This window comes from Ictalurus furcatus, chromosome 20 (genome assembly GCF_023375685.1).
Source record: "Ictalurus furcatus strain D&B chromosome 20, Billie_1.0, whole genome shotgun sequence".
NCBI classification, from domain to species: domain Eukaryota; kingdom Metazoa; phylum Chordata; class Actinopteri; order Siluriformes; family Ictaluridae; genus Ictalurus; species Ictalurus furcatus.
Window position 1 is genome coordinate 19,826,505 of NC_071274.1, and position 67,500 is coordinate 19,894,004.

Sequence of the window (67,500 nt, forward strand, 5' to 3'; positions counted from 1 at the left end):
GGGACCCACTCACGCTGAAGTAGCTGTGTGTCTGTCAGTCAGCCTGCTTTGCTCATATTTACCAAGGGTGCCAATATTAGTGGAAGGCACTGCACATCTAAAATAAATAAATAAATAAATAAAATCAAAGTATTCTTTAAATTATGTGGTCCTTCCAGGTTCGTCATATATGACTGAAATACTAACAAAGATACGGACTTTACACAGCAACGTGTGGTGTTTTTTTCCTCATATAAGATGAAGTTAGTGTAAAATGTAAAATGGCAGCGAACATTTGAACTTATTTAGCTAAGAGTTTATGACACTGTTTATAACCTGTCTGCATTGCAAGGTATGGAATGATTCCTGTTACTGTAGCTATAAAAACTTGTTCCTTTGTCAGCTTCTCTTGTTTTCTCTAATGACATTAATAAGAGAAAAAAGCAGTCACTAAATTAAGACACACTGGGGTTTTAGACCACATAGTACAGTTAGCAGGAAGAGGAACTGCTTGAGCTGCTACAGACACAGCGACAACTTCTCAGAGAAGCAGGACGCAAGAAAACTCTCACATTTTATTCAACATCAGAACAAATCTAACATGAGCTGCTTTTTCATTTTTATTCTCTTCACTTCCATTAAGTACATTTCTCATGCACTCTTCTATCCTATTTTACATTCTTGTGCAGAATAAACCATTGATACATCAAAAACCTAACGCATTGAACTAATTTATCCATCATCAGTAATATCAAATATTTTATTTTCACTGAGTAATAGTAGTGTTTTTCTGTTCTGTGTGCAGGTGTTGCCAGTCAGGCATGGAGGCAGTTTAGTTTTAAAACTGGAGCATCTGTCACCATCCCGTGTCGTTATGATAGGACATACATACAACATAAGAAATACTGGTGCTATGACGCTTCTGAAGCATACAATTACTGCAAAATTCAGGCGTATGCCAATGAGACACAGGGGAAAGTGACAGTGACTGATAACCCAGCTGAGAGTCTCTTTACTGTGACTATGAATAATCTCCAGACAGAAAACACTGGAACGTACTGGTGTGTTGTAGAGATAGGTGGAATAATGAAGGTGGATGATTACGAAGCCCTTCATATCACAGTGAAATCAGGTATTAAGTTACAATCTGCAAATAATTAGTGAATTTAGCAGTGTTCTAATGTTGCTAAAGATTAATCGTACATAACTGACTCTATATTTGTGCTCAGATCCTGATCTGTCTGTGATGGAGAGCAGAGTGAGTGATGAGGAAGGAGGCAACGTCACAGTCCAGTGTCCCTACAGCACTAAGTATCGGAATAAAATGAAGCAGTGGTGCAGATTTATAGACAGCCGCTGCAACAATATGGGGAGGACTGCCACATCCCAGAATTCAGCAGTGCAGGTCAGTGATGATGGGAGAGGATCCTTCAGTGTGCAGATGAGTGGACTGAAGAAGAGTGATGCTGGCTGGTACTGGTGCAGTGCAGGAGATCTGCAGGTTCCTGTTCACATCAGTGTCTGTGATCCACCTCCAGGTATTATCACATACACTGACCTCTACTTTAACAAATGAAAATCACACTGATTATTTTTCTTTTTCTTAGATGTGACTACAGCACTGACTACAGCAGTGACTACAACCACTCACCATGTCAGTACTTACACGTAAGTAGGAAAGCTCCATTTTATTTAGGCATGCTGTTGTCCTCTGCAGTTTTACAGATTTTCTATATTTATTAACTTATTCAAATAAGAATGTGTTCTTAATGTACAAAACCAACACCCTGTTATTGAATATTTTGACCAGTATATGAGATATTATCTTGCTAGTTCTACTTTCTCATATCATACGAGCTTAAATGCACTGACCATTTAATAATGTATTTTTTATGAGTCTGTGATGTGAGTGGATTAAATTAAATTGTATATTAAACTGTGAGCTTGAAATAGCAAATTAAGCATGAATAAAATAGCTAAATCTTACACATTGATCATAATCCTGTAGCCACATTAAATGAAACTGCACATGGATTACTACACTGTGCACAAGAAAACAATGAATCTTTTAGTGACCTTTCCAGGGTTCTCTACACATTCTCTACACAGGGGATCTCAAACTAGGGGTCTCTTGACTTCCAAATGTAAGAGCTAATCAAGAGTTAGCTAGCAGATGGGGACTGGAAAATGCCCCTATGTATATGTATGAAGGAAAACATTTTAAATGGTCAAGTTTTACTTTCTGACTTTTTCTTTCATGTTTTAAACAGATCTGGCTCGAAGCACAGTTCAGGTAGCATCAGATGGACATGTTTGAGAAAATTAGTGCAACTGTTCTTCTTAACACATTTCTAACTGTTGTTATTTCTCACCCACAGCAACATCTGTGACTAGCGGCACATCAGTTTCTAGAGGTGGTGACACCATGTGAGTGCAAACACACACTTTTTCTTTCTTGTAGAACATGTTGAACACATTTAGGCTATGATGTTGTTCTCTGCAGTTTTACAGATATTTAAATTGATTCTCTCATTCAAAGATGAACATGTGCTTAGTGTGCAAAACAAACACTGCGGTATTTAAGCAGTAAATGAACATGTGACCATTACATGAGATACTTTATTGCTAGTAGAAAATTTGTCATGTTACAAGGGCTTATGTAAATACATGAACTCCTACTCATAATGGTGGTCACACTCTTGACCTCATACTAACATACGGACTAAGTATAGAAAATATTATCATTCTTCCGCAGTCTGAAGTTGTCTCAGACCATTATCTTATCTCGTTCATAATACGAATTGATCATAATATTTCCACCTCGCCTCGCTACCGCGTAAAACGTACCTACACATCAGCTACTGCACCGAGCTTCATAAATAACCTCGCAGAAACATCAATTAGATTTGGATCACCGTCAGATCACATAGAACTCGATCAGGCGACTGAAAGCTTGGAGTCAACACTCCGCTACACGCTAGATAGAGTGGCTCCACTCAAAAGGAAAATAATTAGAGAAAAAAAATTAGCACCCTGGTATAACGATCAAACGCGAACCTTAAAACAGACAACTCGACAATTAGAACGTAAATGGCGTCAAACCAAACTGGTGATATTTCAAACAGCATGGAAGGAGAGCCTACTGAAATATAGGAAATCTCTTGGCGATGCTAGAAAAATCTATTTCTCCACCTTAATAGGAGACAACAAAAACAATTCTAGATTCCTTTTCAACACAGTAGCAAAATTAACTAGGAATAAAACTACTACAGAGAGAAACACTCAATCATTACATAGCAGTGAAGATTTCATGAAATTTTTCATCGATAAGGTTGAAAATATTAGACGTGAAATACAGGCCATTAAATTAAAACCGGACAGTACTGTAACAAACCCATTACATGACAATGTAGCAATATCAGATCAATGTTTAGAGTATTTTGCTTCGCTTAGAGAGACCGAACTAGCTACATTAATCTCTTCAGCCAATTCATCAACTTGCATACTAGATCCCGTACCTACATGTTTGTTTAAACAGATTTGTCCAGGAGTAATTGAACCACTTCTAAATATAATCAATTCTTGCCTAAGCACTGGCTATGTACCTAAATCACTTAAATTAGCAGTTATTAAACCCTTGATTAAAAAACCTGATCTTGACCCGTCTCAATTGTCCAGCTATAGACCAATATCAAATCTCCCCTTCATCTCTAAGATTTTAGAAAAGGTTGTAGCAAAGCAGTTATGCTCGTACTTAGATAGGAATAACATTCATGAAATGTATCAGTCAGGGTTTAGACCTCATCATAGCACAGAGACAGCATTAGTTAAAGTAGTAAATGACCTTCTACTGACCTACGATCAGGGTTATGTCTCGCTGCTTGTGTTACTCGACCTTAGTGCAGCTTTTGATACTATAGATCACACTATTCTCCTTGATAGATTAGAAAATGTTGTTGGTATTAAGGGAACAGTCCTCTCCTGGCTCAGGTCTTATCTGACCGATCGTTATCAGTTCGTAGATGTAAATGGTGAATTCTCCATGCGTACTGAGGTTACTTTTGGAGTTCCACAGGGTTCTGTTTTAGGCCCACTGCTCTTTACTTTATATATGCTACCCCTAGGTCAAATTATTCGTAAACATGGAATTAGCTTCCACTGTTATGCTGATGATACACAGTCGTATGTTTCAGCGAAGCCAGAGGACAGACAGAAGCTTAGTAAAGCTGAGGATTGTGTAAAGGACATTAGACATTGGATGTTAACTAACTTCCTTCTACTTAATTCTGATAAAACAGAAATACTTTTATTAGGCCCACGTGTAGCTAGAAGTAATCTTTCTGATCACATGGTTACTCTGGATGGTCTTTCTGTTTCATCATGTGCAGCAGTTAAAGACCTTGGAGTGATTATTGACTCCAGCCTATCATTTGATGCTCATGTAGATAATATTACTAGGATAGCCTTCTTTCATCTCAGAAATATTTCTAAAATAAGAAACATATTGTCACTACATGATGCGGAAATACTAGTTCATGCATTCGTCACCTCTAGATTAGATTACTGTAATGCCTTACTGTCTGGATGTTCCAGTAGGAATATAAATAAGCTCCAGTTAGTCCAGAATGCAGCTGCTAGAGTCCTAACTAGAACTAGAAGGTACGACCATATCACACCGATATTATCAATACTGCATTGGCTCCCAGTAAAATCTCGCATTAACTATAAAATACTTTTATTAACCTATAAAGCACTAAATGGTCTCGCGCCACAATATCGAAGCGACCTTTTGGTTTTATATAATCCGCCACGCCTACTTAGATCAAAAGATGCAGGCTATTTGACGATACCTCGAATAGTGAAGGCTACAGCAGGGGGAAGAGCTTTCTCTTATAGAGCCCCACAGTTATGGAACAGTCTTCCTATTAGTGTTCGGGACTCAGACACAGTCTCAGTGTTTAAGTCTAGGCTTAAAACGTATTTGTTTACTCAAGCCTACCCTGACTAGATTCTGTTCTACTACTTCGCAGTCATAATTATCTTTTTTCTCCCTCTCTCCTTTCGCCGAGCCCCACATGAATTTATGGAGATACTAGAGATCCAGATCCTTTCTGCCTCTGGATGGAGCTCAAATCTTCTCTAATTCCAGACTGCTGGGACTACGGCTGCTCCTAAGGCCATACAGACTTCATATAAATCCATAATGAACTTTTTCACACTATCTGTTGTTACCCAGATGAGGATGGGTTCCCTTCTGAGTCGGGTTCCTCTCAAGGTTTCTTCCTCTTAAAACATCTTAGGGAGTTTTTCCTTGCCACCGTCGCCACTCAGTGGCTTGCTCAGTTGGGATAAATTCGCACCTTTAATATCTGTATACCGTGTTGATATTTCTGTAAAGCTGCTTTGAGACAATGTCTATTGTAAAAAGCGCTATACAAATAAAATTGAATTGAATTGAATTGAATGAAATTAATGAGTACCATATCTATAGGAAAGAGAAATATAGTACTGATGTCATATTATATTTATATGTACTCTGTTTACAGTATTTAAGTACTTAATTATAATATAAAAAGTAACATTACAGTGCACCATGTATTCCATTACTATAACGAGAGTAGTTTGAGACTTCCCACCTCTTCCTTAGCTAGAGGATATAAACTGGAAACTGACCAAATTAGGAGAAAAAAATGAGCATGAGTCTTTATTGGTCACAAATACATTACAATACAGTGAATTTCTTTTCTTTGCATACCCCAGCATGCCAGGAAGTTGGGGTCAGAGCTCAGGGGTCAGTTGGGGTCAGCCATGATAGGCCAAGCACCCCTGGAGCAAAGAGGGTTAGCTCAAGGGCAGTGACAGCTCCAGCTTGGCAGTGGGGCTTGAACTTCTTATCTTCTGATTAATAACCCAGAGCCTTGACCACTAAGCCATAGCCTTCTGAGGAGTAGCCCAAAGCCTTAACCGCTATGCCACTACTGCCTCTAGCTCTCTATCTATCTATCTATCTATCTATCTAAAATTGCTATACTTCATTATAATAATGTGCATTGTGCAGTATGGTGGTGCTAGCAGGTATCACTACTGCCTCACAGCTTTACGGACCCTGGTTTGAACCTGAGGTCTGACTACAGTCTGTTCATGTTCTCCCACCTCTCAAAAACATGCCAGTAGGATGATTTGGCTACTGGCGAGGAATGATTGATTAAATGAATTAATGAATATTCTGCACTGCCATTGATTCAGCCAGTCTGTACTAACAAATGTGTGTCTACAGTGAGCATGAGACCCTGATCTACTGGTACCTGGTGGCCATTATTTTGCTACTGGTCATACTGGTCATCATCGTCTGCGTGCTAAGAAGGAAATACAGTAAGTGTCCCTGGTGTGTCTCTAAAATTTAGGTGAGGGTGCTCACTGGTGGCAGAGGGGTTAGAATATTATTATTATTATTATTTTTATTATTATTATTATTATTAGTAGTAGTAGTAGTAGTAGTAGTAGTAGTATTTTTATTAACATGTGAGTATCTGTTCCCTTATTTGAATATAATTGAATTCAGGTGAGAAAATTTGCTTTATTCCCTCTTTCTAACTTCCTGAAGCAGAGAATCAAATCAGGACCAGAGACAGGAGCAATGACACCACAGTTCACACAGTTAGTACTGCGTTTGATTTGTGGCTTAATGCAGTCCGAAATCATGTTATCTTTATTTTAGTACCTTTAGTACCTTTTAGCACTTTTAATGAACTTTTGTCATCACAATCATCTCATCTGTTCAGGCTGAGAGTGAGGGATCATACAGCTCAATTGCTTTCAAGTCAAGAAAGAAGAAATCAGAAGCAAGGAACCTGGAGCAGGTTCGTCTTTATTTTAAAGCATGTAACACAGTTGTTTGTGTACTGTAATGTTCTAACCTGTGTTTGAGTAATATAATTGCTTTTGTGTGTGTGTGTGTGTGTGTGTGTGTGTGTGTGTGTGTGTGTGTGTGAAACAGCGCACTTTTACAGCTGAAGACTCTGTTATATACAGCTCTGTGGCTGTTTCAAAGCCAAAGGTAAGACAGCAATCCATTGGTCCATTTCTACATATGTTTCCAAATAATAATAATAATAATAATAATAATAATAATAATAATAATAATTATTATTATTATTATTAGTAGTAGTAGTAGTATTGTTGCTGTTGTTGCTGTTATATGAATAATGTTATTAAGTGGATTATTATTAATAAACATTTATTAATTATTATTGAAGATTTAACAAAGCAATTTCTTACATCTGCAGGCTTCAGCGTCAACAGATAATGAGCAGGACGTGACCTACAGCTTTGTAAAAATCGCTTCCAAGAATAAAACTGTGAGTAAATTCCTTTAAATGAAGTGTATTCCAGTACAATCCAAGCTAAGAAACTAGGTGTATAAATCCATAATAACTATTTTACTGACTAATCAAACAGGGACTGGTTTTATTTTGAGACTCTGATTAGTCTTTATTCATATCCTGTTCTAGAAGTCTCCAAAAGATGTTGGTGATGAGACAATCTACAGCAGCGTGGTTTGCTAGTAATAGATGTGTGATTAAAAAAAAAATCTCTGTGTCTCTCTCTCTCTCTCTCTCTCTCTCTCTCTACACACACACACACACACACACACACACACACACACACACACACACACACACACACACACGCACACACAGTGCTGTGAAAATGTATTTGCCCCATCCTGATTTCTTCTATTTTTGTGTATCTTATACTAAATTGTTTCAGAAATGTTTTATTTGAAATGTACTGAGTACCATATCTATAGGAAAGAAAAATGTAATTCTGATATCATTTAATTGTTCATAATAATGTGCACCAGCAGTGGGAAGTAACGTACTACATGTACTACGGTTACAGTACTTAAGTACATGGTTCACTGTAATGACACTTTTTTTATTCTAATTAAATGAAAGTACTTAATGATACTGTGAAGTACATTTACTTGAGGTTTTTTATCTTCTTTATTTTTGCACAAATAAAACGTACAAAATATAAAATGTAAAAGTTCTATTTCAAAGCCCAATCAAAATAAAGCCATTTCCTGCTGAAAGTCTATGACACGTAAACTGTGACTAGCCGTGAGAATGTTCTACTTCCTTTTCTTCAGGACTGCAGGGTGGTTTCTTTCAGAACTAGTGAGGTTTTCCTGTTTGCTCAGTTCTTTGCTATTAATAATAGCAACGTCCTCACCTCATGCCCATGATCATACCCTTACACGTGTAGCTGTTAAAGGACCCCACTACATTACTGCCCTCCTCACTGATCGCACTGAATCTGTTACAGTCTGGCTTCATGGCTGCCTTGGCAAAATTAAAATTAGATTCTCCACCTGGACTTAGTAACATGAGGGAACAAGATGGTTAAGTCGTGGCTACTTCTGAATAAAGCATGATCATTATATTGTGCTCCCAAACTAGAGTGTCCATATTTACACTAACCACCAGGCACTAGGGGAAACAGCTATGGCTCATCAGCTTTAGATAATATGTCGACACTAGTAAAGTTTACAGTACATGCCATTTCTTTTCTGAAATGTATGTATGTACAGTGCTGTGAAAAAGTATTTGCCCCATCTGGATTTCTTCTGTTTTTGTGTATATCTGATACTAAATAGTTTTAGATCTTAAAACGAAATGCAACATAAAACAAAGGCGACCTGGGTCAACACACAATACAGTTTTAATTTATTTATTTTTCACACACCATACCCTGCCCCAGACCTGTACGTCATCTTACGTTGCATGCAGTTGCTTAGTGATGAGCAGGATGCAAGAAGATGACCAAACTCTAAATAAGATCAAAGTCTATTGCACTATCTGCAATAAGAAAAGTGCATGCTACTGAAAGCATTCTAGCCTGAAATACCACCTGAACTACTCCAGTCAACATGCTCTGCCAAACTACACTGTCTGAAAGCAGGCAGCACCGAATTAGTAAGTCTATCATACTTATGCAGAAATGCAGAAAATGTCAAGCACCACTGTAAATGGATTGTAACTTAAGCGATCATGTATTATTATTATTATTATTGTTTAAATGTCATGTATCAAGAAACTCTGGACTCCACTTCCCATCAGCCACTGCACTGCACTAGCTGTCACATGACCACCTGCACCTGACTCACGTTTTGTTAATGAGCACTCGTGTGTGTATATATAGTCCTTGTCTTCACTGTTTGCTTGTCTTTTGCTGTCCTAGACTCATGTTGTTTATGTCTTGGTGTTTTGTGGCATTCTTCTTAACACATTTCTAACTGTTGTTATTTCTCACCCACAGCAACATCTGTGACTAGCGGCACATCAGTTTCTAGAGGTGATGACACCATGTGAGTGCAAACACTCACTTATTCTTTCTTGTAGAACATGTTGAACACATCTAGGTTATGATGTTGTTCTCTGCAGTTTTACAGATGTTTAAATTGATTCTCTTATTTAAAGATGATCATGTACTTAGTTACGATAGTCTCTGTGAATACAATCAGAGACACTCGTAACATTAGCCGCATTAGCCGTGGACTTTTCTAACAAGCAGATTTGGAAAAGCGATTTACAAACATTCACAACATATAAAGTGCGATACTTGCGTCTTCTGGATGCGAAGCCGGATCATGAACAGTTGGTACTGATCCATTCTTGAGAATCAAGTTTTCAGCAAATCCTGCTTTGTATTGACCCTCGTTCAAAAAGCAGTCTGGTGTCAAATGATTCCAACAACCATATACGAATTTAAGTTTCCATCAAAAATAAAACTTCTCCACTACATCTTCAGTGGCTCTGATGCCGGGAGTACACGAAGACTCTCATGTTCAAAGCTTACGAAGCTGAGACGTTCTTCTTATCCCTATAGCTGCTCCAGCCCGGAAAACCCGGCTCACTGTGTGCAGCTCGCTCAGAGGAGGATCCATGCTAATAGGTCAGAGTCCGTCACCAGTTGTGGGCGGGGCCTGTTCCACAGAAAACGCGAACGACTCATTTTGAGACGCTGTTTATGATTTATGGAAAATATAAAAAAAAATTAGTGTGGATTTTTACCATTATAGGGTGGTTGTGTACACACACTGCCAACACACATTTATATTCAAACGCCATGTAAAAGTGAATTTTACATAATAGGTCCCCTTTAAGAGATCATGTAAGAGGAAGAAATGATTACATATCGTTGTTGGAGACAGACATAAATTAGGTGACCTAGATCCCTTTGAAATGGCTTGTGACTCCAAATTATTGGGTTCTTTCATTGTTTCCTTTTGGTCTACTAAATAAAACATTTAGATGAACTCTATGGATATTGAGAAGTTCCGGTAATTTCTGGTTGTGTCACTGTTACAAATATCAGTTCTATTGATATTTTCTCAATCCTTTACTTTTCATTACAACAGATTCTACAGATTCCTGCAGTAAAGAACCCATGTGAACACAGAAATAATATTTAACATTGCTATTGGAATGAGTCATCACTATACACTTATAGTGCTTTATAGTATTTGAAATAATTTTAGGCTATGTTAAAATTCTTTAATTATGTCTTTTGAATTTTGCGTAATTAAAAACTAATGTTATAGAGAAGATTCATATTATTGATTTGACCATTTTTGAGGGAAAAAGACTTCATTCTTCCTCCCTTCTTCCTCAGCTATCAATGTATAAAAGCAATAAAACTTCACTGGCTCTTCAAGAGTTTTTTAAAAGAGTTTATTGCATAATTAAGGGTTCTTAACCTTCTACAAAATGTCTACCTCAGCACATGCTGTAATCTACACTGTGATTGATCCGTGGTGTGTTTTTGTTTTTGTTTCAGAAAGCCAGTGCAGTTCTGTCTTGCACAGAATTGAAGGACGTGATGTTGGTGGGACTGAAAATTTAAGAAGCTGGCGCTTATTCAATTATTTTTTATTAAAACAGCACGGTTAGTCATGTGTTAATCCTTACATATCGGTTAGAACACAGTGTCCCACATTTCCCCTTAAAGATTGATAAGTACATCTACAGTGCCCTCCAATAAAATTGGCACCCTTGGTAAATATGAGCAAAGAAGCCTAGGAAAAATTGTCTTTAACCTTTTGTTTAAAAAAAAAAATCACAAAAATACTCTCATGGATATCAAACAATTGCAAACACAACTCGAGTTTGCAACAATTATTGACAAACTTTTAGTCAATACTTTGTGTTACCTCCCTTTGCCAAGATAACAGCTCTGAGTCTTCTCCTATAACGCCTGATGAGGTTGGAGAATACATGGCAAGATATCTGAGACCATTCCTCCATACAGAAGTTCTCCAGATCCTACAAATTTCGAGGTCCATACTGGTGGACTCTCCTCTTCAGTTCACCCCACAGGTTGTCTATGGGTTTCAAGTCAGGGGACTGGGATGGCCATGGCAGGACCTTGATTTTTGTGGTCAGTAAACCATTTTTGTGTTGATTATGATGTATGTTTTGGATCATTGTCCTGCTGCAAGATCCAACCACAGCCCATTTGTATCCTAACAAAAATATCCAGGTCCTATGGCAGGAAAACAGCCCCAAAACATTAAAGATCTACCACTATAGTTAACCATGGGCATGAGGTACTTTTCCATATGGCTACCTCTCTGTGTGCTCCAAAACCACCTCTGGTGTTTATTACCAAAATGCTCTATTTTGGTTTCATCTGAGCATAGAACCCGATCCCATCTGAAGGTCCAGTAGTGTCTGGCAAACTGAAGACGCTTGAGTTTGTTTTTGGATGAGTGTAGAGCAGGGGTGTCAGATGTACGGCCCGCGGGCCAAAACCGGCATGCTAGGGGGTTCAATCCGGCCCGCAGGATGAATTTTGAAAATGAAGAAAATGCATAAAAGACACGAACTGGAAATTTTTTAATAAAATGCTATTCCTAAATTATCCGCTAGGGGCGCACTGTTTAAGTCAGGGTAGAAGACGCGGCACAATTCGGGGACTCAGACCGAACAGCAGATGGCAGCAATGTGCCTTCTGCTGTTTGTTATTACGGTGTAGTCTAACCTATTTGCTACTCGCCCCCACACCCTCATTAGCCAAAATGTCTTTGTCAAAAAGGAGAAAAGTGGATCCAGAGTGTAGTTTTCCAAGAAAAATGGAGTGCAATACTATGTTTTTCAGTTCCAAATACCTGTGACTTAAAGTTTTTTACATTTGTACAAACACTGTGTGCAGTTGTAATGCACACATGTAAATGATAATCAGAAGCAAATTGCACAAAAATCTGAGGTTGTTCATGATATGTTTTGTAAAAGGATATTTCATTAAATATAAAGATTTTCCTAACGTACTTGTACTTCTTTGCACGAAAACAAAGGGAAAAATATGGACTTATTGTTATTTATAGGTACTTATGCTATGGTTTTACAGGCCCGGCCCACCTGACATCTAATTATGCTGTATGTGGCCCCTGAACTAAAATGAGTTTGACACCCCTGGTGTAGAGGCTTTTATCATGAAACCCTCCCAAACAACTTGTTCCTAAACAATTCCTGTTCCTTGTCACCCAGGTGTACTAAAAATGTGTATATATATTGTATATATCATTGGGAATATACTATAATATCTATCTATCTATCTATCTATCTATCTATGGAATATGACATTGGTTTGTTGATTACAATAAAGTTTGTGTTATGCTTCAACAGTTCTACCTTTTTTTTTAAAAAAAAACAAAACAATTATACATTTTTATAACACCTCAAATGTACATACATACATACAAATATGGTAACAGATGTGTAATTATCAGTTCTAGAAAAAACAACAACATTATATTACATTCTGAGTGAAGCATTTGGAATATTAAGGAACAATTCCCATTTATTATCCATTGTGAGCCATATTTACAATTATCAAATCATCTCAAGTGCATTTGCTAGATAACTATTACTATTATACAATTATTTGTATAGCGCTTTTAACAACATTCATTGTCTCAAAGCAGCTTTACAGAGACATATAAACACAGGATACAGATTTTAAGTGTGTGAATATATACCTATTGATGAAGCCGGTGGAGACGGTGGTGAGGAAAAAACTCCCTAAGGGCGTCAAAGTCTTGTGTAATCTTTGATGTAGAAATCCTCAGCATAGCTGACAATATAAAGGCAGCAGTGAATTAGATATTACTGAGCCCATTCTAATTCTGACTGAATATACCGTAATATACAAGAACTGCAGGCTACAGCACCATCTATTGGGCCTGCTTATACTGCATAAAATGAGTCATTTTGGAACAAACTCCAAACTAACTGAAATGTAATGATATTCAGGGGTGTAGAATCCGCAGGTGGACGTGTCCCCCACACTTTTAATAAAAAGTACATTCGTCCCCTGCACTTTTTCACTGCCCACGGCCAATTTGTGTATCTTCTATACGTGTACGATAAAATCCATTGTATTTAGTCTGAATTTGCTCACTCATTTTCGTTCTTTTTCAATTCCATATAGTGACGCAAATGTCATTTGCTATATAAGGAATAGTGAATGAGTGAACGTGAACTGACTTTGCCATGACAACTGGTCACTCGTGTCACGTGTCACAAACATGCTCACACCCGTGCTGAGCGCTCAGAGGTCACGATGAGTTCAAAGCAGCAAAAAAAAAAAAAAAAAAAAACATTCACTCCTTTTTTACTGAGTTAAACAGTGTAAGTGTAAGTTCTTTTGGCATGTGGTATTCCATCCATCCATCTTCAATACCGCTTATCATACAGGGTTTCGGGGAGCCTGGAGCATATCCCATGGAGCATTGGGCACAAGGTGGGATACACTCTGGATGGGGTGCCAATCCATTGCAGGGCACAATCATATACCCATTCACACACCCATTCATACACTACGGACACTTTGGACATGCTAATCAGCCTACCATGCATGTCTTTGGACCGGGGGAGGAAACCCCTCAGCACGGGCTGAACATGCAAACTCCACTGAGAATGTGTTTCAACAGGGCCATGACGGGACTCGAACCCCCAACCCGTGTTGCACAATGATGAACAATTTGCTACATATTTCTTTTTAAACGCTGCCTATTTCCACTGATGAATAATCAGTGAGATTTGATGGTAATATTAGTCTACCCACAATCCCGCACAAACGTCCACATATTCTTTTGTAGTGTAACCCTGCCTTTTTTACATTACTGTATATAATTCAATAGAAAAGGGAGAGAACTGAAACAAAATCATCCATAGTATCATGGATATGTAGTATTTAAAAATATTAACAGTTATTAAGTGGTATGCATTAACCTTCTGATATAGGTCTTAACTTATAGGGTTCTCTTTCATTATTGATCTAATGTTTTACCGTATTGTCAATAGATTGAACAAGAAACAGGCAGGTTGGCAAGGCAGGATAGGAACATACCAATAACAGAAAATAAAATTGAATAGAATAGAAAGTATATCAATATAAAGTAATATAATATAAAGTAGTGTGTGAATATACAGGTATATATTATATACTGTGTGTTATGTATGTGCAATAGAATGTACACTAAAAACAATTTGCAATATTTAATACAGTGAAATATACAATATGACATACAAGTACAGAATCATAAATTCCATATTAACCCTTTTACCCCGTATGGCCGAACAACCGGCTTGCTCGTCTCTGATCTATTCCCGTAAGGACGATATACCGGCTTGGTCGTCTATGCCAAATCCCTGTAAGGCTGATATAGAGGATTTACAGTGTAAACGTTATCCCGGTAAGGCCGGTGTACCGGCATTACTCTGCTATGATTCCTTACTTATTTAATTATTATTTTTTAACCCGGAAGGTTGATGACGTCATGACGTCAGGACGTGATTATGACATTACGCCAGCATTACGATGAAGATCCAAGCGTGAATATTGGTGTACTAGTAGAAGTGAACTAAAAATGCCAAAGCGAAAAGCTAATCATGTTCCAGCTAAAGTTACACCTACAGTGATCACAGGTACATCTAAAACAGTGGGAAAAAAAGAAAACATACACAGTTACACAGGCGAGAGCGAGGATTCTAGATAGTGACAGCAGTGAAAGTTCAGGCGATGTTTAAACCGAATCCGAAACTGATAGAGACGCAAACTCTACTGATTCAGACCCTGATCCGTCTTCATCTTCAGCATCAACCAGTGCGACTGACACTGCAGGGGTCTGGAGTCATAACCTGACCATCTCTGTGCATTCGTGAAAACACCACCTGCTGGTCTGATTATCACCAGAAACTTGACTTTTGGTGCTAAAATGCATTGATTTATTTATTATTTACTTGAATTTATTCAAAGGCATTGACCACGCTGATGCTCGTATGGTACTTCTAAATGAGTATAAGGATTTTAGCTAGCATTTTTTTGGAATTTCTCTAATTAAGAATTGTGCTCTAAGTTTATTAAAAACACCGAACTGCTTCATTTTCAAAGTAATATCACACAAATACATTATTATAAGTTGTTTCAAGGCCTAAAAATGTTAAAATTAAAATGTTGATTTTGGCCCAGGAACTCAGGGTTGGCGTGCTGTTTCTCTGGGGAATATAGGGTTATGGGACATAATACTGTGGGAACTTAGGGGTAAGAGGGTTAAGCCAGTTAAGAGCAAGAAGAGATAAAAACCCATCGATTAGAACAAGGTCAGAAAAAAAGAATACCCTTGAAATTCTACCCCCCCCCCCCCCCCCCCACATTCGGAAATGATGACGACGCCCCTGATGATATTTAATACATTTAAAAACCGTCTCGTGGGTCGGATGAAAGTGCCTGGAGGGCCGTGGTTTGCCCCCCACTGCTTTAAATGACATGGTCCTTCCAGGTTCTCCATATATGACTAAATTCTGACAAGGATACAGACATATCGAGTTCTATGAGTTTAACAGTCATTCATTTTAAAGAAAAATTTCACAGAGCTTTTCACAGGGCCGGACGTTACACGCAACATGTGGTGGGTTTTTTCCCCATAAGAAGAAGTCAGACACATCATTTATAAACAATGTAAAATGGCAATGAACATATTTATGAACTTATTTATGGCTCTGACAGTGTGGTGCAAACCTTAACTTAGACTGACACGAATGAATAAAACCAGAAACGCTCTACTGTGTATACCACGTGTCTGCATTGCAAGGCATGGAATAATGTTTGTTCCTGTTATAGCAGCTATAAAAACATACGTTCTCTGCTTTGCTCATATTTACCAAGGGTGCCAATATTAGTGGAAGGCACTGCACATCTAACAATAAATAAATAAATAAAATCAAAGTATTCTTTAAATGATGTGGTCCTTCCAGGTTCGTCATATATGACTGAAATACTAACAAAGATACGGACTTTACACAGCAACGTGTGGTGTTTTTTTCCCCATATAAGATGAAGTTAGTGTAAAATGTAAAATGGCAGCGAACATTTGAACTTATTTAGCTAAGAGTTTATGACACTGTTTATAACCTGTCTGCATTGCAAGGTATGGAATGATTCCTGTTACTGTAGCTATAAAAACTTGTTCCTTTGTCAGCTTCTCTTGTTTTCTCTAATGACATTAATAAGAGAAAAAAGCAGTCACTAAATTAAGACACACTGGGGTTTTAGACCACATAGTACAGTTAGCAGGAAGAGGAACTGCTTGAGCTGCTACAGACACAGCGACAACTTCTCAGAGAAGCAGGACGCAAGAAAACTCTCACATTTTATTCAACATCAGAACAAATCTAACATGAGCTGCTTTTTCATTTTTAATCTCTTCATTTCCAGTAAGTACATTTCTCATGCACTCTTCTATCCTATTTTACATTCTTGTGCAGAATAAACTATTGATACATCAAAAACCTAACGCATTGAACTGATTTATCCATCATCAGTAATATCTTGTATTATCAAGTATCAAATATTTTATTTTCACTGAGTAATAGTAGTGTTTTTCTGTTCTGTGTGCAGGTGTTGCCAGTCAGGCATGGAGGCAGTTTAGTTTTAAAACTGGAGCATCTGTCACCATCCCGTGTCATTATGATAGGACATATATACAACATAAGAAATACTGGTGCTATGACGCTTCTGAAGCATACAATTACTGCAAAATTCAGGCATATGCCAATGAGACACAGGGGAAAGTGACAGTGACTGATAACCCAGCTGAGAGTCTCTTTACTGTGACTATGAATAATCTCCAGACAGAAAACACTGGAACGTACTGGTGTGCTGTAGAGATAAGTGGAATATTCTATCCAGATGTTACAGAAAAACTTCATATCACAGTGAAATCAGGTATTAAGTTAAAATCTGCAAATAATTAGTGAATTTAGCAGTGCTCTAATGTTGCTAAAGATTAATCATACATAACTGACTCTATATTTGTGCTCAGATCCTGATCTGTCTGTGATGGAGAGCAGAGTGAGTGGTGAGGAAGGAGGCAGCGTCACAGTCCAGTGTCTCTACAGCGCTGCGTATCAGAATACACAGAAGCAGTGGTGCAGATTTATAGACAAGGTGTGCCACACATTTAGGAGGACTGCCACATTCCAGAAGTCAGCAGTGAACCTCAGTGATGATGCGAGAAGATCCTTCAGTGTGCAGATGAGTGGACTGAAGAAGAGTGATGCTGGCTGGTACTGGTGCAGTGCAGGAGATCTGCAGGTTCCTGTTCACATCAGTGTCGGTGATCCACCTCCAGGTATTATCACATACACTGACCTCTACTTTAACAAATGAAAATCACACTGATTATTTTTCTTTTTCTTAGTTGTGACTACAGGACTGACTACAGCCACTCACCATGTCAGTACTTACACGTAAGTAGGAAAGCTCCATTTTATTTAGGCATGCTGTTGTCCTCTGCAGTATCATGAGTCTTTATTGGTCACAAATACATTACAGCACAGTGAAATTCTTTTCTTTGCATACGCCAGCCTGCCAGGAAGTTGGGATCAGAGCACAGGGCCAGCCAGCCTCAGCACCCCTGGAGTAGAGAGGGTTAGCTCAAGGGCAGTGACAGCACTGGCTTGGAAGTGCTGGGGCTTGAACTCTGACATTCTGATTAATAACCCAAAGCCTTGACCGCTAAGCCATGGCCTTTCTAGCAGTAACCAAGAGCTTTAAATACTAAGCCACCACTGCATCTGTCTATCTATCTAAAATTGCTATACTTCATTATAATAATGTGCATTGTGCAGTATGGTGGTGCTAGCAGGTATCACTACTGCTTCACAGCTTTAGGGTCCCTGGTTTGAACCTGAGGTCTGACTACAGTCTGTTCATGTTCTCCCACCTCTCAAAAACATGCCAGTAGGATGATTTGGCTACTGGAGAGGAATGATTGATTAAATGAATTAATGAATATTCTGCACTGCCATTGATTCAGCCAGTCTGTACTAACAAATGTGTGTCTATAGTGAGCATGAGACCCCGATCTACTGGTACCTGGTGGCCGTTATTTTGCTACTGGTCATACTGGTCATCATCGTCTGCGTGCTAAGAAGGAAGTACAGTAAGTGTCCCTGGTGTGTCATTCATTTGCCATTTGTGCATTTTTGGTAGCAGCAGGTTCGTGCTAGTTGATGTTCTACTATATAATTTAAAATGGACAAGACAGAGGAATAAGGAAAAATAAGCCAAGGGTCATACATGATAGGCAAATACAGTATAACAGCTCAGAACTTACATGAATGGTAACAAGTGGCAAGACTTCGCAGTCAGTGTATGTGACCATGTGCTTTATGTAGCCTCGAGACATGATATGAGTGTAACAACTGAAGAAGAGTCTCTAAAATTTAGGTGAGGGTGCTCACTGGTGGCAGAGGGGTTAGAATATTATTATTATTATTATTAGTAGTAGTAGTAGTAGTAGTAGTAGTAGTAGTAGTATTTTTATTAACATGTGAGTATCTGTTCCCTTATTTGAATATAATTGAATTCAGGTGAGTAAATTTGCTTTATTCCCTCTTTCTAACTTCCTGAAGCAGAGAATCAAATCAGGACCAGAGACAGGAGCAATGACACCACAGTTCACACAGTTAGTACTGCGTTTGATTTGTGACTTAATGCAGTCCAAAATCATGTTATCTTTATTTTAGTACCTTTAGTACCTTTTAGCACTTTTAATGAACTGTTGTCATCACAATCATTTCATCTGTTCAGGCTGAGAGTGAGGGATCATACAGCTCAATTGCTTTCAAGTCAAGAAAGAAGAAATCAGAACAAAGGAACCTGGAGCAGGTTCGTCTTTATTTTAAAGCATGTAACACAGTTGTTTGTGTACTGTAATGTTCTAACCTGTGTTTGAGTAATATAATTGCTTTTTGTGTGTGTGTGTGTGTGTGTGTGTGTGTGTGTGTGTTTGTGTGTGTGTGTGTGTGTGTGTGTCTATGTGTGTGTGTGAAACAGTGCACTTTTACAGCTGAAGACTCTGTTATATACAGCTCTGTGGCTGTTTCAAAGCCAGAGGTAAGACGGCATTCCATTGGTCCATTTCTACATACATTTCCTACTACTACTACTACTAATAATAATAATACTAATACTAATACCGCTACTAATTATTATTATTATTATTAGTAGTAGTAGTAGTGGTAGTAGCAGCATTGTTGTTGTTGTTGTTATATGGATTATGTTATTAAGTGGATTATTATTAATAAACATTTATTAATTATTATTGAAGATTTAACAAAGCAATTTCTTACATCCGCAGGCTTCAGCATCAACAGATAATGAGCAGGACGTGACCTACAGCTTTGTAAAAATCGCTTCCAAGAATAAAACTGTGAGTAAATTCCTTTAAATGAAGTGTATTCCAGTACAATCCAAGCTAAGAAACTAAGTGTATAAATCCATAATAACTATTTTACTGACTAATCAAACAGGGACTGGTTTTATTTTGAGACTCTGATTAGTCTTTATTCATATCCTGTTCTAGAAGTCTCCAAAAGATGTTGGTGATGAGACAATCTACAGCAGTGTGGTTTGCTAGTAATAGATGTGTGATTAAAAAAAAAATCTCTGTGTCTCTCACACTCTACACACACACACACACACACACACACACAGTGCTGTGAAAATGTATTTGCCCCATCCTGATTTCTTCTATTTTTGTGTATCTTATACTAAATTGTTTCAGAAATGTTTTGTTTGAAATGTACTGGGTACCATATCTATAGGAAAGAAAAATGTAATAGTGATGTCATTTAATTGTTCATAATAATGTGCACCAGCGGTGGGAAGTAACGTACTACATGTACTACGGTTACAGTACTTAAGTACATTATTCACTGTAATGACACTTTTTTTATTCTAATTAAATGAAAGTACTTAATGATACTGTGAAGTACATTTACTTGAGGTTTTTTATCTTCTTTATTTTTGCACAAATAAAACGTACAAAATATAAAATGTAAAAGTTCTATTTCAAAGCCCAATCAAAATAAAGCCATTTCCTGCTGAAAGTCTATGACACGTAAACTGTGACTAGCCGTGAGTATGTTCTTCTTCCTTTTCTTCAGGACTGCAGGGTGGTTTCTTTCAGAACTAGTGAGGTTTTCCTGTTTGCTCAGTTCTTTGCTCAGTATTAATAGGAACGTTCTCACCTCATGCCCATGATCACACCCTTACATGTGTAGCCTTTAAAGGACCCCACTACATTACTTCCCTCCTCACTGATCGCACTGAATCTGTTACAGTCTGGCTTCATGGCTGCCTTGGCAAAATTAAAATTAGATTCTCCACCTGGACTTAGTAACATGAGGGAACAAGATGGTTAAGTCGTGGCTACTTCTGAATAAAGCATGATCATTATATTGTGCTCCCAAACTAGAGTGTCCATATTTACACTAACCACCAGGCACTAGGGGAAACAGCCATGGCTCATCAGCTTTAGATAATATGTCGACACTAGCAAAGTTTACAGTACATGCCATTTCTTTTCTGAAATGTATGTATGTACAGTGCTGTGAAAAAGTATTTGCCCCGTCTGGATTTCTTCTGTTTTTGTGTATATCTGATACTAAATAGTTTTAGATCTTAAAACGAAATGCAACATAAAACAAAGGCGACCTGGGTCAACACACAATACAGTTTTAATTCATTATTTTTCACACACCATACCCTGCCCCAGACCTGTGCGTCATCTTACATTGCATGCAGTTGCTTAGTGATGAGCAGGATGCAAGAAGATGAGCAAACTCTAAATAAGATCAAAGTCTATTGCACTATCTGCAATAAGAAACGTGCATGCCACTGAAACAATTCTAGCCTGAAATACCACCTGAACTAGTCCAGTCAACATGCTCTGCCAAACCACACTGTCTGAAAGCAGGCAGCACCGAATTAGTAAGTCTATCATACTTATGCAGAAATGCAGAAAATGTCAAGCACCACTGTAAATAGATTGTTACTTAAGCGATCATGTATTATTACTATTATTGTTTAAACAACATGTTTTATTGTTCTGGATGAAGTAAAAGCTTAGCGCAATCCCCCAAGATCATGGATGAACAAATTTGTTTTTACTTTAATCAGGGACTCACTCACGCTGAAGTAGCTGTGTGTCTGTCAGTCAGCCTGCTTTGCTCATATTTACCAAGGGTGCCAATATTAGTGGAAGGCACTGCACATCTAACAAAAAATAAATAAATAAAATCAAAGTATTCTTTAAATTATGTGGTCCTTCCAGGTTCGTCATATATGACTGAAATACTAACAAAGATACAGACTTTACACAGCAACATGTGGTGTTTTTTCCTCATATAAGATGAAGTTAGTGTAAAATGTAAAATGGCAGCGAACATTTGAACTTATTTAGCTAAGAGTTTATGACACTGTTTATAACCTGTCTGCATTGCAAGGTATGGAATGATTCCTGTTACTGTAGCTATAAAAACTTGTTCCTTTGTCAGCTTCTCTTGTTTTCTCTAATGACATTAATAAGAGAAAAAAGCAGTCACTAAATTAAGACACACTGGGGTTTTAGACCACATAGTACAGTTAGCAGGAAGAGGAACTGCTTGAGCTGCTACAGACACAGCGACAACTTCTCAGAGAAGCAGGACGCAAGAAAACTCTCACATTTTATTCAACATCAGAACAAATCTAACATGAGCTGCTTTTTCATTTTTATTCTCTTCACTTCCAGTAAGTACATTTCTCATGCACTCTTCTATCCTATTTTACATTCTTGTGCAGAATAAATCATTGATACATCAAAAACCTAACGCATTGAACTAATTTATCCATCATCAGTAATATCTTGTATTATCAAGTATCAAATATTTTATTTTCACTGAGTAATAGTAGTGTTTTTCTGTTCTGTGTGCAGGTGTTGCCAGTCAGGCATGGAGGCAGTTTAGTTTTAAAACTGGAGCATCTGTCACCATCCCGTGTCGTTATGATAGGACATATATACAACATAAGAAATACTGGTGCTTTGACGCTTCTGCAGCATACAATTACTGCAAAATTCAGGCGTATGCCAATGAGACACAGGGGAAAGTGACAGTGACTGATAACCCAGCGGAGAGTCTCTTTACTGTGACTATGAATAATCTCCAGACAGAAAACACTGGAACGTACTATTGTGTTGTAGAGATAGATGGAATATTCTATCCAGATGTTACAGAAATACTTTATATCACAGTGAAATCAGGTATTAAGTTACAATCAGCAAATAATTAGTGAATTTAGCAGTGTTGTAATGTTGCTAAAGCGTAATCATACATAACTGACTCTATATTTGTGCTCAGATCCTGATCTGTCTGTGATGGAGAGCAGCGTGAGTGGTGAGGAAGGAGGCAGCGTCACAGTCCAGTGTCTCTACAGCACTGCGTATCAGAATACACAGAAGCAGTGGTGCAGATTTATAGACAGCCGCTGCAACAATATGGGGAGGACTGCCACATCCCAGAAGTCAGCAGTGCAGGTCAGTGATGATGGGAGAAGATCCTTCAGTGTGCAGATGAGGGGACTGAAGAAGAGTGATGCTGGCTGGTACTGGTGCAGTGCAGGAGATCTGCAGGTTCCTGTTCACATCAGTGTCGGTGATCCACCTCCAGGTATTATCACATACACTGACCTCTACTTTAACAAATGAAAATCACACTGATTATTTTTCTTTTTCTTAGATGTGACTACAGCAGTGACTACAGCAGTGACTACAACCACTCACCATGTCAGTACTTACACGTAAGTAGGAAAGCTCCATTTTATTTAGGCATGCTGTTGTCCTCTGCAGTTTTACAGATTTTCTATATTTATTAACTTATTCAAATAAGAATGTGTTCTTAATGTACAAAACCAACACCCTGTTATTGGATATTTTGACCAGTACATGAGATATTATCTTGCTAGTTCTACTTTCTCATGTCATACGAGCTTAAATGCACTGACCATTTTATAATGTATTTTTTATGAGTCTGTGATGTGAGTTTATTAAATTAAATTGTATATTAAACTGTGAGTTTGAAATAGCAAATTAAGCATGAACAAAATAGCTAAACCTTACACATTGATCATAATCCTGTAGCCACATTAAATGAAACTGCACATGGATTACTACACTGTGCACAAGAAAACAATGAATCTTTTAGTGACCTTTCCAGGGTTCTCTACACATTCTCTACACAGGGGATCTCAAACTAGGGGTCTCTTGACTTCCAAATGTAAGAGCTAATCAAGAGTTAGCTAGCAGATGGGGACTGGAAAATGCCCCTATGTATATGTATGAAGGAAAACATTTTAAATGGTCAAGTTTTACTTTCTGACTTTTTCTTTTATGTTTTAAACAGATCTGGCTCGAAGCACAGTTCAGGTAGCATCAGATGGACATGTTTGAGAAAATTAGTGCAATTGTTCTTCTTAACACATTTCTAACTGTTGTTATTTCTCACCCACAGCAACATTCGTGACTAGCGTCACATCAGTTTCTAGCGGTGATGACACCATGTGAGTGCCAACACACACTTATTCTTTCTTGTAGAACATGTTGAACACATTTAGGTTATGATGTTGTTCTGCAGTTTTACAGATATTTAAATTGATTCTCTTATTTAAAGATGATCATGTACTTAATACAATCAGAGACACTCGTAACATTAGCCGCATTAGCCGTGGACTTTTCTAACAAGCACATTTGGAAAAGCGATTTACAAACATTCACAACATATAAAGTGCAATACTTGCGTCTTCTGGATATGAAGCCGGATCATGAACAGTTGGTACTGATCCATTCTTGAGAATCAAGTTTTCAGCAAATCCTGCTTTGTATTGACCCTCGTTCACAAAGCAGTCTGGTGTCAAATGATTCCAACAACCATATACGAATTTAAGTTTCCATCAAAAATAAAACTTCTCCACTACATCTTCAGTGGCTCTGATGCCGGGAGTACACGAAGACTCTCATGTTCAAAGCTTACGAAGCTGAGACGTTCTTCTTATCCCTATAGCTGCTCCAGCCGGAAAACCCGGCTCACTGTGTGCAGCTCGCTCAGAGGAGGATCCATGCTAATAGGTCAGAGTCCGTCACCAGTTGTGGGCGGGGCCTGTTCCACAGAAAACGCGAACGACTCATTTTGAGACACTGTTTATGATTTATGGAAAATATAAAAAAATTAGTGTGTGGATTTTTACCATTATAGGGTGGTTGTGTACACACACTGCCGACACACATTTATATTCAAACGCCATGTAAAAGTGAATTTTGCATATTAGGTCCCCTTTAAGAGATCATGTAAGAGGAAGAAATGATTACATATCGTTGTTGGAGACAGACATAAATTAGGTGACCTAGATCCCTTTGAAATGGCTTATGCCTCAAAATTATTGGGTTCTTTCATTGTTTCCTTTTGGTCTACTAAAGAAATAAGACATTTAGATGAACACTATGAATATTGAGAAGTTCCGGTAATTTCTGGTTGTGTCACTGTTACAAATATCACTTCTACTGATATTTTCTCAATCCTTTACTTTTCATTACAACAGATTCTACAGATTCCTGCAATAAAGAACCCATGTGAACACAGAAATAATATTTAACTTTGCTATAGGAATGAGTCATTAGTATACACTTATAGCGCTTTATAGTATTTGAAATAATTTTAGACTATGTTAAAATTCTTTAATTATGTCTTTTGAATTTTGCGTAATTAAAAAATAATGTTATAGAGAAGATTCATATTATTGATTTGACAATTTTTGAGGGAAAAAGACTTCATTCTTCCTCCCTTCTTCCTCAGCTATCAATGTATAAAAGCAATAAAACTTCACTGGCTCTTCAAGAGTTTTTTAAAAGAGTTTATTGCGTAATTAAGGGTTCTTAACCTTCTACAAAATGTCTACCTCAGCACATGCTGTAATCTACACTGTGATTGATCCGTGGTGTGTTTTTGTTTTTGTTTCAGAAAGCCAGTGCAGTTCTGTCTTGCACAGAATTGAAGGACGTGATGTTGGTGGGACTGAAAATTTAAGAAGCTGGCGCTTATTCAATTATTTTTTATTAAAACAGCACGGTTAGTCATGTGTTAATCCTTACATATCGGTTAGAACACAGTGTCCCACATTTCCCCTTAAAGATTGATAAGTACATCTACAGTGCCCTCCAATAAAATTGGCACCCTTGGTAAATATGAGCAAAGAAGCCTAGGAAAAATTGTCTTTAACCTTTTGTTTAAAAAAAAAATCACAAAAATACTCTCATGGATATCAAACAATTGCAAACACAACTCGAGTTTGCAACAATTATTGACAAACTTTTAGTCAATACTTTGTGTTACCTCCCTTTGCCAAGATAACAGCTCTGAGTCTTCTCCTATAACGCCTGATGAGGTTGGAGAATACATGGCAAGATATCTGAGACCATTCCTCCATACAGAAGTTCTCCAGATCCTACAAATTTCGAGGTCCATACTGGTGGACTCTCCTCTTCAGTTCACCCCACAGGTTGTCTATGGGTTTCAAGTCAGGGGACTGGGATGGCCATGGCAGGACCTTGATTTTTGTGGTCAGTAAACCATTTTTGTGTTGATTATGATGTATGTTTTGGATCATTGTCCTGCTGCAAGATCCAACCACAGCCCATTTGTATCCTAACAAAAATATCCAGGTCCTATGGCAGGAAAACAGCCCCAAAACATTAAAGATCTACCACTATAGTTAACCATGGGCATGAGGTACTTTTCCATATGGCTACCTCTCTGTGTGCTCCAAAACCACCTCTGGTGTTTATTACCAAAATGCTCTATTTTGGTTTCATCTGAGCATAGAACCCGATCCCATCTGAAGGTCCAGTAGTGTCTGGCAAACTGAAGACGCTTGAGTTTGTTTTTGGATGAGTGTAGAGCAGGGGTGTCAGATGTACGGCCCGCGGGCCAAAACCGGCATGCTAGGGGGTTCAATCCGGCCCGCAGGATGAATTTTGAAAATGAAGAAAATGCATAAAAGACACGAACTGGAAATTTTTTAATAAAATGCTATTCCTAAATTATCCGCTAGAGGCGCACTGTTTAAGTCAGGGTAGGAGACGCGGCACAATTCGGGGACTCAGACCGAACAGCAGATGGCAGCAATGTGCCTTCTGCTGTTTGTTATTACGGTGTAGTCTAACCTATTTGCTACTCGCCCCCACACCCTCATTAGCCAAAATGTCTTTGTCAAAAAGGAGAAAAGTGGATCCAGAGTGTAGTTTTCCAAGAAAAATGGAGTGCAATACTATGTTTTTCAGTTCCAAATACCTGTGACTTAAAGTTTTTTACATTTGTACAAACACTGTGTGCAGTTGTAATGCACACATCTAAATGATAATCAGAAGCAAATTGCACAAAAATCTGAGGTTGTTCATGATATATTTTGTAAAAGGATATTTCATTAAATATAAAGATTTTCCTAACGTACTTGTACTTCTTTGCACGAAAACAAAGGGAAAGGGACTTATTGTTATTTATAGGTACTTATGCTATGGTTTTACAGGCCCGGCCCACCTGACATCTAATTATGCTGTATGTGGCCCCTGAACTAAAATGAGTTTGACACCCCTGGTGTAGAGGCTTTTATCATGAAACCCTCCCAAACAACTTGTTCCTAAAAAATTCCTGTTCCTTGTCACCCAGGTGTACTAAAAATGTGTATATATATTGTATATATCATTGGGAATATACTATAATATCTATCTATCTATCTATCTATCTATCTATCTATCTATCTATCTATCTATCTATGGAATATGACATTGGTTTGTTGATTACAATAAAGTTTGTGTTATGCTTCTACAGTTCTATCTTTTTTAAAAAAAAAAAAACAACAATTATACATTTTTATAACACCTCAAATGTACATACATACATACAAATATGGTAACAGATGTGTAATTATCAGTTCTAGAAAAAACAACAACATTATATTACATTCTGAGTGAAGCATTTGGAATATTAAGGAACAATTCCCATTTATTATCCATTGTGAGCCATATTTACAATGATCAAATCATCTCAAGTGCATTTGCTAGATAACTATTACTATTATACAATTATTTGTATAGCGCTTTTAACAACATTCATTGTCTCAAAGCAGCTTTACAGAGACATATAAACACAGGATACAGATTTTAAGTGTGTGAATATATCCCTATTGATGAAGCCGGTGGCGACGGTGGTGAGAAAAAAACTCCCTAAGATGATATGAGGAAGAAACTTGAATGTTAATGTGAACAATGAGCCTGGCCCAATCTCTTGTCAAGGGCGTCAAAGTCTTGTGTAATCTTTGATGTAGAAATCCTCAGCATAGCTGACAATGTAAAGGCAGCAGTGAATTAGATATTACTGAGCCCATTCTAATTCTGACTGAATATACCGTAATATACAAGAACTGCAGGCTACAGCACCATCTATTGGGCCTGCTTATACTGCATAAAATGAGTCATTTTGGAACAAACTCCAAACTAACTGAAATGTAATGATATTCAGGGGTGTAGAATCCGCAGGTGGACGTGTCCCCCACACTTTTAATGAAAAGTACATTTGTCCCCTGCACTTTTTCACTGCCCATGGCCAATTTGTGTATCTTCTATACGTGTACGATAAAATCCATTGTATTTAGTCTGAATTTGCTCACTCATTTTCGTTCTTTTTCAATTCCATATAGTGACGCAAATGTCATTTGCTATATAAGGAATAGTGAATGAGTGAACGTGAACTGACTTTGCCATGACAACTGGTCACTCGTGTCATGTGTCACACCCATGCTCACACCCGTGCTGAGCGCTCAGAGGTCACGATGAGTTCAAAGCAGCAAAAAAAAAAAAAACATTCACTCCTTTTTTACTGAGTTAAACAGTGTAAGTGTAAGTTCTTTTGGCATGTGGTATTCCATCCATCCATATTCAATACCGCTTATCATACAGGATTGCGGGGCGCCTGGAGCATATCCCATGGAGCATTGGGCACAAGGTGGGATACACTCTGGATGGGGTGCCAATCCATCACAGGGCACAATCATATACCCATTCACACACCCATTCATACACTACGGACACTTTGGACATGCTCATCAGCCTACCATGCATGTCTTCGGACCGGGGGAGGAAACCCCTCAGCACGGAGTGAACATGCAAACTCCACTGAGAATGTGTTTCAACAGGGCCATGATGGGACTCGAACCCCCAGCCCTGGAGGTTTGAGGCGAATGTGGTAACGGCATGCGGTGTTCGTGTTGCACAATGATGAACAATTTGCTACATATTTCTTTTTAAATGCTGCCTATTTCCACTGATGAATAATTAGTGAGATTTGATGGTAATATTAGTCTACACACAGTCCCTCACAAACGTCCACATATTCTTTTGTAGTGTAACCCTGCCTTTTTTACATTACTGTATATAATTCAATAGAAAAGGGAGAGAACTGAAACAAAATCATCCATAGTATCATGGATATGTAGTATTTAAAAATATTAACAGTTATTAAGTGGTATGCATTAACCTTCTGATATAGGTCTTAACTTATAGGGTTCTCTTTCATTATTGATCTAATGTTTTACCGTATTGTCAATAGATTGAACAAGAAACAGGCAGGTTGTCAAGGCAGAATAGGGACATACCAATAACAGAAAATAAAATAGAATAGAATAGAAAGTATATCAATATAAAGTAATATAATATAAAGTAGAGTGTGAATATACAAGTATATATTATATACTGTGTGTTATGTATGTGCAATAGAATGTACACTAAAAACAATTTGCAATATTTAATACAGTGAAATATACAATATGACATACAAGTACAGAATCATAAATTCCATATTAAGCCAATTAAGAGCAAGAAGAGATAAAAACCCATCAATTAGAACAAGGTCAGAAAAAAGAATACCCTTGAAATTCTAACCTCCCGCCCATATTTATTACATTTATTGATATTTAATACATTTAAAAACCGCCTCGTGGGTCTGATGAAAGTGCCTGGAGGGCCGTAGTTTGCCCCCCCTGCTTTAAATGACATGGTCCTTCCAGGTTCTCCATATATGACTAAATACTGACAAGGATACAGACATATCGAGTTCTGTGAGTTTAACAGTGATTCATTTTAAAGGAAAATTTCACAGAGCTTTTCACAGGGCCGGACGTTACACGCAACATGTGGTGGTTTTTACCGCATAAGAAGAAGTCAGACACGTCATTTATAAACAATGTAAAATGGCAATGAACATATTTATGAACTTATTTATGGCTCTGACAGCGTGGTGCAAACCTTAACTTAGACTGACACAAATAAATAAAATCAGAAACGCTCTACTGTGTATACCACGTCTCTGCATTGCAAGGCATGGAATAATGTTTGTTCCTGTTATAGCAGCTATAAAAACTTACATTCTCATCCTCATTTCTCTGTGTGTTGAATAAGACAAAGCTGTGACTAAATTAAGACACACTGTGGTTTTAGACTACATTGTAAGATTAGCAGGAAGAGGAACTGCTTGAGCTGCTACAGACACAGTGACAACTTCTCAGAGAAGCAGGACACGAGAAAACATCAGAACAAATCTAACATGAGCCGCTTTTTTATTTTTAATCTCTTCATTTCCAGTAAGTACATTTCTCATGCACTCTTCTATCCTATTTTACATTCTTGTGCAGAATAAACCATTGATACATCAAAAACCTAACGCATTGAACTAATTTATCCATCATCAGTAATATCTTGATTTATCAAGTATCGAATATTTTATTTTCACTGAGTAATAGTAGTGTTTTTCTGTTCTGTGTGCAGGTGTTGCCAGTCAGGCATGGAGGCAGTTTAGTTTTAAAACTGGAGCATCTGTCACCATCCCGTGTCATTATGATAGGACATATATACAACATAAGAAATACTGGTGCTATGGTACAACATTCAGTTCCTGCAAAATTCAGGCGTATGCCAATGAGACACAGGGGAAAGTGACAGTGACTGATAACCCAGCGGAGAGTCTCTTTACTGTGACTATGAATAATCTCCAGACAGAAAACACTGGAATGTACTGGTGTGCTGTAAAGATAGGTGGAATATTTGATCCAGATGTAAAAGAAGACTTTTATATCACAGTGAATTCAGGTATTAAGTTACAATCTGCAAATAATTAGTGAATTTAGCAGTGTTCTAAGGTTGCTAAAGATTAATCATACATAACTGACTCTATATTTGTGCTCAGATCCTGATCTGTCTGTGTTGGAGAGCAGAGTGAGTGGTGAGGAAGGAGGCAGCGTCACAGTCCAGTGTCTCTACAGCGCTGCGTATCAGAATACACAGAAGAAGTGGTGCAGATTCAATGATAGGTTGTGCACATTTAGGAGTACTGATACATCCCAGAATTCAGCAGTGCAGGTCAGTGATGATGGGAGAAGATCCTTCAGTGTGCAGATGAGTAGACTGAAGAAGAGTGATGCTGGCTGGTACTGGTGCAGTGCAGGAGATCTGCAGGTTCCTGTTCACATCAGTGTCTGTGCCGAAGCTCCAGGTATTATTGTCATGCATTATCTGCAGTACTATCATTATTGTAGCAAAACTGGTTGTCAGTGAAAAAGATTGTTCTGAATGTTCACATTGTCTTCTTAATGGTAGAATTCAGGCAGCAACTTAATAAGATTACTAAAAATTAAATGGTTCAAACACTCTACCATGATCACCATGACGACCCAAGATCACAAGACTGCATGACTACAGACCAGTTGCTTTGATGTCTGTGGTTGTGAAATAATCTGAGAGACTGGTGGTGGCCTACCTGAAGGACATAACTGGACCCTTGCTGGACCCCCTTCAGTTTGCTTATCAAGCAAATAGGTCAGTGCATGATGCAGACAACATGGGACTGCATTACATCCTGCAACACCTTGACAGACCAGGCACTTATGCAAGGATCCAACTTGTGAACTTCAGTTCAGCTTTCAACACTATCATCCCAGATTTCCTCCGGTGAAAATTAACTCAGCTCTACGTGCCAACTGCCTTCTATCAGTGGATCACCCGCTTCAGCTTTTTCACCAGGGAAAATTCACATCCAGCACCTGCACAATCAGCACCGCCGCTCCTCAGGGTTAGGTGCTCTCCCCACTGCTCTTCTCCCTCTACACAAATGACTACACCTCTACAGACCCCTCTGTCAAGCTCCTGAAGTTTGCAAATGAAACCACATCTAGGTTGGTGATGAGTCTGCATACAGAAGGGAGGTTGAACAGCTGTCTGTCTGGTGCAGAACATTTCACAATATTCCACACTAACAGGTGGAAAATTAATTTTTTTGGCCTCTGGTAAAAGAGTTAATTGAATGTTCCTTTTGCACATATTTATTCAAATAAACATGGAAATAGTGTATAATATACAAAAGCAATGAACATCTAAGTTATATAATTTACAATACGTAGATAAAATAGACAATGCATTCATTGCTCTACTGTTCGAGGCTGATAAAGTCTGATTTAAGTTAAGTTTGATATGATTTCATATGAAATTCCAATAGTATAGACATAGTGTTCATTCTTTTGTATGTTGTATTTAATGTAATGTCATTTTTCATTTTAATTCAACAAATTCTGAATACAGAATTTATTACTTCTACTCTTTTTTAAATGATTGAGTGTTTTTGTTGTTGTTCTTTTGAGTCTTTTTATGCTGTTGGGTTTTATGCTGTCCTAATAGCTCTTGGTTCAAATCAGGGACGTCACTCCAGTTGCAACTGGAACAGTTGCAACGCTGTTTAAGAAGTTATGTAAGAGGAACAAAAGATTACATTTGGGCCTTCTGTATCGTTGTTAGAGACAGACACAATTAGGTGACCTAGATATCTTTGAAATGGTTTGTGCCTCCAAATTACTGGGTTCTCACATTGTGTCCTTTTGGCATATTAAATAAATAAGAGATTTAGATGGACACTATGGATATAGAGGCAGTTCAAGTCATTTCTGGTTGTGCCACTGTTACAAATATCACTTCTAATAATAATTTCTCCTTTGGCTTTAGTGACAGATTCTTCAGATTCCAGCAGTAAAGAACCCACGTGAGTGCATAAACTTGTATTATACATTGCTGATAGGAATGAGTCATTAGTAGACACTAGTATTTTATGGTCTCTGAAATAATTTTAGGCTATGCTAATTTTTCAGTTATGTATTTCGAGTTGTTTGTAATTAAAAGCTAATGTTATTGGAAAGATTCCCAGTAATATTATTGATTTGACAATTTTTTTAGGGAAAAAAAAAGACTTCTTCCTCCATTCTTCCTTAGCTGTCAATGTATAAAAGCAATAAAACTTCACTGGCTCTTCAAGAGTTTATTAAAAGAGTTTATTGCATAATTAAGGGTTCTTAACCTCCTACAAAATGTCTACTTGGAACCCTTTCTGAGAGGGAAACGGCACAGAATCTTGAAGTGAATGCACGTGTGACACCTCAGCACATGCTGTAATTAACACTGTGATTGATCCCTGGTGTGTTTTGTTTTGTTTCAGAAAGCCAGTGCAGTTCTGTATTGCACACAACTGAAGGACGTGATGTTGGTGGCACTGCAGCATTAAGAAGCTGGCACATTCAATATATTCAATTATTTTTTGTAAAAAAACAGCACAGTCAGTCATGCGTTAATCCTTACATATCAGTTAGAACACATTGTCATACATTTCCCATAAAGATCAATAAAATACATCTATCTATAATGCCCTCTACTAATATTGGCACCCTTGGTAAATATGAGCAAAAAGTCTGTGAAAAATTGTCTTTATTGTTTTTGTTAATACTTTGTGCTGCCTCCCTTTTCTGAGACAGCTCTGAGTCTTCTCCTATAACGCCTGATGAGGTTGGAGAATACATGGCAAGGCACCATTCCTCCATACAGAAGCTCTCCAGATCCTTCAAATTTCGAGGTCCATGCTGGGGGACTCTCCTCTTCAGTTCACCCCACAGGTTTTCTATGGGTTTCAAGTCAGGGGACTGGGATGGCCATGGCAGGACCTTGATTTTGTGGTCAGTAAACCATTTTTGTGTTGATTTTGATGTATGTTTTGGATCATTGTCCTGCTGGAAGATCCAACCACGGAACATTTTAAGCTTTCTGTCAGAGGCAGTCAGGTTTTCATTTAATATCTGTTGATATTTGATAGAGTCCATGATGCCATGTTTTCAAACAAAATGTCCAGGTGCTCTGACAGAAAAACAGCTCCAAAACATTAAAGAGCCACGTTGAGACGATATAGACACACGTCCAATTCCAGGTTGATTCATAACATTTCCACTTGACTGGAACTTCTTAATTATTGCCCTGATGGTATAAATGGGCATTTTCAATGCTTCTGCTATTTTCTTATACCCACTTCCCATTGTGTGAAGCTCAACAACCTTTTGCCACACATCACAGCTATATACCTCGGTCTTACCCATTGTTATGAATGACTAAGGGAATTTGGCCTATGAGTTACCTCATATTTATACCCCTGTGAAAAGGGAAGTCATGCTTGAACAATTTCCTATTCCTAGTCACCCAGGTATACTAAAAAAAATGTAAAATATCAGTGAAAATATACTTAAAATATATTTTTCTCATATCAATGAGAATTTCTATATCAATTTTGATATAGATATAGAAATATCAATTTCTATATCAATAGGGGTGCCAATAATTGTTGCATTTAACAAAGTTTTTTTTTTGGATGAACCTGTGTTTTGTTTGTAGTTGTTTGATATCCATGAGAGCAGAGTATTTTTGTGAATTATTTTTAACAATAGATCAAAAGGTTAAACACAATTAAAAGACAAATTTTCACAGCCTTCATTGCTCATATTTAACAAGGGCGCCAATATTAGTGGAAGGCACTTTATTTGTCTGTCTATCAACCTAACATACAATTTACAAACTTAGTCAATGGTGATGCTATGTCATATAGCAAAAGATCATTCCTATTCTAGACAACAACATATTAATATTTAATGAAGGTGTGTATGCGATTGTTGTTAACTATAATAAAGCTTGTTATACTTCTACATGTTTCTGTATCTCTGAAGGACTTATGTTTGTGTGTGTGTGTGTGTGTGTGTGTGTGTGTGTGTGTGTGTTATGATATGTTGCCATTTGTCAAGTGTTCTTATGGGAAAAATTGCTCTGGTGAGACTTTATAAGATATTTCATCACCATAGCACTAAATTGCCTCACACTGTGGTTCAAGACAACATTGTAAGTTTACCAGGAAGAGGACTTACTTGAGCTTCCATAGCCACAGTACCGACTCCACAGAAAAGCAGAATGCAAGAATGGGAACAAATTCAAAATGAGCTACTTTTTCATTTTTATTCTCTTCATTTCCAGTAAGTCCATGTCTCATGCACTCTTCTATCCTATTTCACATTCTTGTGCAGAATAAACCACTGATATATCAAAAACCTAACGCATTAAACTAATGCATCGACCATCAGTAATGTCTTGTATTATCAAATCTCAGATATTTTATTTGCATTGAGTAATAGTCGAGAATTTCTGTTCTGTGTGCAGGTCTTGACAGTTTTTTGGCCAGCATCCAGACAGTTAAGTGTTCGAACTGGAGCATCTGTCACTATCCGATATCATTATGATATTAAATATATACAACACAAGAAATATTGGTGCTATGGTGCTAATTCAGCATTCATTTCCTGGACAATTTATATGTATGTCAATGAGACACAGGGGAAAGTGACAGTGACTGATAATTCAGCTGAGAGTCTCTTTACGCTGATGATGAATAATCTCCAGACAGAAAACACTGGATGGCACTAGTGCGCTGTAGAGATAGGTGGAAAATGGGACCAAGATGTTCAACAAGGCCTTTATATCACAGTGAAATCAGGAATCCAATTACAAACAGCAAATACTAATCAGTGCATTTAGCAATGCTTTTATTGACTATTGACTCTGTATTTGTGCTCAGATCCTGATCTGTCTGTGATGGAGAGCAGAGTGAGTGGTGAGGAAGGAGACAATATCACAGTCCAGTGTCTCTACAGCACTGAGTATCAGAATACACAGAAGCAGTGGTGCAGATTTAAAGATGTACACTGTAACACGTTTAAGAGGACTGATATACATATCCCAGAATTCAACAGAGCACATCAGTGATGATGGGAGAAACCCATATTTACAAGTCTGTACAACTGATCTACTTTTGTCTATGTAATGTGGCTTAAAATGTTTTGTAAACATTATTAGAGTAGAATTAGTTTTAACCTATGGGCGGATGTTCTAACAGGGGTTCAAAAGTAAAGCCAAAAGATCTTTGAGGCCCTCTAGTGGCTGAATGCAGTACAATTGTTGGTACATGTTCGTGAAAGGAACTGACAGTGCTGTGAAAAAGTATTTACTTTTTTTTTTTTTTTTTTTACTTATTGAATTTTTTTTGTGTATATCTGATACTGAATAGTTTTAAATCTAAAAAAATAAAATAAAATATAAACATAAAACAAAGGCAACCTGAGTAAATGCACAATACAGTTTTTATTTATTTATTTTTTATTGAAGCAAAAAAATGTTATCCAACACCTATCACCAATGAGAAAAATTAACTGCCCTTTTAAAATTTGTTTGTGCCACCTTTTAGCAGCAATAACTGCAGCCAGACGCTTCTGATAACTGGAGATCAGTCTTTCACGTACTTCTAAGACAAGGACTTGCCCAAGACTTGAAACAGATCACAGACCTACATCAGTCACATGATAATCAGTCAGTCTCAAAACACCAGTTCCTCAATATGGCCATCACATTTCCCTCAAGCTACTTGTTATCTGAAAGCTTCTTAAGAGCTCTTTTTAACAGTTATAACACAGTTGTGTAGACATGTAATATATAATGCATTTCGGTCATCGTGATCCGGAGATATCAATCACTTCAGAAGTGCAGATGATTCCCAGTAATGGCCCAGGTTTTCCACTAAAGAATGTGATCATGTGACCAGTGTGCACTCTATATATGCAGATTGGGATATCTGATTTTCAAACATTGCAATTGCATTTAGATGCATAATTAATACAATATCGAGTTCCACAATGTGTCACACATTTTCACGATGCTCATCATTACACACCTATTCCAAGGAGTATAGGAGTATAGGAGTAAAACTCCTAGTGTTGAATTAACACCCAGGGTGATCATTTGTGTCCAATGGACTTATATAAACACTTTAGGGTGTGCATTCAACACTCTGGGTGTTAAATCAACACTGGGGATTTTGTTGTGTAGAATTCAATGGTTTAAGTTGTCTTGTTGGCTATTTTAGATCACTTGCAGTTTCACACCTCAGAAAACATAAACCACCAGGCTTTTCATTATGTCTTTGTGATAAGTTTAAGAATCACCAGAATTATACAGCAGTGTTGAATCTCTATTCTGATTGGTCAGAAGCTTTAAAGTAAAAGAGATTTAGTCTGATGATGATGGTGATTATAATCTCGCTGTCTAGTTTCACCCTGATTTGGATAAGTTTCATTTTGAGTCTGGTTCCTCTTAAAGTTTGAGTCCTTGCCATTGTTGCCACTGGTTTGCTCATTAAGGATCTAAATCTCCATCTGGGAAATGCTATCAAATCTCAAACGGCAAAATATGAACACTGACTTTTAGTTCTTCTGTCGATGTAATGAAAAAATGTATCTCAATTTAATTAATGAATGAAGTAATTGTGTATTTCTGTATGTATTTTTTTACATTACTACATAACCATGGAAACTCCACATGCATGTGAGCTATATTTTACTGCGCATGTTTACTTTCTGCTGGGGGTTTATACGGATGTTTGATTTAGAGTGTGCAACAGAAAGATAGAGAGAGTGAAAAAAAGGGAACTAAGCTAGTACAAAGCAACTTCACCCAGAAGTAAGGAGTGTATTTGTAATAACTGTCTCTTTGGGAAACATGCACTTTTACTCACTAGTTGGTTCTGGAATTCTCTTTGGGTTCTTCCTCTGTATATCAGGTAAGATTAAAACTGTATCATTCCTATATATCTATCTATCTATCTATCTATCTATCTATCTATATTTATATGTACATATATATATAGTTATAGTGTGTGTGAGTGTGTGTGTGTGTGTCCTTCATTTTCTAAAGGTTTAAATAAGCTCTTATAGACGACTTCCTTTCATAGAGCAGTGGCTGTTGAAACCTTTCGTCATTTGTAGACTGAATTTGTTCCTGGTTCATGATCATTGTGAATCAGTGTCTGAGTAATGCTAATGCTGTTTCGTAATGTGGCTTTCTTGCAGACGTACAGAGCATGAGGACACTGAAAAACGTAGCTGTAAAACACGGAGGATCTGTCACTATTCCGTGTCTTTATGAAGACCAATACAAACCAAACCCTAAATTCTGGTGCAAAGGGTATTTTTGGTCTTCCTGCAGCATAGAAGCCTATGCAAACTCAATTGGTAGTACATCAGTCACTGATTATCTAGCACAGGATATGTTCACTGTTGAACTGAACCCGGTTTCTGATTCTGGAACGTACTGGTGCGCAGCAGAAATTGGTAGTAAATGGACCCAAGATGACTATGATTATTTGTACCTAACTGTTAGTCAAGGTAAGAAACTGAAATGATGTAGAAATATAAGATTTGTAACAGACTTCCTTACACCACTCATTTGCTGCCTCTTTATTCAGATCCTGATCTGTCTGTGAAGGAGAGCAGAGTGAGTGCTGAGGAAGGAGGAAGCATCACAGTCCAATGTCTCTACAGCGCTGCGTATCAGAATACACAGAAGCAGTGGTGCAGATTCAAAGACAATGTATGCAACACATTTAGGAGTACTGATACATCCCAGAAGTCAGCAGTGCAGGTCAGTGATGATGGGAGAGGATCCTTCAGTGTGCAGATGAGTGGACTGAAGAAGAGTGATGCTGGCTGGTACTGGTGCAGTGCAGGAGATCTGCAGGTTCCTGTTCACATCAGTGTCGGTGATGAAGCTCCAGGTATTACATTTGATTTCATATAACAATGGGAGGAATTTATTCATATTCATTTACAACTACCCTGCTGAAAATACAGCCTGGGTCAGCAAGCTTGCTTTATCTTGTCACCAGCCCCAGCAAGTTAAGTTGATCAGGTTGGATGTTTGTAGAGCGGTTATAGACACTTATAAGCTGATTCCAGCTGGCCAAGTCGACCAGCCTGGCCTTATCAAGCTGGTTCTACATGGTCAGGTTAGATGATTTTAGTGGGGTTTTTGGACACTTGCAGTTTTGTTCTAGCTGATCAGACTGGTTCCAGCTGGTCAAGTTTGATGGTTTTAGTGGGGGTTTTCAACACTTACGGGCTGGTTCTAGTTGGTAGGGTTTGATGGTTTTTTGAGAGGTTTTGTATGGGCTAATTCTAGGTTAAATACGGATCAGTTTTGAATACTTGTAGGTTGATTCTATCTGGTTAGGCTGCTTCTAGCTGGTCTGACTGGTTCTGGTTGGTCAGGTTGACCAGTCCAGAAGGTCAGGCTAGTTTTAGCTAGTCAGGTTGGTTCTAGTTGGTCAGTTATGAGTATAAAGAGGCTTTGGACACAAGTTGGCCTAGCCCATGAGATCAAATAAGCACTGTTGAAAAGACAGCTAGACTACCTAAACAAACTTAAAATAGCTATGACCAGCAAACCATCTTAGAAACCAGCCTGGTTAGTCTAGTTGGTTCTATCTGGTTAGTTTTATAACTTTAATGTGTCTTTGGACACTTACAGTATAAGCTAAATCTAACGGGTTCTAGGGTGTACTCAATTTTGTGAGATACTGTATATATATGTCTGTGTTATACTCTTTGCAGGTATCTCTGAAAAAAAAGAGGAACATAAAACATCTCCTATGTAAGTACTGAGGTTTTTTTTTTTTTTTTTTTTTTTTTGTAACCCTAAAGTATTTTTGAAAAATTATGGTTTTACCAAGTCACATTTTTCAATTTCTAAATTTGATAGCAAGCATTTTCAATGTCTCTCATCCCATCCCCTTTCAACACAGTGATGACACTATACTGGCTCTTTGCATCATCTCTGGGCTCTTTTTGGTGCTCATAGTGACTGGTTGTGTCATCTGGAAGCGTAAACAGAAACACAGTCAGTAGCTTTTTTCATACGTTTTCAAAAATTGATGTCCAGTCTCTTAATGTTACTGCATTTTTTCTGTTTCCCTCTATGTAATGGTTACACCATAATACCCGTGGTATGTATATATTATTTTTTACCTAGTCTTACTTTATCTAATCCATCTACTCTTGTTGGCCATTTTATCAACTAAAACATACACTACTGTCTGGGCTAGAACTAAATCAGTCCCAACCTCTTATGACCAATGGTGGTGCTATAGTACTTGGTTCTATGGAAGTAAAAAAAGAATCCTTTTTAAGTCAGCAAATAAGACAATGTGGATGGCAATTACTATTTCTATATTTTCTTGAAAGAGAGGAGCAGTTATAGCTTTAGCACTTTTTTCTCTTTTGCAGTTGGACTATTAGTCTTAAACAAAGGAGCTAGCCACAGTCCGGTATGTGTTACACATGTGTTATTTGATTGTGTAGTTGCCTGCATTGCAAAAGCTTACAAAGGTATGACATCTGACAGCTGTTTTTCCCTTTGTTCACATAGATAAACACTGATGTGGTTTATGATGATGTCGTTTTGGGACAGCCACAGAGCATTCCAAACAAGGTATAACTATCTTTATGTAAACCTAAGACCCATATATATATAAGTAAGGAAAACAAAATTTCCTGATTATTTACACAATTCAGTCCTACATCTGTCTACAGTTAGTGCATGTTTGTGTCTCAAATTGTAGAGTCCCAAAGAACGTGAGGATGCGGTGATATATAGCACTGTGGTAGATGGACAATGCAAGGTATGTTTATTTTACCCTAAGGTTGTGTATTTACAGAACATATATAAAAAGCCATTAATAATGGTAATTGTTAAATATGAACATGCTTCTATTTGTTTTAAATATCATGATTTGCAGTAGGTTGTGTTTAGACATAATGTAGGTTAACCCAAATTATAGGCTTGTGTAACAGTGTAAATTTTCTGTCCCCTCAAAATAACTCAACACACAGCCATTAATGTCTAAACTGCTGGCAACAAAAGTGAGTACACCCCTAAGTGAAAATGTCCAAATTGGGCCCAAAGTGTCAATATTTTGTGTGGCCACCATTATTTTCCAGCACTGCCTTAACCCTCTTGGGCATGGAGTTCACCAGAGCTTCACAGGTTGCCACTGGAGTCCTCATCCCGGAGCTGGTGGATGTTAGAGACCTTGTGCTCCTCCACCTTCCGTTTGAGGATGCCCCACAGATGCTCAATAGGGTTTAGGTCTGGAGACATGCTTGGCCAGTCCATCACCTTCACCCTCAGCTTCTTTAGCAAGGCAGTGGTTGTCTTGGAGGTGTGTTTGGGGTTGTTATCATGCTGGAATACTGCCCTGCAGCCCAGTCTCCAAAGGGAGGGGATCATGTTCTGCTTCAGTATGTCACAGTACATGTTGGCATTCATGGTTCCCTCAATGAACTGTAGCTCCCCAGTGCCGGCAGCACTCATGCAGCCCCAGACCATGACACTCCCACCACCATGCTTGACTGTAGACAAGACACAGTTGTCTTTGTACTCCTCACCTGGTTGCCACCACACACACTTGACACCATCTGAACCAAATAAGTTTATCTTGGTCTCATCAGACCACAGGACATGGTTCCAGTAATCCATGTCCTGCTTGTCTTCAGCAAACTGTTTGTCACATAAAAAGATATAATCAAATATTTACAAAAATGTGATGGGTGTACTCACTTTTGTGAGATACTGTAAATATAATGTTGAGACCATTTTTGAAGCCCATTTAGTTTTTATATAAACCCCCAGCCCCCCACCGCCAAATTTCAAAACTAAGTAGGAAATATTATATACACTGTAAAAAAAAAAAAAAAAAAAATCTTATTTTCTTATTATCATCTTAGCAAGTGAAAATATCTTGAATATAGTCACATCGATCTATTATTTCCTATTATAAGATTACAATAAACCAATTATAATAACATTAAGCATATTTCTAGACATTATTACTCATTTCAAGCTTGTAGTTTTCTTATTCTGGCAGATAATTTTGCTTCTTTCTAGAAATAAATGCTTAAGATGAGCAAAATGATCTGCCAGTTTCGATCCTGAAATGAGTACAAATGGCTTGAAATAGGTTTAAGAATCTCATATTTGGTTTATTGTAGTCTTATAATAGGAAATACTAGACACATTTGTCTATATTCCTGGTATTTCTACTTGCTAAGATGTAATTTTTTTGTAGATTAAATATACATATTGTTAAAACAGTTGTTTTCAGCATGTCACTGTTCGTACTGGGTGGTTCAGTGGATTAACTCGTACCAGTTTCTTCACATAACTTCACACCAATAAACTGTTAGTAACTTGTTAGCGCTGCAAGCTATGATTTGCAAATTGTCAAATGTTCCTTAGCCTAAAATTTGAGTTAACTTACACTCTGTACAAAAAGACCATTAATAATGTAAATAATACCTCAAGCCATGACATTAATTAACAAGATACAAATATTTCACTGATGTTTGATTGACTGATTACCATTATTAATGACTATTCATATATGACTCAGGTGGGTGTTAATATCTACGCTTAATTATTTCCTCATATGCTTAGTGCACTGTAGTCATCAACATTTTGAAAGCATTAGTTTTGATGTTTGCTTCAATATATTAATATACAGTATTTATATCTGTGGACCTCAGTAAAGTGTTACCAGTAAAATAAAATAAAAAATGCAGAAATGCAGTACAGATCAAAGTAAATGTATTTGTATGCTATCTACAGGCCTCATCAGCTTCTGAGCAAGAAGTCACCTACAGCACTGTCAGAACCTCTCACCATCCAACAGTAAGAATCAAGTATAATGAAACACAGAGGCACAAAACTGGTGGTGTGTGGTCCGAATCGTGTGCCATTTGAACCAAAATCAAATGAAAATGCTTGTATTTTTATCTAAATTTTAAGTTTTTAACATTCATTTTCAGGTCTCTCCAGTTCCCCCGAATGACAAAGTCATCTACAGCTCAGTAAAAAGTCACACATGAGAGGTGAATATAATAATAATAATAATAACTTCAACTGTTTACATCTACATTTCACACACGCTCACACAAATGCAGTCTTCACAGGTGAAACCGAAGGCTAAAACCAAGAGTAGACATTCAGAGCTATTTATCATTTAAACAATCACACCATTTAACAAGACACCCCCAGATAATAAGAAACATGAATGTCAGTCATGTTCCAATATTTTTGCTCACCTGCAAATTGGGTGGTCTGATACAACCTGTGCTATGCTCTATGTCATTTAACACATCTACATATAAATACCAGGAACTAAAAGCTGAAATTCTAAACTCTCTTCTCATATTCATCTTCTAAACTCGAACCCAAATGTCTTCAGTCAATAGCAAAAATAATTGAATTGGCCTTGACGTTCCAATAGTTTCGGAGGGGACTGCATTCGAAGGAGCGCAATAATATAAACCTGGGATTTGAATTACAGTCAGAGCTGCTGTCAGAGAAAATTAATCAACACCTTCTGACCAATCAGAATCGAGAATTCAGCAGCACCGTGGAATATTACACAGAAATGTATCTGGCATTTCACAGCCGAAGATGGATGCAAATGCACTTGAAGCAGTTTTAATATATAAAGTCCAGCAAACAAAATCCAATACGTAAGGCAGATTCAAAGTCAAGGCTGGCAAAGGGGCAAGCGATCAGCAAACAGGATATCACAGAGTAACCGAAGTACCAAAAATCAGGGGACAAACAAAGTCAAAACACCAGAATAGCAATATGGGGGGAAAAACAAGTCTTGGTAATGACAGACCACACCAGGGAACTAAGCAATTTCATCACAGTGATGCAGTGCCAGAATGAGGCTTATATAGGATCACAGTAATGAGTGTGAAATTGAGAACAGGTGCAGACAGTCATGTAATGTGCTCAGGTGACGTGCAGTGGCTGATGGGAATTGGAGTCTCTAGTCCCCTTATCCGGTATTTCCATTACACACTATTTCTTTCAGTATTGGTGTTATAGCTGTAGCATTGTTTAAAAAAAGTACAAAAGTATAAGAAATACTCCAAAAATTGGGGAAAAAATAGATTTGAAAGATACTATAAAAATACAGAGAACCCCTTCATTTAATCTAATGTGAAGTTTGGAATCCATTTCGATATGTAACGCTTTATAATACTGCACAGCAATCAAATTTTGTAATAATTTTAATGTTTTTTTTATCCCCTCAGGCTACTGAAAAAACTCCAGCACTGGAAAGTCTTTGCAAGAAGTGGTGGTACTACACACGTTTTGTGTGTTACTCTATCCACAATCTAGAATCGCTTACTGTAAATTTGTCTTTTCTTCTCAACCACAAGCTTCTCTTTTTTTTTTTTTTTTTTGAGCATGTTTCTGTGTTGGAGGGTGTGTGTGTGTGTGTGTGTGTGTGTTTAACAATGTATACTGCCAAGGTATGCAGTGCTGTGAAAAAAGTATTTGTCCTCATCCTGATTTCTTCTGTTTTTGTGTATATCTCATACTAAATTGTTTTAGATCTTCACATGGAGTACAACATAAAACAAAGGCAACGCACAAGGTAAACACACAATACAGTTTTTATTTATTTATATATTTTATTGAAGCAAAAAAAAAAAAAAAAATTATCCAATACCCATCACCCATGTGAAAAACTAATTGCCCTCTTAAACTTAAAATCTAGTTGTGCCACCTTTAGGGGCAATAACTTTAACTAAACGCTTCCGATAACTGGAGATCAGTCTTTCACTTATTTCTAGGACTAGGATTTACTTCTATGCTTTGGATCATTGTCTTGCTGCATAATCCAGTTGCACTTGCGTTTCAATTACGGACTGAAGACCGGACATTCTCCTTTAGGATTTTCTGGTAGAGATCAGAATCCATGTTTCACTCAATTATTGCAAGTTGCCCAGGCCCTGAAGCAGGAGAACATCCCCACACCATCACACTTCCACCACCATGCTTGACTGTAGGTATGATGTTCTTTGTGGAATTCTGTTTGGTTTATGCCAGATGGAACGGGACCACTCTCTTCCAAACAGTTCCACTTTCGACTCATCAATCCACAGAAAATTCTCCCAAAAGGGTTGAGGATCAAGGTGTGTTTTGGCAAAATTCAGACGAGCCTTAATGTTCTTCTGGGTTAGCAATGGTTTTCACCTCACCACTCTTCCATGGATGCCACTTCTGCCCAGTGTCTTTCTGACAGTGGAGTCATGACCAGTGACCTTTATTGATGAAAGAGAAGCCTGTAGATCCTTTGATGTTGTCCTTGGCTCTTTTGTGACTTAATGGATGAGTAGTTGCTGTGCTCTTGGAGTAATTTTGGAAGGTTGGCCACTTCTGGGAAGGTTCACTACTGTACTGAGTTTTTCCATTTGGAGATAACGGCTCTCGCTGTGGTTCTTTGGAGTCCCAGAGCCTTTGAAATAGCTTTGTAACCCTTCCCAGACTGATGTATTTCAATCACCTTCTTCCTCATCATTTCTGGAATTTCTTTCAAATTTGGCATAGTGTGTTACTGGGTAAGACCTTTTAACCAACTTCATGCTATTGAAAAATTTCTATTTAAGTGTAGATTTGATTGAACAGGGTTTGCAGTAATCAGGCCTGGTTGCGTCTAGTCCAGCTGAATCCCATTATGAATATGCAGTTGCGGAATTATTAACTACGGGGGCAAATAAATTTTCACACAGGCTCAGTTGTTACTGGATAACGTTTTTGCTTCAGTAAATAACATTATCATTTAAAATCTGTATTGTGTGTTTAATCAGGTTGCCTTTGTTTTATATTAGACTTTGTTTTAATTTCTGAAACTATTTAGTATGAGATATTCACAAAAACAGAAGAAATCTTGAGAAATAGTTTTTCACAGCATTGTATCCAGGAATTAAGCTTTATAATACCATCGTTCATTTCTTAACACAGATTTTCGTTATAAAAATGCTCAAATATTTTCCTATATATTAAGCAATAACACATTGTCTAACTGCACGAATGGACAATAAAATGTATTTTCTGTAATGCTAGCCTCTGCTATTAATGAAGTACTTTTTTTTAAAGGAACAGTTGTGCCAAAAATTTAATTCACTGTTGTTACCATACCCCAAACATGTGAATATTGTTTTGTTTTGTTTTGTTTTTAATTAAAGATGCAAACTGGCAAAAAAAAAAAAAAAAACACACATTACTCTAATTAACATTACCACATTATAATTATCACACAGACATATTTGCTTGTTAAATCTATAACACTGACTATACAGTTCACAGCTTTACGGAGGTAAATATACATTACTCTTTACAGTCAGGCATGGTAGTTTGAAGGCATCCATGTTTTTTATTTGTATTTTGGTATTCTTTGTATTTTCCCCCCAAATGACATAATTCCTACTTCAGAAGCAAGCCTCATTCACCAAATACGTATTTACTAACACACACACACACACAAATGGAATATGGAATAAAATGTGTATATTATTATTTTAAAGATCATCTTCATATTTTTCGTTGATTGTCAGGACTGATATTGTGAGTACATATACTGTATAACCTGTTCAGAACTCCTGAGGCGAATAAAAGCTGTCTAATACAGTGGTTTTCAAAGTGGGGCCGCCAGGGGGCGCCCGGGGGCCTCAACAATTTGGTGTGAAAAATAAATAACAATATATAAAATGTATAAATAATAAATAAATGTATGTTTCGCTTTCTCACTCTTGGACAACCACACACACACACACACACACACGCACACACACACACAATTCCTAATGTAATGTAATGTAAAGATGTAAGATGTAATTATTAATAAAAAAAAGGGGGATATATTCAGATGTCTGTAATTTTAAAGACATCTTGCAAAAGGGGGGCCTCGGTCAAATTTTAATGCCATTTGGGGGGCCTTGCCCTGGAAAAGTTTGGGAACCCCTGGTCTAATATACTTCTATGATCTTATTATGTACAGCCAGCACATACTGTACATTGATTTTTAGTGCCACCATGTGGTGGAGCATGACTAAGCCCATACACATTGCAGTTATTTTGGTTCATACTAGCAGTCTAGGAGTCACTGCATCTTGGCATCCTGGCACGAGAAGGGCAAAATCGCAAAAAAATTTCTGGTTCTTACTGTTCTTGTTAACAATGGTTGGAGCATGCACACAAATAAACAGTGGGCTTGGTGAGAAAACGTTCTAAGCAGAATTATGTTTCTTGCTTACTGATTTTTAAGCACCGCTGAAGATTATAAAGATGCTGCAGCACATGAAAAATAAAGAACACCGGCTGATTTGTTTTCCAGAGCTGCTTGCATGTCTAAGAAGGAATTCCCTGCAGGCAGACAGGCAGAAATCCCCGGTTGTACCATTTAATTCTTGTAAACCTTAAAATGTCACTTCATTTTAAAATCATTTTTCATCTTTAAATGTAATGAATCTTTTTTTCTTTAAAGGTTTCTTTACTGATAATGCCATGCTTTTAAATTAGTAACAGAGTCGAGTGTTTTAGCATAAAGGTAAAATGTGGTTAATCCATGCTAATGGCATGAGGATGTTAAGAAAATTATCAGGGGCACGGTGGATTAGTGGTTAGCACGTTTGCCTCACACCTCCAGGGTTGGGAGTTCGACTCCTTCCTTCGCCCTGTGTTCACGGAGTTTGCATGTTCTCCCCGTGCTGTGGGGGGTTTCCTCCAGGGATTCTGGTTTCCTCCCCCAGTCCAAAGACATGCATTGTAGTCTGAATGGAATTTCCAAATTGTCTCTAGTGTGTGAATGGGTGCGTGAGCGTGTGTGCGATTGTGCCCTGTGATGGGTTGGCACCGTGTCCAGTGTGCCCCCTGCATTGTGCCCTTGAGTCCCCTGGGATAGGCTCCAGGATCTCCTGTGACCCTGTGTAGGATAAACGATACGGAAAATGGATGACTCTATACTTTCGGTAGCAGGGATATAATTTCAGTCACCTCATCAGTCAATCACAATATCATTGAAAATAAAGAAGAAGAAAAAAAGAATGACACAACTTCCTTTTCTTCTTCCCATGATCTTCGGAAAATTCTAATGCTGCAACATTGAACATGTGACTGGTGGAATATTGCAAATTTTTCATAAAGCTGCTGTTTCAGCTTTTTTTAAAAAAAAAAAAAAGAAGAAGCATAGTTTTCCTGTATCGTCGTAGTAAGAGGTTAAAAACCCAAAATGCTATGGTGAAACCGTAATTATTGGCACCTCTGTTTTCCTTATGCAAGATATAACAGATGTGGTTTGACGGACTTCAGTTGTTTCTAGTATATGGTTGTTTCTATGATTTGTTTTTCAAATTTTAAAAGTACACCTAAAAAATGTGCAAATACAGAGGCATTGTACTGTGACAGAATTCATTATAATGCTTATCATTACTTATCAAGATTCCCTGAATATATTTATCGCTGTGCTGAAAGGATCTCTAAACGTGAACCTTTTTAATATTATCATAAAGACCATACACATGGGAGGCAAGATTATCAATGCTGATCCATATCTGTGCTCACAGACTAACCCACTATTGGCTTGCCATCCTCATTTCTCTCTCTCAAAGGAAAAAAAAAAAAAAACAGAATGACAGGTATTAAAAACAACACATCTTTAATCTCCCACAGAATCAGAATGCTAAACAGCTAAATGTCAAAAAGGCAACATTTTTTTTAAACCTTTATATGCATCAATAATGTATGTCTAAGGCTGCCTATGAATCTCTCTTGGGGCAATAAAACTTCAGTCAGTCATTTCAAATTGATATAAAAGAATAGAGAATAAATCCAGCATCATGTAAAAAAAAAAAGAAAAAGAAAAAGAAAAAAAAGGATTATCCTGTATTATACTTATCATTTGCAGATTCCATCGGGTTACAGGAGTTCTGCATGTACTGCCATGCCCCATGGGCCAGATATCCGGTAGCACCTGTAGTTAGCAGCGTTCTGCTGTGCTGTTGAGTTTTGCACCTATTAAGAAATGGTTGCAGCATGGCCTTAGGGAAATCTTAAGCTTCATAACACAGCACTTTTAAATTTGTATTTGCTTGTAATATACAGTTGCAGCCCAAATTATTCAACCCCTATCAGGTTTATTGTCAAAATGTACAGACTTTCAGCAGTTTGCAACGAACAAATCAAACAAAAGCAATTGAAATAGTTCAACACAACGAATGCTTCAAGTGGTTTCACCAAATTCAACTGAAAATGCAACTTATAATGACTTCTCCAGTTTCAAAATTATTCAACGGCCTGAATAGAATCCCTCACAACGGCACAAATATGCAAAACAAGTGTTGTCTCAAGCACACCTAATACAACTCATCAAGGGCTTCATTAGTTGCAGCAGGTGTGCTCAATACCTGGACGGGGCAGAAAAAGGATGGCTGCAAGCAGATTTCTGAGAAGGCAGGTTGTGAAAAACCCTCGAGTGACTGCAAAGGCCTGCAGCAAGACTTTCTGGCAACAGGCACTGAGGTTTCAGTGAGCACAGTAAGGTGTGTAATAAACGCAGAAGGTTTCCATGCCAGAACTCCAAGACGTTCACCTATACTGACCCAAAAGCACAAGAAAAGTCGGCTCAAAATCATATAAATAAACCACAGAAGTTTTGGGGTTCTGTTCTGTGGAGCGATGAAACAAACTTTTCAGCACGATGGATCAGCAGTATGTCTGGAGGAAGAAGAATGAAGAAAGAACACTCTGTCCACAGTCAAGCATGGTGGAGGCTCGGTGATGATCTGGGGCTGCTTTGCATTCTCTGGCACTGGAAACCTGCAGCGTGTGGAAGGCGAGATGGATTCAGTGAAGTATCAGGAAATCCTAGGAGAGCACGTCATGCAATCTGTGAGGAAGCTTGGGTGTCACTGGACCTTCCAACAGGACAATGATCCCAAGCATACCTCGAATTCCACCAAGGCTTGGGTGCAGAAGAAGTCCTGGAAGATTCTACAGGGCCGTCACAGTCACCTGACTTCAACCCCATAGAAAATCTCTGTTGGGATTTGATTTGGGAAGGATATATATATATATATATATATATATATATATATATATATATATATATATATATATATATATAAATCTGTGCAAATGCAAAATTAAACAATTTTAAATAAAATAACTTTAATTCCAGTATAATATTGCTAAATACCTATCTACTTGCTCTTGTTATGGTATCTATAGTCTATAACTATAGTTATAGATAATATCAGGTAACCTACTTTATGTCACTTTGCATTAGATTGCCCTACAACAAATCTTATGATATTTCAGCTCAGATTTGTTATAGAAACAGATCAGATTCATTCTTTCTTTTCCTCCTACAGTACCCTCCACTAATATTGGCACCCTTGGTAAATATGAGCAAAGAAGGATGTAAAAAATTGTCTTTATTGTTTAACCTTTTGATCTTTTGTTCAAAACATTCACAAAAATACTCTGCTCTCATGGATATCAAATAATTGTGAACAAAACACAGGTTTATCAAAAAAAAAAAAAATAATAATAATAATTAAAAAAAACTTTGTTAAATATGTGTTGTCTTGAAAGAAAGCCAGATCCCAATTTGGACCAAAAAACAGATTTTATTTAGACAAACACAAACGTCACATTTATTGGACATTTGACAAACAAAAATACATACTGTTCCAAATTATTGTACTGAGCTTAAGCTTAACACCTTCAGATGATATCACCAGCTGTGATGAGTGTTTTTATACCCTGAAGTAATTACTAGGCTTTTTCTGTACAAACCTGGCAAGATTTATTTAAAAAAAAAAAAAAAAAAAAAGAAAAGAAAAGAAAAAAGAAAAAAGAAAAAAAGCTAAATTTACCCTACACTCCAGAGAACAATATTAGAATGTCATACAAAATGCCATCTGGAGACATACAGAGCACAATGCAATTATAGAGATGTTGATAATTTATCAGGAAATCTAGTGTCTAGAACTTTTATTTTCACAGTGTTACTTAAATAGAGGTCAAGAGGATGAGAGAGAGAGAGAGCAATCTAATTAAATACATTAAATTCAATAGTTTGTTGGCTATCACAAACACAGACATAACTTCACTCGGTCTCTGTGACTCACTGGTCTTCTCATACACATGTAAATGTGCATCAAAATCATATGTAGGTACAAATGAAAACTAAAAGGCTCTCAAAATATAAAGACATAACATGAATCGATGACAAAACTATTCACACTGCCGGCTGAAACCAGGAAAAAAAACAAGTTAGACATGATGAAAAAATGGCCTTTGACTTTCTTCACTATGCAGAAAAACATATGTGTGTCAGAGTATAGCAACTGACTCAAGCATCCTTTCTGTTTTCTACTTTGTGAATAATAAATGAAACGTCCAATATGCTGGTTTTCTTCTCAGTAGGTTCATCTGACCATTGAAGGTATTTTGGTGCCAGGCTTTTTTTTTTATTATTCAATCTTCAGCGACCGCTTCATCCTGCCTTTGGTTGCAGTGGATCCGGAGCTTATCCCGGAAATACAGGTCGTGAGGCAGGAACATACCACCAGTCCATCAAGCACCATGCGTACACGCAGTCACACACTCATTAACACCTAGGGGCAATTTAGTGCAGCCAATCAACCTATTGGCATGTTTTTGGAGGGTGGGAGGAAATCCACACAGACACGCGAAGAACAAGCGCATAAACTCTGTGCAGTGAGTAACCCATGCTCAGGATCAAACCGGGGAACCTTCGAGCTATGAGGAGGCAATACTACTGTGCCGCCCTAGGCATTTTTTTGGGAGTTTGACTTCTAAAGCATTATGCCAGGCAACAGAAATTTTCTGTATCCTTCTCGTCCTGTGCAAGATAAGCCAGTGATTTGATCCTTTTGAAACAGCCTTCGGCTTATCCCTTTCATCCAACATTAATCAAAAAATAGAATAGAAATAGGCAAACTAATCAGAGATCCCATCAGGCTGACTTCAAGCCCAATACACAAAGAGCTTCTCTGTAACTGGCCTTATGGACTGCCTTCTCTGATCGATCTGCTTTTAGTCTTCTTCAGCAGTGGATCTCATACGCGATCTGTGTGTCAAAAAGCAGACTCTGGTTTATAAATAGGCCCTCTGGGTCTGGTGGTGGACCCTCGATGCCCTCTGCTGGGGCTCTGCGCGGTCCAATGGTAGATGTCAGAGTGCCTTGGGCCTGGAGCACTTCTCTAGGCTGTAGTGCCCCATGCTGGCCAGGGGTGGGTGGTGGAGGCAGCACAGGCTTGGCCCGGTTTAACACGTACATTTCATGGCCACGCTCATCCCGGTACTCCTCAAGCTGTGCAAATGTAGTTGGTCCATCAGAGTAGTCATTGACATAGAGGATGCTCTCCTCCTTGCCATAAGCACCATCCTCTTTCTGGCGCTGCCGGTGACGGCTGTAGATCATGCACAGCAGCAGCAGGGCAGTCAGCGCCAGGAGTGAGATACCCACAGCGATGGCTGTTTGGGTGGCTGTGCCCAGGGCACTGAAGTCCATGCTCTCAAGCTCGTACAGCGGTTCCTGACTGACATCCCCTAAGGATGGACGGTGGTGCGAAGAGGATGAGGAGGATGATGAGGGGTGCAGGCGAGGCCAGGATGATGACAAAGATGAAGATGAAACGTTCACAGCAAGGTGAAAGATCACACGTGCCACCCCTCCAGGATTCCAAGCTTCACACTCATAGCGTCCTGCGTGTGCCACTGTAACATTACTCAGAAATAGCATCCCACTGCCCGTGTCTTGATCGAAGCTCTCCCTGTCCCGACCATCAGCTGTTGGTCCACGGTTTCCCACATTGACTCCATTACCACCAGGCTTGGCTGTCACTGGCTTTCTGCTGTCCCCGTCTGTCCCTTCCTCCTGCACCAGACCTCGTGGTGATAGCTGAGCTCTACCGTAGGACACCTTCCTCCAGGTGACCTGGGGCTGTGGGTAACCTGAGGCCTGGCATGACACGCGGATGCTCTCACCCAAACGTACGCTTAGTTCCCTCGGCTCAAGCTGCACAGCAGGCGGGATGCACACCAGGCTATTAGCTGGCACCTCTACCAGGATCAGGTGCGAGAGGCGTGGCGGCTCAGAGCACAGAAGCCTCCGATCAGCTGAACTCAACAACCGCTGGCCCTCAGTGTTTATCCAGCCACGAAGCCAGTGAAGTGCACAGTCACAACGCCATGGATTATCTACCAAAACATAGAGAGAGTGAAGTGAGGGATGGAGCGGGGGAGAGGAAAAGATACAGGTAGACAGATCAAGATTATTTAAGAGAGGAAACAGAATCGTAGAAGGAGAGGGGAAGTTTCAAGATTTAACTAAGATATTAGAAAGCAACGATTTGCTTTTTCATACAAAAGACTATGAGAAAGCAAATTATCTGATCATCTAAAAGGCCACATTCAGAGAGATTAGGAAAGCTGCAATAGGAGAAAATGTGAAGAAGAGAAAAAAAGCCTAAAAGGGAATCTTTTGAATCCTACACAACTTTTCAAACCTTGTGCGCTGTTTTGTGCTTTCGATTCAGATCCTGTTTGATACCGTGCTAATCGTTCTTTCCATAAAATGTCCTTCCACTCCAAATAAAGGTTTCCCGTCCAACTTCATGTGCTCGGTATTTTCCATCATTGTTCCTGTTCCATTTCCCTTACATTTAATATTGCTCCTGTTCGTAATCTAGAAAATAAATCTTTAATTCCGGTTTTATCACCTTGACTCTTTTCCCTTTTTGTGCAAGTCTGTGCATATGGCTATAAAGGTACCTGTGATGCGCAGCACCTGCAGGCTGATGAGAGGTCTGAGAGTGACAGCACTCAGGGTGCGCAGGTTATTCTTGCTGAGGTCCAGCAGAGCCAGAGAAGACAGGCCCATCAGAGCCTGCTCATCTAACACCTCCATCGTGTTCTCCTGCAGGTGCAGCTCTTGCAGACGCTGGGGGAAGACAAATGAGATCTCATTATCCTCCGCATCACCTTCATTGTGATCTTTCTTGTTACCTTAGACATCATCATGTTCATTATTGCCATCATCCTAACCACCACCGTCATTAAAACCTGTGATGTTCACAGTTCCTGCTTCCATTTTGTTCCAGTTCAGTTAATTGCAGAGTGTACAGCCACCTGCGTGTTTATGCTGTCACATTTACTACACTCCAATTGACTGGGACATTTTTCTGCACGTTGTACATAATTCAAATCGAACTCAAATGTGCAGGAATAGAGACCACACACACACACACAGACACACACACACACACAACCTGCAATCCACGGAAGGTGTAATCCTCCAGACGGTTGATGTGGTTCCCTGCCAGGTAGAGGATGCGCAGGTGCTCAAGACCACGAAAGGCATCAGCGGAGATCAGGTTGAGGCGGTTGCCATTGAGCGCAAGCTCTAGCAGTTGGCCCAGACTCACGAAGGCGCTGGCCTCCAGAGCTGAGATGCTGTTATTCTGCAGGTACAGATAGTGCAGGTGACCCAAGCCAGACAGGTCCACTGCCCGGATCTGACCAATGGCATTGTCCTGCAGGAAGATAGTCTGTAAAAGAGTGCAAAACACAAGCTCAACAAGTTTTTTTCAGTTCTATGGGATCTAAGCATTGCTCTCTAGAATTATTGGCACCCTTGGAGAAGATGAGCAAAAATGATTTGGTAAAAAAAAAAAAAAGATACTGTGTTATTTGTACTCAGAATAAGATATTTTTATTTATTTATTTATTTATTTTTACCAAGGTTTAAGAGTTTGTTTATCTGCCTCACAACTCCAGGGTCCCGAGTGCAGATTGTTCTCTCTGTGTGATGTTTTGCATGGTTTCTTCCAGGTTCTCTGGTTTTCCATCACCTAAACGTGCCAGTATTTGAATTGGTCATTCCAATATTTCCTGAGGTGTGAACGTGTGTGGTACCAAGTGATGGACTGGCCTCCTATGCAGGATGTATTCCTGCTTGGCATACAGTTGGATTCCCGGGACAGGCTCCAGATCCACCGTGACCCTGACCAGGATAACATGTTTACTGAAGATGAAAGAATGAATAGCTTTTTTCTTATTTTACCCAAGGTTGCCAATAATTCCGGACGGCGATGTATCCATGGACTCATTAGGACAAAAATATTCATTCACTAGTTCTTAGCAGTTTAGCGCCACAGAGGTAAAATATATAAGAACATATAAGATCTTTTTATTCATCTCCAAGTGATGTTTTGTTTCGTCAAAGACACTTCAGTTATATAATAAAAAAAAAAAGTTTGATAGAAGGTAGCTTATCATGAAGGCCCTTTCTTTCACTGAGCGAGAATTGGATCAATGAGAAGCTTTAGGCACTGAATCGACTCTTTCATAAACGCTCTCCCCAAAGTCTCCACAGTGCGGGTACTTGTAAACAACTCAATTGGTAGAGCCAGCATTTGCATTAGAAAGTTTTTTTTTTTTTTTCGTGTGAACAGTGGTGAGTTTGTATGGGCCTTTCGTCTTGTCTTTAGTGATTTATCAACACCATATCAATTGCATAATTCATTACTTTACTTGATTGCTCATGCTCACATTCTCTCTCTCTCTCTCTCTCATATTGTTTCCACAGAGATTAATGCAGGCGGAGCAACATCAGCTCATTTGTATGGCACAGGTTCCTCAGGTTATTTGAGTATACTATGTAAATAGGCTTATGAATATGTAAAGAGTGCTGTGGTGTTATGGTTGCAGCACAGGTTAATGTATAGAGACAGGGAACGAAACTGCCACCATAGAGGAGGAGGATTATATTTGTATGCTTGGATGAAGCCTCGGAACATGGGGAACCATGTCATGGATCTGATATTGATCTTTTATATGAAATGAGTTTGGCAGAGCATTTTAATTAGCATTTAAAACAGACATAAAAGAGAAACACAGCTCCTGCATTCCCAATATTTGTGCATTTCTAATTTTCAATTAAACTAGGCTTCTCTGCTCTCCGTTTTTAATTTGGTCTTCCACTATTATCAAGCCTTCCTAGTGCTTTGTGCTTTCATTCTATTATTCTTCTATATATTGTTATGTCTTTTATTCGATTTTTGCTATGCCGTTTATGTGCCCAGTCTTTTATTATACATTGGGCTTTTGCTGCATGTAATCCAGTTTCCCTTTATTTGACTTTTATTGCTGCGGTTCGATCAGCAGCTGTTGTTTCATATATAAATTTGACTGGAAATCTAATAGTCACAGGCAGCATCTCTGGGCCTAAATAGGAGATAATATCACTGAACAGGAAATAATAGTGTTGTGTAACCAACTATGGCGTTTTCAAATAATGACCTGTGTTCCATGAGCAATGCCCCGTGGTATCTCTTTGAGTCCAATAGAGCCACACTCCACTGTCAGGCTGTAGCACCGGCAGCCAGAAGGGCATCCGAGGCAGGGCACGGATAATAGGACCAGAACCACCACCAGAAGCGAGAGACAATTGAGGAGGAAAGCCATCTCAGAACAGATAGCGCCTGAGGAAGCAAAGAAGATACAGGTTGCCGAAAGAGAGGTGAAGAACTCTGAGAAAAGTTAATGGATTAGAAAAAGGTGAAGTAAGGAATAAAACCCTTCAGGGCATGCTGTTATTGGAAAATGATCAACAATAGGGTGGTGTGATGCAGCGTGGTATGAAGTTGATTATTTTCCAATATCTGCTGGTCTTGAAGTGTTTTACTCCTCAAATACCACAACAATTTGTCAATGTGAAACAAGTTAGTTCCTCTGATTACTTATGTTATAGCTGCTATAAACAGTAGTTTCCTCTCCACTTTCTTTTTTTTCTCGCTCTCTTTTGAAGTTAAAAAAAAAAAAAAAAACACCACAGCTTGTCATGGTATTAAGAAACCACAAAACACAAACTCCTCTGACCTGTAAATCTAACTGGCCAGTACAGTATTAGTGCTACCAATGGAGACTCCTTCTCTAAACGGTAAGTAAACATTTCCTTACCGAAAACATCACCATATCGACGTTTATACCTTGTTATTATTAGCCTTAGATTATAATAAACATGGCACCTGTGAATTAGTTGTCACAATAGTCCCCATAAAGCATTAGCACGAGCACATTAATATAAATGTACTTTGAATTACAGCTGGCGCTGCTGTCAGAGCTGCTATTAGAAAATGAATTCGCAGCTTATGAGCAGTCTTTTTTTTTTTTTTTTTTTTTTTTTTCATCGAGAATTCAATAGCGCTGTGGAATAAAGAAAAGAATAAAGACTGCACGCCTTAGGAGCCTAATCAGATATCGAATGCATGGGCAATGAGCAAGTGTATCTGAAAAGGGAATATCATGGTGGAGAAAGTGAAAAGGGGCCATGTGATATTAAGTGGCAGAAATCTTCAAGCAAGACAAAGCAGACAGAGACAGATTGAAACCATTCTTGCTTCATATAGTTTCTGTTTTGGGCTTCAGTTAATTAAAGATGTATGCAGAGGGGTACATATGCAGTCTAAAGGAGCTCTCTTCCACATTCGGTCTCTTTTACAATACGTTTCCTCCGATAAATAAATGAGGTGTACTGCGTCTTGTCATGCCGCTATTCCCCAGGGAAGCTTTCTCAATGTAATCAAAATCTACTCCTGATGAGTCTTTTATGTCACTCAGTCTTTCTTCCCTTTGATAAAGATATGTGGTACGAAAACAGATATAAATTACAGCCTCTGGCACTGTTTTTAAAAAAAAATAAATAAATAAATAAAAAGGATGTAAATCTAATACTCAGCAGAATACTCAGCAGAGATCAAAATTGTTTACTATGATGAGACCAGATGGAGGGTGAGCACTACAGCATGCTGATCAGATTGTCGGCTCTGAGTCAGCAACAGAATTTCAAACAGATTACGTTGCAACGTTATTAACCATAGTTTAGTCATTTTTGTGTCATCATAAAGTCGTAGCCAGTATACACCATGCCGAAGTGCTGCCAAAACATCCGTTACTTCAGATTTGTGTGGTTGTGGGGCATGAAAAACTTTCATCTTCAGTAAAGAGGGGCCAAATGGATCGTCACATAAAAAGAGCAATGAGCCATGAACGAGACTGTAATATTTTATGCCAGAAAATATCAAGGCTTAAAAGAAAAAACGTAGACAATTTTACATCCTAGTCTAGGGTTTGGTCTATGGCTTAAAATAGGTGTGGAAGTCCATTGTATCTGTAAAATGTAAATTCAATCCTGAACAAATTCATTAAACAAAAGGCTAAAAGGAGCGCAGACTGAAAATGACTCTGGGAGAAAGCAAGTCTGAACTAATAAAGAAAACAGAGAATGCGGGACTAATTAGGCTCAAAAATAAAACACCAAAAAAAAACAAGAAAACCTCGCTCACTGCCTCATTAACAAAGCAGGAAATAGAATTAATTCCAACAAAAAGGCGCCCAGGCCTGACTGTTGTTGGCTTTCCAGCAACATTACAGTGCATTCAGAAAGTAGTCAGACCTTTTTGGGTTTTTTTTCTTCTTCACATTTTATGTTGCATGCTAAAATGTTTTCACATCAATCTACACTCCATATTCCATACAGACAAAGCAAAAAAAAAACAACAACAGATTTGTGATAACTTTATTGAAATTTATCAAATAAAATAAAATATAAACCCTGAAATATCACATTGACACAATTATTCAGAGCCGTAACTCAGTACTTATTTGAAGCATCTTTGGCAGCAATTACATCCTCAAGTCTTTTTGGGTATGATGGGACAAGCTTTGCACACCTGGATTTGTGGATTTGCTGCCATTCTTCTCTGCAGATCCTCCCAAGCTCTGTCAGGTTGGATTGGGGACCGTTGGTGGACACGTTCTGGCTGAGCCACTCAAAGACATTCACAGATTTATCCCTAATACACTCTTGCTTTATGTGATTAGGGTCATTATCCTGTTGGAAGGTGGACCTTCTGAGGTCCTGAGCAGTCTGGAACAGGTTTTCATTTAAGGATATCTCTGTATTCAGCGTTCCTCCTACCCTAACCAGTGCTCCAGTTCATGCTACCGAGAAACACCCCCACAGCACGATGCGACCACCACCGTGCTTCACCTTTGGGATGGTATTGTGCAGGTGATGAGCAGTGCCTGGTTTCCTCCAGACATGACACTTGGAATTGAGGCCAAACAGTTTCAATCTTTCTTTCATCAGACCAGAGAATCTTGTTTCTTATAGCTCTCACAACTAAAACTATATTTACAAACCTCAAATGCCGTACCTTCAGTAAGTCTAGCAAGACAACTTGCACAAATGGCACAGTAACTAGTGCAAGTACAAAATACACAGGCATCTCATAGCAGGGAAATGGTAATCCCAAAGCTGTCTTAGCCTACAGGTCTTCACCATCCTTTTCCTCACAAGTGTATCGTTATTGTGAATTTGGAGGCACAACCAATGAGAAGAGATAAGAACAGAGGAGTCTAGAAAGTGGCAGGTGCAACGTGCATACCGAAAGGCATTATAGTGTACTGGAGGAAATGAGCAGAGATCTCTGAAGCTTGAAGAGATAAAGACAGAAACCATTGAGCAGATCTAATTTTGTAATAAACCTTTGAAATAGCTCTGCTATGACAGGGTTGGGATGGAGAGCAGGTGGACATACGATAGACCGGAAATTCTAGTTATTCTAGATCTAGATATATATATATATATATCTCACCATCTGACTTTCTGAGAAGTTCTCTTTACCAGGCAGTAAGAGTTATCAGGTTCAACTAGTAACTTTGCTTAAAATATATTTGTTTTCTTAAAGTAGAGATATCAAAGCATATAATTGGCAAGAAAAACTCAATTCCTAGGTCACCACACATATTAGGAAATGGCAAGACACTACAGAATGAGTGAGTGTGTAGTGCCTGTATGTATCACACACACTTTAATTCTGATTCAGGAGACAGAGCCAGCACTAGGAGCAGGTTTACAAGTACATGCCACAATTTTGAAAGACTCGGGCGGAAAAAATGGAGAATTTTCTGTCTCCGGCAATTCAGCCAGACTGAATCAAGGGGAGATTATTTTATGTGTCACAAACTCGTCAGATAATATCACAGCTTTGGAATTTTGGAGCTTTTTTCATTTCAGTGAATTACACGTTCATATAGACTACTTGTGTAAAAAAAATAAAAAATAAAAATAAAACAGAACTACATCATGCAGCACACCAAAAAAGTAAATCATAATTCTACAAATGTTCATTGCCAACTAGTTATCTGAGATGTTAACGTGCTCTGAGAATTGTATGTGTTAAAGGTCTCAGCATGTGTGCGCATACGCTCAAGCATTTATCCATACTAATGATATGAACCTGCCAGATAAAGGTGAACTAGAACAGTATATTCACAGCGGCTGTGAGACTTGAGTTCACCGAGACTAATTGGAATCCATCAAAACCCATTTGTATTTGGTATGTAATTCCATTTTAAATATGAAAATTAAAATGTACTGATGTCCTGCTCCTCTTGATATAATATTTGTGCTTCTGAAAACGTGGATATCTGGAAATACACATTTGGAGATCACTGGATCCCATCTCGTATGTTTGTTCATCAAGGTGAGTAGTAGTTGCCGAAACCAAGCCATTTGAACTACCTAGATCCAAAAGCTGAGAGAGACCGAACGCAGAGAGGAGACACAGCCCTACGCGCTTAAAAATAAAGGTTCCAATTAGAACCAAAAAGGGGGTTTTCAGCCTGATGCTCTTTTAAGCTGCACAAAGAACCGTTTACTCTGAAGTTCTTTAGAGAACCATTTACTTACCGGTGCTTTAAAAACCCAGAAATGCTTCTTTACAGCAGTTCCACAAGGAACCATGTTATCATAAGTTCTCTAAAAAAAAACAACCAACCCTTAGTTAGTGGGTAATTCACTTTAATGCTCTGAAGAACCAATAAATAAAGAATAAAGAACTTCTTTAATCTCCAAAGAACTATTCAGCTCAACTCAAGAACCCTATACAATGAAAAATGGTCTGTAACAAATGGTCTGTGTCCTTTGTAGAACCTGTGGTGCTATAAAGAACCATTGAAGAACCTTTATTTTTAAGAGAGTAGGACGGAATGGTTCATGAGAGGTCATGTGTGAATCCTGTGCCTTAACCTTTACCTAACCTTTTCTGTCTCCAAATCGAGCTCTCACAGATGGACTAACTGTGCTAAGTGCCAAGCATTAGTCTTTTTTTTTTTTTTTTTTTTATTTCAGATAATATCTTTTATATAATAACATGGGTTCATAGCGAGATGGAACTACAGAGTTCCAGGCGTCATCACCACTGTCCTCGGCATCATTTTGAATTGTATCATCTTACTAACCCAGTTCAGCTTCTTAGAAGCTTAACATGATAGTTAGGGTTAGAAAGAGTGACAAGTTTCAGGCTATAGGGGTTGGAGCTACGCCTCAGACGTCTATTATCTTGTCCCAGCACTTTAACTGTCAGCCGTTAAAAGTCTTTAAATGGCTACAAAAAGGAAAAGGGGATCAAGACTGCAGGAATGGGTAAAACCAAATTATTAACAAAAAACTCAAGTGGTGCAATCAAGGGTGACTGGTACAAACAGGCAAGCAGGGCTAAATCCCCAGCCTGATTAATTAGTCATAAATATAAGGTTTCATTTTTTGCCATTCGTTTAAATTTTTTTTCTGTTAGCAAATATCTTAAAAGGGATTATTTGGGATTTTTGTGGAACCAAGCACAACTTCATCACCAATGGTCGGGAAAAAAAAAAATCAGTGACAGGGTGATTAGATTTGATCTCCACTTGGGCTGATATTTTTCAGCCTGCTTCGCTGACGCATTCATATCATGCCATCAGTGACTGAGTAAGCGAGTGTGAAATACAGTCGTAGGTGTAATAAACATGAACAAAGTGCATGATTTACTCGATTATTCTCTATCATGTGCCTATCGATGCATAGACGAGGCAAGTAGATAGCCTAAGCACATGCTGTCCAATCAAAGCACATTAAAGGACAAATGACAGAACCATGTTTCCCCGTGACCCTGAAAAGGATTAAGCGGTATAGAAGATGGATGGATGGATGGATGGACGGACGGACACGTCATGTGACGTCATCACAAAGCGCGTTCACCCAGAGCCCCCTTCGATTCCCATGTGCCGAACATGAGTACAGCTAAAAGGTCTCATTTACCAACAAACATCACTGTGAAAGACAATTTCATGCGACTGCCATTCCGCCAATTCACAGAAGCACAAAAACTCCGCAAATAGCATCGCAAATTTTGAAAAAAAAAAAAACAACAAAAAAACGCAGCAACATCGAACATTTCTGGCCGCAACGATCACAAAAAAAAAATCTGCAAAATCAATTCAAGTGTGTGTGATAAGAGTTTGAAAACACCATTTTTTTTTTTTATACCACATGAGCCCTTAGGATATAATGCATTACTCAGCCTTTCTACTTTCTTTGTCAAGCTATTCAAAGATTTCAGGTTTTAGCCTTCACGTCTGATATCACGACGAGCCGTAAGTGGGTGGGATCCAATTAACCCAACAAACAAAAGACCAAAAGAACAACAGCAAGCTTGAATCACTCACTTGCAAACAAAACCATAAGGAAGGAAAGGGTTGAAAATCAACCCCACTGCCTATAGGTTTGCAAACACATTGCCAGCTCATATGACAGATTGAGACGACTCCTAATGAAACAGGAACTAGACCAGCTACAAGTACACCGACAATGCATCTGGTAGCAGGAGCACAATGCTGTCATATCTCTCAGGGTTATTATCCTTGTCCTCACTTTCATCCGCACCAATCTATGACAGGCATCTCGTTAGAAAAGATCAGCTGTGCAAGCTATCAGGAGAGACAGAGGAGAAAAGAGGCCACAAACGGTAAAAAAAACACACACAAGTGAGACTGAGTACAGCCACAACCAACAACAAATACATCCTGTGAAGTAATATTAGAATCTATTCCTTCTCCACACAGCCCTATAGAACTGTCTCTGGAGAGCAACCTATGGTTTCTTTTGAGCTTCACTTAATGAAAGACTTGTGCAAAAAGACACGCCCTCATCTCTGCTTCTCTCTTCTCATTCTTGAAGATAAACCGATGAGGTGTTTTGCCTCTCACGGCCTGGCATGTACCTCGCAAGCCCATGGGAGAGTTTTGTCACCGTAATCATCCAAATATGAAAATCTACTGCCTAGGAGGCTTTTCTGTCATTCCGTCTCTCTCCTTTTTTTTTTCACGTTTTTTTTTTATTTCAAGGGTAGGTACACAAACCCTCAGGCATCGGATTTAAAGCAAGACTGCATAGAAATCCAGGAATACTCTGTAGAGATCAAAATCATGTTCGGTGATGAGCCCAGATGGTGGAAGAGAACATCAGCATGCTGATCAGAACGGCAGCTCTGGGGAAAGAATGTCAATGAAAGCTAAAGTCAGGAGGAATCGCAAACAGAGATTATCGTCGAACGGTGTGACGTGATTCCTACATTTAAAAAAAGCAGTCACGGAAAAACAACGAAAAAAAAAAGTCATCCCAAAGTCAAAGTGTATAACAAAGCACCTCTGATCTGATCAAAGCATTGTCTGGACATGTTTTTATCACAGAAACGTTTGTTTCTGGAGCGAGTACCAACTTCAGCGGAGTAAAACTTCACGTAATCAGAGCAGTGAGGCGTGAACAAGCCGTTAATATTTCATGCAGCTGCCTAATTCTGCAAGTATTTAGAGGTTCTAGATTAATATAATGTGCCCTACATAAGCCATTTTATCTTTTCCAAGCATGAAATTGGAAAGAAAAGGGGGCTGATAAACATTGCCAGAGAAATGACAAGCTATTTCCGTCAGCACCATACAGACATACTGTCCTTTGCTTCTCTTCCTGCCAGGGAGAAATAGTGAGCAAAAAAAAGCATTTTGAATGAGGTTTGCTTCCAAGGGTTTCATTTGCTACGTGAACAGCCTCCCAAACAATGGGGGCGATGGAGCTGTGTATCCGGTAAGCTGGAGAATAAACTGCGATGATGATCTGAAAGCTGATCGAGGAGTGAGAGAGGATTTATTTATTTATTTATTTATTTATTTATTTATTTATTGTAGTTCAGAGTTCTTTTTTTTTTTTTTTTTATAATTTTTTTAAAAATATAGCACGAAGCTGATTTAAATATATAGGTGCGGATATGTTTGTAGGGGAGAGCGGTACAGTTGAAAAATGTTTTCGGTTTGAGATCAATTACTTGACGATGATTTAGCAGCACAATAGAAACACCACTCAACAAAACTGACATGTACATCAGGAAAAAAAAAAAATCCATGTTAAACCATTTTACATTCATTACTCTGTATGAAACATCTCGGTAGCTTAGATCATTGGACATCCATTATGGACATCCATTAAGGAGAAGCGTGCACAGAACATTCGCCCACTTAAAGATGTATTATAATTTTGCGGGGGAGGGGGGGTTTTGTTGTAATTGAGTGAGGGAACCATAATGTTTTCAGGTTGTCCATCTGTCTGTCCGTCCAAGTTATTCATTAGCGCAATATCTCAAGAACGAACGGTTGTAACCGGCAGGTGAACTGATTAGATTGTGGAATTGCTCCAAGCAAGGTCAAGGTCACGGCAACGTCTGAAATAGTTGTTCTTCCTTCAAGCTTGTCATCCAAAGAGGTTACTTACAGTACACCTTTTTTTTCCCCCCACCTAATTTCATCGCTATCTACAATTTTTGCCTTCCATCCATCTGTCTGTCCATGTGTCAGCGTGTCTGTGCCTCTGTCCAAGATTGCACAGGAACAATCGGTCGAATGCTTGAAGGATTTTTATGGAACTATCACTGTAACCAGTGGATTTTGGAGCAAGGTCACAGCAAGGTCAAATGTCTGAAATAGTTTTTTCTTCAATAGCGTCCTTCACGTTTGAAGTATATCTTAAGGGAGTTTCTGCCATGCACATTAGTAACAAGACGGACTGCACTTATCAGTGGCGGAGGAACACTCGCCGACGCTGTTAGCGTTTTCATTTCTCCCATTTTATTTGTTGTTATATTATAGTAAACGTGATTACTATGGCTTGGTATATGATTACTACAGTTTAAATATAATCATATGACTGTTTTAAAAAGGATAATGTCTTTATGTCTTTATTTCACTCATTACAGTTCATCCATGGAAGCGTGAAAATGTGGGTGCATCTCTTCCGGCTTTTGATATTCTTAACAGACTGAGAGTCTCTGAAGCAAGAACCTCTAGAAAATTGCAAAAGAATTAGCAAGCACATACTTTAACTTTTTCTTTGATTAGCTGGCACAAAATGGAATTCTTACAAATATTTTCAGCAAGAGTAGACGACTCGTACTGGTTTTTTTTTTTTCTTTCCAAACGGATAAGGAGTAGTGACGCACTTATATATTGGCATAGTGAAGTCACAGTTGCATGCATGTATTTAAAGAATACAACACTGTTACTACTTGGGCCTGCTCTCCCGTGTGTGTGTGTGTGTGTGTGTGTGTGTGTGTGTGCAGGAGAAAGAGAGATGACTACAGTTACCAAAACAGATGGCACCCTTGCTCATACATACACTTGATTAAGGATTTTCCCTAATTTGAAATGAACTGCCAACCGCACACTGCCTTCTGCGCTGGACACACACTTTGCTTGCTAATACGGCAAGAATGGAGCTGCACCAGCAGAGCGTTTGTTCTGTTGTCTTTATGCCAGCTGGAACGCATCAATCCATCAGTTTTATGCATACCCACGTGAACAATGGCAATTTGAGTTTGTTGCCAGGTCTGTCCTTTAGGAGGATATCTTAAGACGAAAAAAAAAAAAAGAACCGGAAGACAAACATATATCCATGTTAAGAAGCAGCGTCTGTTTACAAACTCAATATTGAAGGTTTAAGGTTAAGTCTTGGTTTAAGGTTACTTGCTGTAAATATTAGTAATAATACTGTATATAAGTAAATTTGTGCACACGTAATCACGTGGAAGGCGTCTGGTCTGAGTGGCTGCTTTGTATGCTTGCTCAGTTGTCGCTTACTAATCGGCTGTCTACAAGCCAGCATGGTTTGTTACATCCCTTTGTAATCCTCTCCAGCATAATCAGTCTAAATCTGTCGCTTGATGCATCGTGGAATCATCATTCCATGCTGAACAAGTCAAATTTCTGCCAAAAGAACAAGCCGTTATGCTGCCAAAAAAAAAAAAAAAACCCACACAAGCAGAGGTCCCAGCACTTTGCTCACCTTTGGATCAAGAGACGCGTGTAACTGAAGGGAGGTCCGTCTTATACGAATGTCTTGACATATAAGGGTGTTTTACTATGAATACATACACAGTACCTCTGCAGTACTCCTGAGAGGCAGAAGACGGTTCTAATGAATATGTGAATGTTTATTTATTAAAGAATAATACATTGTACATTTTATCCATTTATAGTTACTTTTTAATGTTGTGGAACATCCACAAAACAAGTTCTTGTTATAACAGCTCTACACAGTCGTTCCCTCACCAGGTAATCTTTTTCTTTCTTTCTTTCTTTTTTTTTTTTAAATCTCTCTCTCGGCTAGTCATGTTACTGAAAAACCGCCAAGATTTCCATCCTGAAGACTTTCCCAAGGAGGAAAACGTAACTTTTTTTTTCTTTGCAGGACAACACAGTGTTCATCTTACCTATTGGGAAACAAGCTCCTACAGCAGCTATATACATTCATTCATCCTCACCAGCCTCGATTTTCTCTTAATGGGTTAATAAAACCGAAAAACGCAGGTGGTCATGGAAAACATAAAGTTACAGCGTTACCTCTGTCTGTTACACAGTGCTAACACTGGAGACTCAATCCATCCGTCCATCCTTTTTCCATGCCACTTATCCTACACAGGGTCACGGGGAAGCTTGGAGCATATCCCAGGGAACAACGTGGGGGACACCTTAGACAGGGTGAGAACCCATCACAAGGCACAATCGCACACCCATTTACACACTATGAACAATTTAGAAATGCCAATCAGCCTTCAGAAATACCAAACCAGAGTAGCACATGGAGAACATGCAAGCTCCACACACACACACACACACACACACACACACACACACACACACACACACACACACATTACAGAGGCGGGATTTTAACCCCCAACCCTGAAGGTGCGAGGCAAATGTGCATAACCATTAAGCCACATATAATATACACATATAATACACTATACAAATGCCAATGTGTTAGAATGACAGTATTAATATGAACCTGTGATTTGACTTGAGGCAGCACTACTATCAGAGCCGTCGTTAGAGAAAACAAATAAGCACCTTCAGACCAATCAGAATAGAGCATTCAACAGCATTGCATTTTATCATTTAATAACACATTCAGCCAGTGACTCAGATACTCTCTGACCTGCACTGAACCCTAATCAATGCCCTAAAGCTTTCACCCATCAGCGCTCATTCTCTGTGGTTTCCATGACACCATGGCGTAGCCTAAAGGCCAATTTATTCTCTTTCTCTCTCTCTCTCTCTCTCTCTCTCCCTCTCTCTCTCTCTCTCTTCCTTCCTTCCTTCTGTGACAGCCTTCAAGTGTCCCATTATGCTCAAAGAGTGACTCGGTTGCTCTTATTATCTTGGTGACTGTGCAAAAGCGAGGACATTGATTAAATGCTCCTGTCTAAATGCGCCATATTGATGGTACAGAACAATGCTAACGGTCAGAGCTTTTACTGCGACCCGTTCTCCTTTCTGCCACTGCTGGCTGTTATCGAGGAACGAAACGCTGAAGATGCGGATCAGATGAATATGATTTAAGGCCTTGAACCAATGCACACACACACACACACACACACACACACACACACACACAAATCTACACACATGCACACGGAGGGAAACGATATATTATCTTCCTTTGTAGTGGACAAGCTCTGCAGGGCAACAGTGGCTGTCGTCTGGCTAAGAAACCTATTTTC

The 67,500-nt window shown here is 38.5% G+C and overlaps 6 protein-coding genes, 1 long non-coding RNA gene and 1 pseudogene across 8 annotated transcripts; 7 read left to right on the forward strand and 1 right to left on the reverse strand.

Moving 5' to 3' along the window:
• Positions 1-1,010: 1,010 nt before the first annotated feature.
• LOC128624063 (CMRF35-like molecule 5) lies at positions 1,011-7,585 on the forward strand. Its single transcript, XM_053651344.1, has 11 exons — positions 1,011-1,111; positions 1,209-1,517; positions 1,587-1,647; positions 2,250-2,272; positions 2,358-2,406; positions 6,257-6,351; positions 6,584-6,636; positions 6,762-6,839; positions 6,977-7,036; positions 7,266-7,337; positions 7,491-7,585. The coding sequence occupies exons 1-11, from the start codon at positions 1,066-1,068 to the stop codon at positions 7,542-7,544; spliced, it is 900 nt and encodes a 299-aa protein (XP_053507319.1). The 5' UTR covers positions 1,011-1,065; the 3' UTR covers positions 7,545-7,585.
• Positions 7,586-13,027: 5,442 nt separating this feature from the next.
• On the forward strand, positions 13,028-20,726 carry LOC128624043 (CMRF35-like molecule 8). Its single transcript, XM_053651323.1, has 10 exons — positions 13,028-13,048; positions 16,923-17,271; positions 17,369-17,677; positions 17,747-17,795; positions 18,396-18,490; positions 18,963-19,015; positions 19,141-19,218; positions 19,387-19,446; positions 19,691-19,762; positions 19,916-20,726. The coding sequence occupies exons 1-10, from the start codon at positions 13,028-13,030 to the stop codon at positions 19,967-19,969; spliced, it is 1,140 nt and encodes a 379-aa protein (XP_053507298.1). The 3' UTR covers positions 19,970-20,726.
• Positions 20,727-21,826: 1,100 nt separating this feature from the next.
• LOC128624065 (polymeric immunoglobulin receptor-like) lies at positions 21,827-23,086 on the forward strand. Its single transcript, XM_053651346.1, has 3 exons — positions 21,827-22,125; positions 22,310-22,636; positions 22,734-23,086. The coding sequence occupies exons 1-3, from the start codon at positions 22,089-22,091 to the stop codon at positions 23,078-23,080; spliced, it is 711 nt and encodes a 236-aa protein (XP_053507321.1). The 5' UTR covers positions 21,827-22,088; the 3' UTR covers positions 23,081-23,086.
• A 19-nt stretch (positions 23,087-23,105) lies between these two features.
• Positions 23,106-25,970, forward strand: LOC128624066 (uncharacterized). The gene is made up of 4 exons (XR_008388715.1): positions 23,106-23,172; positions 23,775-23,797; positions 23,883-23,931; positions 25,386-25,970. It is a non-coding gene; the product is annotated as an uncharacterized LOC128624066 (long non-coding RNA).
• A 4,013-nt stretch (positions 25,971-29,983) lies between these two features.
• On the forward strand, positions 29,984-33,164 carry LOC128624064 (polymeric immunoglobulin receptor-like). The gene is made up of 5 exons (XM_053651345.1): positions 29,984-30,057; positions 30,242-30,562; positions 30,660-30,965; positions 32,465-32,501; positions 32,952-33,164. The coding sequence occupies exons 1-5, from the start codon at positions 30,021-30,023 to the stop codon at positions 32,983-32,985; spliced, it is 735 nt and encodes a 244-aa protein (XP_053507320.1). The 5' UTR covers positions 29,984-30,020; the 3' UTR covers positions 32,986-33,164.
• A 1,415-nt stretch (positions 33,165-34,579) lies between these two features.
• LOC128624044 (uncharacterized) lies at positions 34,580-36,465 on the forward strand (annotated as a pseudogene).
• Positions 36,466-36,886: 421 nt separating this feature from the next.
• On the forward strand, positions 36,887-44,235 carry LOC128624062 (polymeric immunoglobulin receptor-like). Of its 2 annotated transcripts, none has more exons than XM_053651342.1 (11): positions 36,887-37,430; positions 37,720-38,034; positions 38,115-38,423; positions 39,259-39,298; positions 39,450-39,544; positions 39,931-39,971; positions 40,073-40,135; positions 40,266-40,325; positions 42,311-42,373; positions 42,511-42,573; positions 43,783-44,235. In XM_053651342.1, the coding sequence occupies exons 1-10, from the start codon at positions 37,370-37,372 to the stop codon at positions 42,568-42,570; spliced, it is 1,107 nt and encodes a 368-aa protein (XP_053507317.1). In that variant the 5' UTR covers positions 36,887-37,369; the 3' UTR covers positions 42,571-42,573; positions 43,783-44,235. The 2 variants fall into 2 exon arrangements, with proteins under 2 accessions (XP_053507317.1, XP_053507318.1); XM_053651343.1 differs by having other exon boundaries at positions 39,943-39,971.
• A 7,373-nt stretch (positions 44,236-51,608) lies between these two features.
• On the reverse strand, positions 51,609-56,554 carry lrrc24 (leucine rich repeat containing 24). The gene is made up of 4 exons (XM_053651715.1): positions 55,868-56,554; positions 53,836-54,114; positions 53,339-53,507; positions 51,609-52,765 (listed from the first exon to the last, which is right to left on the reverse strand). Exons 1-4 carry the CDS (start codon positions 56,030-56,032, stop codon positions 51,609-51,611), a joined length of 1,770 nt encoding a protein of 589 aa, XP_053507690.1. The 5' UTR covers positions 56,033-56,554.
• Between the last annotated feature and the right edge of the window lie 10,946 nt (positions 56,555-67,500).

What these genes read in the sequence shown, in the direction of transcription:
- LOC128624063 (XM_053651344.1), top strand. Translation starts at nt 1,066, where the DNA reads ATGAAGGTGGATGATTACGAAGCCCTTCATATCACAGTGAAATCAG. An exon ending in TCATATCACAGTGAAATCAG is followed by an intron (nt 1,112 to 1,208) that starts GTATTAAGTTAC and finishes ATTTGTGCTCAG; the next exon opens with ATCCTGATCTGTCTGTGATG. An exon ending in TCGCTTCCAAGAATAAAACT is followed by an intron (nt 7,338 to 7,490) that starts GTGAGTAAATTC and finishes ATCCTGTTCTAG; the next exon opens with AAGTCTCCAAAAGATGTTGG.
- LOC128624062 (XM_053651342.1), top strand. Translation starts at nt 37,370, where the DNA reads ATGCACTTTTACTCACTAGTTGGTTCTGGAATTCTCTTTGGGTTCTTC. An exon ending in GTTCTTCCTCTGTATATCAG is followed by an intron (nt 37,431 to 37,719) that starts GTAAGATTAAAA and finishes GCTTTCTTGCAG; the next exon opens with ACGTACAGAGCATGAGGACA. An exon ending in TGGTAGATGGACAATGCAAG is followed by an intron (nt 40,326 to 42,310) that starts GTATGTTTATTT and finishes TGCTATCTACAG; the next exon opens with GCCTCATCAGCTTCTGAGCA.
- LOC128624065 (XM_053651346.1), top strand. Translation starts at nt 22,089, where the DNA reads ATGAGCTGCTTTTTCATTTTTATTCTCTTCACTTCCA. An exon ending in TTTTATTCTCTTCACTTCCA is followed by an intron (nt 22,126 to 22,309) that starts GTAAGTACATTT and finishes TTCTGTGTGCAG; the next exon opens with GTGTTGCCAGTCAGGCATGG. An exon ending in TTATATCACAGTGAAATCAG is followed by an intron (nt 22,637 to 22,733) that starts GTATTAAGTTAC and finishes ATTTGTGCTCAG; the next exon opens with ATCCTGATCTGTCTGTGATG.
- lrrc24 (XM_053651715.1), bottom strand. Translation starts at nt 56,032, where the DNA reads ATGGCTTTCCTCCTCAATTGTCTCTCGCTTCTGGTGGTGGTTCTGGTC. An exon ending in GCATTGCTCATGGAACACAG is followed by an intron (nt 54,115 to 55,867) that starts GTCATTATTTGA and finishes ACTCTTTTACAG; the next exon opens with ACTATCTTCCTGCAGGACAA. An exon ending in ACACCTTCCGTGGATTGCAG is followed by an intron (nt 53,508 to 53,835) that starts GTTGTGTGTGTG and finishes GTCTTCCCCCAG; the next exon opens with CGTCTGCAAGAGCTGCACCT.
- LOC128624043 (XM_053651323.1), top strand. Translation starts at nt 13,028, where the DNA reads ATGAAGCCGGTGGAGACGGTG. An exon ending in TCATATCACAGTGAAATCAG is followed by an intron (nt 17,272 to 17,368) that starts GTATTAAGTTAA and finishes ATTTGTGCTCAG; the next exon opens with ATCCTGATCTGTCTGTGATG. An exon ending in ATGACACCACAGTTCACACA is followed by an intron (nt 19,016 to 19,140) that starts GTTAGTACTGCG and finishes TCATCTGTTCAG; the next exon opens with GCTGAGAGTGAGGGATCATA.
- LOC128624064 (XM_053651345.1), top strand. Translation starts at nt 30,021, where the DNA reads ATGAGCCGCTTTTTTATTTTTAATCTCTTCATTTCCA. An exon ending in TTTTAATCTCTTCATTTCCA is followed by an intron (nt 30,058 to 30,241) that starts GTAAGTACATTT and finishes TTCTGTGTGCAG; the next exon opens with GTGTTGCCAGTCAGGCATGG. An exon ending in TCCAGCAGTAAAGAACCCAC is followed by an intron (nt 32,502 to 32,951) that starts GTGAGTGCATAA and finishes GTTTTGTTTCAG; the next exon opens with AAAGCCAGTGCAGTTCTGTA.